The sequence below is a fragment of the Pseudophryne corroboree genome, chromosome 10, assembly GCF_028390025.1.
Source record: "Pseudophryne corroboree isolate aPseCor3 chromosome 10, aPseCor3.hap2, whole genome shotgun sequence".
Lineage (NCBI taxonomy): Eukaryota > Metazoa > Chordata > Amphibia > Anura > Myobatrachidae > Pseudophryne > Pseudophryne corroboree.
This window is the reverse complement of record NC_086453.1, coordinates 223,603,830-223,675,918: the sequence shown is the minus strand read 5'-3', so window position 1 is coordinate 223,675,918 and position 72,089 is coordinate 223,603,830. Positions and strand designations below refer to the sequence as shown.

General features: G+C 45.2%; 1 protein-coding gene across 1 annotated transcript; it reads left to right on the top strand.

Moving 5' to 3' along the window:
• The first annotated feature begins 24,346 nt into the window (after positions 1-24,346).
• Positions 24,347-66,460, top strand: CA6 (carbonic anhydrase 6). The gene is made up of 9 exons (XM_063943105.1): positions 24,347-24,574; positions 25,630-25,812; positions 29,453-29,601; positions 29,691-29,786; positions 35,142-35,208; positions 59,094-59,251; positions 60,586-60,709; positions 64,501-64,602; positions 65,456-66,460. Exons 1-9 carry the CDS (start codon positions 24,496-24,498, stop codon positions 66,070-66,072), a joined length of 1,575 nt encoding a protein of 524 aa, XP_063799175.1. The 5' UTR covers positions 24,347-24,495; the 3' UTR covers positions 66,073-66,460.
• The last annotated feature ends 5,629 nt before the right edge of the window (positions 66,461-72,089 follow it).

The window sequence follows — 72,089 nt, the reverse complement described above, 5'->3', positions numbered from 1 at the left end:
GAGCCAGCCTTAGGAGGCATCTGATGGGTAAGAAATGGCGTCCAGATACCCGGATCGTGACATACCTGCAGTAGTGATATATATATATTTTTTATATCATTATCATCTCTATACTAGCAGACGCAGTACGGTAGTCCACGGCTGTAGCTACCTCTGTGTCGTCAGTGCTCGTCCATAATTGTATACCTACCTGTGGTGGGGTTTTTTTTTCTATCTTCTTCATACTAGTAGTTTAGGAGTCTGCTGACAGTGTCCAGCAGGTCCATCATTATATTATATATACCTGCAGTAGTGATATATATATATATTTTTTATATCATTATCATCTCTATACTAGCAGACGCAGTACGGTAGTCCACGGCTGTAGCTACCTCTGTGTCGTCATTCACTCGTCATCCATAAGTATACTAGTATCCATCCATCTCCATTGTTTACCTGAGGTGCCTTTTAGTTGTGCCTATTAAAATATGGAGAACAAAAATGTTGAGGTTCCAAAAATAGGGAAAGATCAAGATCCACTTCCACCTCGTGCTGAAGCTGCTGCCACTAGTCATGGCCGAGACATTGAAATTCCATCAACGTCGTCTGCCAAGGCCGATGCCCAATGTCATAGTACAGAGCATGTAAAATCCAAAACACAAAATATCAGTAAAAAAAGGACTTAAAAATCTAAAATAAAATCGTTGGAGGAGAAGCGTAAACTTGCCAATATGCCATTTACCACACGGAGTGGCAAGGAACGGCTGAGGCCCTGGCCTATGTTCATGGCTAGTGGTTCAGCTTCACATGAGGATGGAAGCACTCAGCCTCTCGCTAGAAAAATGAAAAGACTTAAGCTGGCAAAAGCACAGCAAAGAACTGTGCGTTCTTCGAAATCACAAATCCACAAGGAGAGTCCAATTGTGTCGGTTGCGATGCCTGACCTTCCCAACACTGGACGTGAAGAGCATGCGCCTTCCACCATTTGCACGCCCCCTGCAAGTGCTGGAAGGAGCACCCGCAGTCCAGTTCCTGATAGTCAGATTGAAGATGTCAGTGTTGAAGTACACCAGGATGAGGAGGATATGGGTGTTGCTGGCGCTGGGGAGGAAATTGACAAGGAGGATTCTGATGGTGAGGTGGTTTGTTTAAGTCAGGCACCCGGGGAGACACCTGTTGTCCGTGGGAGGAATATGGCCATTGACATGCCTGGTCAAAATACCAAAAAAATCAGCTCTTCGGTGTGGAAGTATTTCAACAGAAATGCGGACAACATTTCTCAAGCCGTGTGTTGCCTTTGTCAAGCTGTAATAAGTAGGGGTAAGGACGTTAAGCACCTCGGAACATCCTCCCTTATACGTCACCTGCAGCGCATTCATCATAAGTCAGTGACAAGTTCAAAAACTTTGGGCGACAGCGGAAGCAGTCCACTGACCAGTAAATCCCTTCCTCTTGTAACCAAGCTCACGCAAACCACCCCACCAACTCCCTCAGTGTCAATTTCCTCCTGCCCCAGGAATGCCAATAGTCCTGCAGGCCATGTCACTGGCAATTCTGACGAGTCCTCTCCTGCCTGGGATTCCTCCGATGCATCCTTGCGTGTAACGCCTACTGCTGCTGGCGCTGCTGTTGTTGCTGCTGGGAGTCGATGGTCATCCCAGAGGGGAAGTCGTAAGACCACTTTTACTACTTCCACCAAGCAATTGACTGTCCAACAGTCCTTTGCGAGGAAGATGAAATATCACAGCAGTCATCCTGCTGCAAAGCGGATAACTGAGGCCTTGGCATCCTGGGCGGTGAGAAACGTGGTTCCGGTATCCATCATTACTGCAGAGCCAACTATAGACTTGTTTGAGGTACTGTGTCCCCGGTACCAAATACCATCTAGGTTCCATTTCTCTAGGCAGGCGATACCGAAAATGTACACAGACCTCAGAAAAAGACTCACCAGTGTCCTAAAAAATGCAGTTGTACCCAATGTCCACTTAACCACGGACATGTGGACAAGTGGAGCAGGGCAGACTCAGGACTATATGACTGTGACAGCCCACTGGGTAGATGTATTGACTCCCGCCGCAAGAACAGCAGTGGCGGCACCAGTAGCAGCATCTCGCAAACGCCAACTCTTTCCTAGGCAGGCTACGCTTTGTATCACCGCTTTCCAGAATACGCACACAGCTAAAAACCTTTTATGGCAACTGAGGAAGATCATCGCAGAATGGCTTACCCCAATTGGACTCTCCTGTGGATTTGTGGCATCGGACAACGCCAGCAATATTGTGTGTGCATTAAATATGGGCAAATTCCAGCACGTCCCATGTTTTGCACATACCTTGAATTTGGTGGTGCAGAATTATTTAAAAAACGAGAGGGGCGTGCAAGAGATGCTGTCGGTGGCCAGAAGAATTGCGGGACACTTTCGGCGTACAGGCACCACTTACAGAAGACTGGAGCAACACCAAAAACGCCTGAACCTGCCCTGCCATCATCTGAAGCAAGAAGTGGTAACGAGGTGGAATTCAACCCTCTATATGCTTCAGAGGTTGGAGGAGCAGCAAAAGGCCATTCAAGCCTATACAACTGAGCACGATATAGAAGGTGGAATGCACCTGTCTCAAGCGCAGTGGAGAATGATTTCAACGTTGTGCAAGGTTCTGCAACCTTTTGAACTTGCCACACGTGAAGTCAGTTCAGACACTGCCAGCCTGAGTCAGGTCATTCCCCTCATCAGGCTTTTGCAGAAGAAGCTGGAGACATTGAAGGAGGAGCTAACACTGAGCGATTCCGCTAGGCATGTGGGACTTGTGGATGGAGCCCTTAATTCGCTTAACAAGGATTCACGGGTGGTCAATCTGTTGAAATCAGAGCACTACATTTTGGCCACCGTGCTCGATCCTAGATTTAAAACCTACGTTGTATCTCTCTTTCCGGCAGACACAAGTCTGCAGGGGTTCAAAGAACTGCTGGTGAGAAAATTGTCAAGTCAAGCGGAACGCGACCTGTCAACATCTCCTCCTTCACATTCTCCCGCAACTGGGGGTGCGAGGAAAAGGCTCAGAATTCCGAGCCCACCCGCTGGCGGTGATGCAGGGCAGTCTGGAGCGACTGCTGATGCTGACATCTGGTCCGGACTGAAGGACCTGACAACGATTACGAACATGTCGTCTACTGTCACTGCATATGATTCTCTCACCATTGAAAGAATGGTGGAGGATTATATGAGTGACCGCATCCAAGTAGGCACGTCAGACAGTCCGTACGTATACTGGCAGGAAAAAGAGGCAATTTGGAGGCCCTTGCACAAACTGGCTTTATTCTACCTAAGTTGCCCTCCCACAAGTGTGTACTCCGAAAGAGTGTTTAGTGCCACCGCTCACCTTGTCAGCAATCGGCGTACGAGGTTACTTTCAGAAAATGTGGAGAAGATGATGTTCATTAAAATGAATTATAATCAATTCCTCCATGGAGACATTCACCAGCAGCTATTGCCTCCACAAAGTACACAGGGAGCTGTGATGGTGGATTCCAGTGGGGACGAATTGATAATCTGTGAGGAGGGGGATGTACACGGTGATGAATCGGAGGATGATGATGATGAGGTGGACATCTTGCCTCTGTAGAGCCAGTTTGTGCAAGGAGAGATTAATTGCTTCTTTTTTGGTGGGGGTCCAAACCAACCCGTCATTTCAGTCACAGTCGTGTGGCAGACCCTGTCACTGAAATGATGGGTTGGTTAAAGTGTGCATGTCCTGTTTATACAACATAAGGGTGGGTGGGAGGGCCCAAGGACAATTCCATCTTGCACCTCTTTTTTCTTTCATTTTTCTTTGCGTCATGTGCTGTTTGGGGAGTGTTTTTTGGAAGGGCCATCCTGCGTGACACTGCAGTGCCACTCCTAGATGGGCCAGGTGTTTGTGTCGGCCACTAGGGTCGCTTAGCTTACTCACACAGCTACCTCATTGCGCCTCTTTTTTTCTTTGCGTCATGTGCTGTTTGGGAAGTGTTTTTTGGAAGGGCCATCCTGCGTGACACTGCAGTGACACTCCTAGATGGGCCAGGTGTTTGTGTCGGCCACTAGGGTCGCTGAGCTTAGTCACACAGCTACCTCATTGCGCCTCTTTTTTTCTTTGCGTCATGTGCTGTTTGGGGAGTGTTTTTTGGAAGGGCCATCCTGCGTGACACTGCAGTGCCACTCCTAGATGGGCCAGGTGTTTGTGTCGGCCACTTGGGTCGCTGAGCTTAGTCATCCAGCGACCTCAGTGCAAATTTTAGGACTAAAAATAATATTGTGAGGTGTGAGGTGTTCAGAATAGACTGAAAATGAGTGGAAATTATGGTTATTGAGGTTAATAATACTTTGGGATCAAAATGACCCCCAAATTCTATGATTTAAGCTGTTTTTTAGGGTTTTTTGAAAAAAACACCCGAATCCAAAACACACCCAAATCCGACAAAAAAAATTCGGTGAGGTTTTGCCAAAACGCGTTCGAACCCAAAACACGGCCACGGAACCGAACCCAAAACCAAAACACAAAACCCGAAAAATTTCCGGTGCACATCTCTAGTCAGCATCAGCAGTCGCTCCAGACTGCCCTGCATCACCGCCAGCGGGTGGGCTCGGAATTCTGAGCCTTTTCTCGCACCCCCAATTGTGGGAGAATGTGAAGGAGGAGCTGTTGACCGATCAAGTTCCACTTGACTTGATAATTTTCTCACCAGCAGGTCTTTGAACCCCTGCAGACTTGTGTCTGCCGGAAAGAGAGATACAACGTAGGTTTTAAATCTAGGATCGAGCACGGTGGCCAAAATGTAGTGCTCTGATTTCAACACATTGACCACCCATGAATCCTGGTTAAGCGAATGAAGGGCTCCATCCACAAGTCCCACATGCCTAGCGGAATCGCTCTCTTAGCTCCTCCTTCAATGTCTCCAGCTTCTTCTGCAAAAGCCTGATGAGGGGAATGACCTGACTCAGGCTGGCAGTGTCTGAACTGACCACGTGTGGCAAGTTCAAAAGGTTGCAGAACCTTGCACAACGTTGAAATCATTCTCCACTGCGCTTGAGACAGGTGCATTCCACCTCCTTTGCCTATACCGTGGCCAGATGTATAGGCTTGAATGGCCTTTTGCTGCTCCTCCAACCTCTGAAGCATATAGAGGGTTGAATTCCACCTCGTTACCACTTCTTGCTTCAGATGATGGCAGGGCAGGTTCAGGCGTTTTTGGTGTTGCTCCAGTCTTCTGTACGTGGTGCCTGTACGCCGAAAGTGTCCCGCAATTCTTCTGGCCACCGACAGCATCTCTTGCACGCCCCTCTCGTTTTTTAAATAATTCTGCACCACCAAATTCAAGGTATGTGCAAAACATGGGACGTGCTGGAATTTGCCCAGATATAATGCACGCACAATATTGCTGGCGTTGTCCGATGCCACAAATCCACAGGAGAGTCCAATTGGGGTAAGCCATTCTGCGATGATCTTCCTCAGTTGCCGTAAGAGGTTTTCAGCTGTGTGCGTATTCTGGAAAGCGGTGATACAAAGCGTAGCCTGCCTAGGAAAGAGTTGGCGTTTGCGAGATGCTGCTACTGGTGCCGCCGCTGCTGTTCTTGCGGCGGGAGTCCATACATCTACCCAGTGGGCTGTCACAGTCATATAGTCCTGAGTCTGCCCTGCTCCACTTGTCCACATGTCCGTGGTTAAGTGGACATTGGGTACAACTACATTTTTTAGGACACTGGTGAGTCTTTTTCTGAGGTCTGTGTACATTTTCGGTATCGCCTGCCTAGAGAAATGGAACCTAGATGGTATTTGGTACCGGGGACACAGTACCTCAAACAAGTCTATAGTTGGCTCTGCAGTAATGATGGATACCGGAACCACGTTTCTCACCGCCCAGGATGCCAAGGCCTCAGTTATCCGCTTTGCAGCAGGATGACTGCTGTGATATTTCATCTTCCTCGCAAAGGACTGTTGGACAGTCAATTGCTTGGTGGAAGTAGTAAAAGTGGTCTTACGACTTCCCCTCTGGGATGACCATCGACTCCCAGCAGCAACAACAGCAGCGCCAGCAGCAGTAGGCGTTACACGCAAGGATGCATCGGAGGAATCCCAGGCAGGAGAGGACTCGTCAGAATTGCCAGTGACATGGCCTGCAGGACTATTGGCATTCCTGGGGAAGGAGGAAATTGACACTGAGGGAGTTGGTGGGGTGGTTTGCGTGAGCTTGGTTACAAGAGGAAGGGATTTACTGGTCAGTGGACTGCTTCCGCTGTCGCCCAAAGTTTTTGAACTTGTCACGGACTTATGATGAATGCGCTGCAGGTGACGTATAAGGGAGGATGTTCCGAGGTGGTTAACGTCCTTACCCCTACTTATTACAGCTTGACAAAGGCAACACACGGCTTGACACCTGTTGTCCGCATTTCTGTTGAAATACTTCCACACCGAAGAGCTGATTTTTTTGGTATTTTGACCAGGCATGTCAATGGCCATATTCCTCCCACGGACAACAGGTGTCTCCCCGGGTGCCTGACTTAAACAAACCACCTCACCATCAGAATCCTCCTTGTCAATTTCCTCCCCAGCGCCAGCAACACCCATATCCTCCTCATCCTGGTGTACTTCAACACTGACATCTTCAATCTGACTATCAGGAACTGGACTGCGGGTGCTCCTTCCAGCACTTGCAGGGGGCGTGCAAATGGTGGAAGGCGCATGCTCTTCACGTCCAGTGTTGGGAAGGTCAGGCATCGCAACCGACACAATTGGACTCTCCTTGTGGATTTGTGATTTCGAAGAACGCACAGTTCTTTGCTGTGCTTTTGCCAGCTTAAGTCTTTTCATTTTTCTAGCGAGAGGCTGAGTGCTTCCATCCTCATGTGAAGCTGAACCACTAGCCATGAACATAGGCCAGGGCCTCAGCCGTTCCTTGCCACTCCGTGTGGTAAATGGCATATTGGCAAGTTTACGCTTCTCCTCCGACGATTTTATTTTAGATTTTTGAGTCCTTTTTTACTGATATTTTGTGTTTTGGATTTTACATGCTCTGTACTATGACATTGGGCATCAGCCTTGGCAGACGACGTTGATGGAATTTCATCGTCTCGGCCATGACTAGTGGCAGCAGCTTCAGCACGAGGTGGAAGTGGATCTTGATCTTTCCCTATTTTTGGAACCTCAACATTTTTGTTCTCCATATTTTAATAGGCACAACTAAAAGGCACCTCAGGTAAACAATGGAGATGGATGGATACTAGTATACTTATGGATGACGAGTGACTGACGACACAGAGGTAGCTACAGCCGTGGACTACCGTACTGTGTCTGCTAGTATAGAGATGATAATGATATAAAAAAATATATATATATCACTACTGCAGGTATATATATATATATAATATATAATGACAGACCTGCTGGACGCTGTCAGCAGACTGCTGAACTACTAGTATGAAGAAGATAGAAAAAAAAAAACCCACCACAGGTAGGTATACAATTATGGACGAGCACTGACGACACAGAGGTAGCCACAGCCATGGACTACCGTACTGCGTCTGCTAATATAGAGATGATAATGATATAAATTATATATATATATCACTACTGCAGGTATATATATATATAATATATAATGACGGACCTGCTGGACGCTGTCAGCAGACTGCTGAACTACTAGTATGAAGAAGATAGAAAAAAAAAACCCCACCACAGGTAGGTATACAATTATGGACGAGCACTGACGACACAGAGGTAGCCACAGCCGTGGACTACCGTACTGCGTCTGCTAATATAGAGATGATGATATAAAAAATATATATATATCACTACTGCAGGTATATATAATATATAATGACGGACCTGCTGGACGCTGTCAGCAGACTGCTGAACTACTAGTATGAAGAAGATAGAAAAAAAAAACCCCACCACAGGTAGGTATACAATTATGGACGAGCACTGACGACACAGAGGTAGCCACAGCCGTGGACTACCGTACTGCGTCTGCTAATATAGAGATGATAATGATATAAAAAATATATATATATCACTACTGCAGGTATATATATATAATATATAATGCCGGACCTGCTGGACGCTGTCAGCAGACTGCTGAACTACTAGTATGAAGAAGATAGAAAAAAAAACCCATCACAGGTAGGTATACAATTATGGACGAGCACTGACGACACAGAGGTAGCCACAGCCGTGGACTACCGTACTGCGTCTGCTAATATAGAGATGATAATGATATAAAAAATATATATATATCACTACTGCAGGTATATATAATATATAATGACGGACCTGCTGGACGCTGTCAGCAGACTGCTGAACTACTAGTGTGAAGAAGATAGAAAAAAAAAACCCCACCACAGGTAGGTATACAATTATGGACGAGCACTGACGACACAGAGGTAGCCACAGCCGTGGACTACCGTACTGCGTCTGCTAATATAGAGATGATGATGATATAAAAAATATATATATATCACTACTGCAGGTATATATAATATATAATGACGGACCTGCTGGACGCTGTCAGCAGACTGCTGAACTACTAGTATGAAGAAGATAAAAAAAAAAAAACCCACCACAGGTAGGTATACAATTATGGACGAGCACTGACGACACAGAGGTAGCCACAGCCGTGGACTACCGTACTGCGTCTGCTAATATAGAGATGATAATGATATAAAAAAAAAATATATATATATCACTACTGCAGGTATATATATATAATATATAATGACGGACCTGCTGGACGCTGTCAGCAGACTGCTGAACTACTAGTATGAAGAAGATAGAAAAAAAAAACCCCACCACAGGTAAGTATACAATTATGGACGAGCACTGACGACACAGAGGTAGCCACAGCCGTGGACTACCGTACTGCGTCTGCTAATATAGAGATGATAATGATATAAAAAATATATATATATCACTACTGCAGGTATATATATATAATATATAATGACGGACCTGCTGGACGCTGTCAGCAGACTGCTGAACTACTAGTATGAAGAAGATAGAAAAAAAAACCCCCACCACAGGTAGGTATACAATTATGGACGAGCACTGACGACACAGAGGTAGCTACAGCCGTGGACTACCGTACTGCGTCTGCTAATATAGAGATGATAATGATATAAAAAATATATATATATCACTACTGCAGGTATATATATATAATATATAATGACGGACCTGCTGGACGCTGTCAGCAGACTGCTGAACTACTAGTATGAAGAAGATAGAAAAAAAAAACCCCACCACAGGTAGGTATACAATTATGGACGAGCACTGACGACACAGAGGTAGCTACAGCCGTGGACTACCGTACTGCATCTGCTAATATAGAGATGATAAAGATGATAGAGATGAACAAAAAAAATATAACACTACTGCAGGTAAATATTTATATAATATAATGAATGACGGACCTGCTGGACACTGTCAGCAGAATGCGCTTATGGAATAAAAATAAAAACACCACAGGAGTGTTTGTTTAACTTTTTCAGGCAGACAATATACTGGTGGTCAGTGGTCACACTGGCAGCAAAAGTGTGCACTGTACTCCTGCTGTAACTGCTCCCCAGTCTCCCCCACAATTAAGCTGTGTGAGCAGCACTGGCAGTGAGCACTCAGCACAGTCAGATATAATACATACATAGATGATATATTATCATTATCATATTATCATGCAGCACTCTGAGGCTGAGCACAGATATGGTATGTGACTGTGTATCTTTTTTTTCAGGCAGAGAACCGATTAAAATTAAACTGGTGGTCACACTATCAGCAAAACTCTGCTGCACTGTACTGAGTACTCCTCCTAATGCTTCCCAAATTAGTAAATCAACTCAAGTGTCTCTGACTCTCTAATCTAATCTAAACGGAGAGGGCCATCCTGCGTGACACTGCAGTGCCACTCCTAGATGGGCCAGGTGTTTGTGTCGGCCACTAGGGTCGCTTAGCTTAGTCACACAGCTACCTCATTGCGCCTCTTTTTTTCTTTGCGTCATGTGCTGTTTGGGGAGTGTTTTTTGGAAGGGCCATCCTGCGTGACACTGCAGTGCCACTCCTAGATGGGCCAGGTGTTTGTGTCGGCCACTTGGGTCGCTGATCTTAGTCATCCAGCGACCTCAGTGCAAATTTTAGGACTAAAAATAATATTGTGAGGTGTGAGGTGTTCAGAATAGACTGAAAATGAGTGGAAATTATGGTTATTGAGGTTAATAATACTTTGGGATCAAAATGACCCCCAAATTCTATGATTTAAGCTGTTTTTTAGGGTTTTTTGAAAAAAAAACACCCGAATCCAAAACACACCCGAATCCGACAAAAAAAATTCGGTGAGGTTTTGCCAAAACGCGTTCGAACCCAAAACACGGCCACGGAACCGAACCCAAAACCAAAACACAAAACCCGAAAAATTTCCGGTGCACATCTCTAGTCAGCATCAGCAGTCGCTCCAGACTGCCCTGCATCACCGTCAGCGGGTGGGCTCGGAATTCTGAGCCTTTTCCTCGCACCCCCAATTGCGGGAGAATGTGAAGGAGGAGCTGTTGACCGATCAAGTTCCACTTGACTTGATAATTTTCTCACCAGCAGGTCTTTGAACCCCTGCAGACTTGTGTCTGCCGGAAAGAGAGATACAACGTAGGTTTTAAATCTAGGATCGAGCACGGTGGCCAAAATGTAGTGCTCTGATTTCAACACATTGACCACCCGTGAATCCTGGTTAAGCGAATGAAGGGCTCCATCCACATGTCCCACATGCCTAGCGGAATCGCTCTCTTAGCTCCTCCTTCAATGTCTCCAGCTTCTTCTGCAAAAGCCTGATGAGGGGAATGACCTGACTCAGGCTGGCAGTGTCTGAACTGACCACGTGTGGCAAGTTCAAAAGGTTGCAGAACCTTGCACAACGTTGAAATCATTCTCCACTGCGCTTGAGACAGGTGCATTCCACCTCCTTTGCCTATATCGTGGCCAGATGTATAGGCTTGAATGGCCTTTTGCTGCTCCTCCAACCTCTGAAGCATATAGAGGGTTGAATTCCACCTCGTTACCACTTCTTGCTTCAGATGATGGCAGGGCAGGTTCAGGCGTTTTTGGTGTTGCTCCAGTCTTCTGTACGTGGTGCCTGTACGCCGAAAGTGTCCCGCAATTCTTCTGGCCACCAACAGCATCTCTTGCACGCCACTCTCGTTTTTTAAATAATTCTGCACCACCAAATTCAAGGTATGTGCAAAACATGGGACGTGCTGGAATTTGCCCAGATATAATGCACGCACAATATTGCTGGCGTTGTCCGATGCCACAAATCCACAGGAGAGTCCAATTGGGGTAAGCCATTCTGCGATGATCTTCCTCAGTTGCCATAAGAGGTTTTCAGCTGTGTGCGTATTCTGGAAAGCGGTGATACAAAGCGTAGCCTGCCTAGGAAAGAGTTGGCGTTTGCGAGATGCTGCTACTGGTGCCGCCGCTGCTGTTCTTGCGGCGGGAGTCAATACATCTACCCAGTGGGCTGTCACAGTCATATAGTCCTGAGTCTGCCCTGCTCCACTTGTCCACATGTCCGTGGTTAAGTGGACATTGGGTACAACTACATTTTTTAGGACACTGGTGAGTCTTTTTCTGAGGTCTGTGTACATTTTCGGTATCGCCTGCCTAGAGAAATGGAACCTAGATGGTATTTGGTACCGGGGACACAGTACCTCAAACAAGTCTATAGTTGGCTCTGCAGTAATGATGGATACCGGAACCACGTTTCTCACCGCCCAGGATGCCAAGGCCTCAGTTATCCGCTTTGCAGCAGGATGACTGCTGTGATATTTCATCTTCCTCGCAAAGGACTGTTGGACAGTCAATTGCTTGGTGGAAGTAGTAAAAGTGGTCTTACGACTTCCCCTCTGGGATGACCATCGACTCCCAGCAGCAACAACAGCAGCGCCAGCAGCAGTAGGCGTTACACTCAAGGATGCATCGGAGGAATCCCAGGCAGGAGAGGACTTGTCAGAATTGCCAGTGACATGGCCTGCAGGACTATTGGCATTCCTGGGGAAGGAGGAAATTGACACTGAGGGAGTTGGTGGGGTGGTTTGCGTGAGCTTGGTTACAAGAGGAAGGGATTTACTGGTCAGTGGACTGCTTCCGCTGTCGCCCAAAGTTTTTGAACTTGTCACGGACTTATGATGAATGCGCTGCAGGTGACGTATAAGGGAGGATGTTCCGAGGTGGTTAACGTCCTTACCCTTACTTATTACAGCTTGACAAAGGCAACACACGGCTTGACACCTGTTGTCCGCATTTCTGTTGAAATACTTCCACACCGAAGAGCTGATTTTTTTGGTATTTTCACCAGGCATGTCAATGGCCATATTCCTCCCACGGACAACAGGTGTCTCCCCGGGTGCCTGACTTAAACAAACCACCTCACCATCAGAATCCTCCTTGTCAATTTCCTCCCCAGCGCCAGCAACACCCATATCCTCCTCATCCTGGTGTACTTCAACACTGACATCTTCAATCTGACTATCAGGAACTGGACTGCGGGTGCTCCTTCCAGCACTTGCAGGGGGCGTGCAAATGGTGGAAGGCGCATGCTCTTCACGTCCAGTGTTGGGAAGGTCAGGCATCGCAACCGCCGACACAATTGGACTCTCCTTGTGGATTTGTGATTTCGAAGAACGCACAGTTCTTTGCTGTGCTTTTGCCAGCTTAAGTCTTTTCATTTTTCTAGCGAGAGGCTGAGTGCTTCCATCCTCATGTGAAGCTGAACCACTAGCCATGAACATAGGCCAGGGCCTCAGCCGTTCCTTGCCACTCCGTGTGGTAAATGGCATATTGGCAAGTTTACGCTTCTCCTCCGACGATTTTATTTTAGATTTTTGAGTCCTTTTTTACTGATATTTTGTGTTTTGGATTTTACATGCTCTGTACTATGACATTGGGCATCGGCCTTGGCAGACGACGTTGATGGAATTTCATCGTCTCGGCCATGACTAGTGGCAGCAGCTTCAGCACGAGGTGGAAGTGGATCTTGATCTTTCCCTATTTTTGGAACCTCAACATTTTTGTTCTCCATATTTTAATAGGCACAACTAAAAGGCACCTCAGGTAAACAATGGAGATGGATGGCTACTAGTATACTTATGGATGACGAGTGACTGACGACACAGAGGTAGCTACAGCCGTGGACTACCATACTGTCTGCTAGTATAGAGATGATAATGATATAAAAATATATATATATATATCACTACTGCAGGTATATATATATATAATATATAATGACGGACCTGCTGGACGCTGTCAGCAGACTGCTGAACTACTAGTATGAAGAAGATAGAAAAAAAAAAACCACCACAGGTAGGTATACAATTATGGACGAGCACTGACGACACAGAGGTAGCCACAGCCGTGGACTACCGTACTGCGTCTGCTAATATAGAGATGATAATGATATAAAAAATATATATATATCACTACTGCAGGTATATATAATATATAATGACGGACCTGCTGGACGCTGTCAGCAGACTGCTGAACTACTAGTATGAAGAAGATAGAAAAAAAAACCCCCACCACAGGTAGGTATACAATTATGGACGAGCACTGACGACACAGAGGTAGCCACAGCCATGGACTACCGTACTGCGTCTGCTAATATAGAGATGATAATGATATAAATTATATATATATATATCACTACTGCAGGTATATATATATAATATATAATGATGGACCTACTGGACGCTGTCAGCAGACTGCTGAACTACTAGTATGAAGAAGATAGAAAAAAAAAACCCCACCACAGGTAGGTATACAATTAAGGATGAGCACTGACGACACAGAGGTAGCCACAGCCGTGGACTACCGTACTGCGTCTGCTAATATAGAGATGATGATATAAAAAATATATATATATCACTACTGCAGGTATATATAATATATAATGACGGACCTGCTGGACGCTGTCAGCAGACTGCTGAACTACTAGTATGAAGAAGATAGAAAACCCCCCCCCCCACTACAGGTAGGTATACAATTATGGACGAGCACTGACGACACAGAGGTAGCCACAGCCGTGGACTACCGTACTGCGTATGCTAATATAGAGATGATAATGATATAAAAAATATATATATATCACTACTGCAGGTATATATATATATATATAATATATAATGACGGACCTGCTGGACGCTGTCAGCAGACTGCTGAACTACTAGTATGAAGAAGATAGAAAAAAAAACCCATCACAGGTAGGTATACAATTATGGACGAGCACTGACGACACAGAGGTAGCCACAGCCGTGGACTACCGTACTGCGTCTGCTAATATAGAGATGATAATGATATAAAAAATATATATATATCACTACTGCAGGTATATATAATATATAATGACGGACCTGCTGGACGCTGTCAGCAGACTGCTGAACTACTAGTATGAAGAAGATAGAAAAAAAAAAACCCCACCACAGGTAGGTATACAATTATGGACGAGCACTGACGACACAGAGGTAGCCACAGCCGTGGACTACCGTACTGCGTCTGCTAATATAGAGATGATAATGATATAAAAAATATATATATATCACTACTGCAGGTATATATAATATATAATGACGGACCTGCTGGACGCTGTCAGCAGACTGCTGAACTACTAGTATGAAGAAGATAGAAAAAAAAAAACCCACCACAGGTAGGTATACAATTATGGACGAGCACTGACGACACAGAGGTAGCCTCAGCCGTGGACTACCGTACTGCGTCTGCTAATATAGAGATGATGATATAAAAAATATATATATATCACTACTGCAGGTATATATAATATATAATGACGGACCTGCTGGACGCTGTCAGCAGACTGCTGAACTACTAGTATGAAGAAGATAGAAAGAAAAAACCCCACCACAGGTAGGTATACAATTATGGACGAGCACTGACGACACAGAGGTAGCCACAGCCGTGGACTACCGTACTGCGTCTGCTAATATAGAGATGATAATGATATAAAAAATATATATATATCACTACTGCAGGTATATATATATAATATATAATGACGGACCTGCTGGACGCTGTCAGCAGACTGCTGAACTACTAGTATGAAGAAGATAGAAAAAAAAAACCCCATCACAGGTAGGTATACAATTATGGACGAGCACTGACGACACAGAGGTAGCCACAGCCGTGGACTACCGTACTGCGTCTGCTAATATAGAGATGATAATGATATAAAAAATATATATATATCACTACTGCAGGTATATATAATATATAATGACGGACCTGCTGGACGCTGTCAGCAGACTGCTGAACTACTAGTATGAAGAAGATAGAAAAAAAAAAACCCCACCACAGGTAGGTATACAATTATGGACGAGCACTGACGACACAGAGGTAGCCACAGCCGTGGACTACCGTACTGCGTCTGCTAATATAGAGATGATAATGATATAAAAAATATATATATATCACTACTGCAGGTATATATAATATATAATGACGGACCTGCTGGACGCTGTCAGCAGACTGCTGAACTACTAGTATGAAGAAGATAGAAAAAAAACAAACCCCACCACAGGTAGGTATACAATTATGGACGAGCACTGACGACACAGAGGTAGCCACAGCCGTGGACTACCGTACTGCGTCTGCTAATATAGAGATGATAATGATATAAAAAATATATATATATCACTACTGCAGGTATATATATATAATATATAATGACGGACCTGCTGGACGCTGTCAGCAGACTGCTGAACTACTAGTATGAAGAAGATAGAAAAAAAAAACCCCACCACAGGTAAGTATACAATTATGGACGAGCACTGACGACACAGAGGTAGCCACAGCCGTGGACTACCGTACTGCGTCTGCTAATATAGAGATGATAATGATATAAAAAATATATATATATATCACTACTGCAGGTATATATATATAATATATAATGACGGACCTGCTGGACGCTGTCAGCAGACTGCTGAACTACTAGTATGAAGAAGATAGAAAAAAAAAACCCACCACAGGTAGGTATACAATTATGGACGAGCACTGACGACACAGAGGTAGCCACAGTCGTGGACTACCGTACTGCGTCTGCTAATATAGAGATGATAATGATATAAAAAATATATATATATCACTACTGCAGGTATATATAATATATAATGACGGACCTGCTGGACGCTGTCAGCAGACTGCTGAACTACTAGTATGAAGAAGATAGAAAAAAAAAAACCCACCACAGGTAGGTATACAATTATGGACGAGCACTGACGACACAGAGGTAGCTACAGCCGTGGACTACCGTACTGCGTCTGCTAATATAGAGATGATAAAGATGATAGAGATGAACAAAAAAAATATAACACTACTGCAGGTAAATATTTATATAATATAATGAATGACGGACCTGCTGGACACTGTCAGCAGAATGCGTTTATGGAATAAAAATAAAAACACCACAGGAGTGTTTGTTTAACTTTTTCAGGCAGACAATATACTGGTGGTCAGTGGTCACACTGGCAGCAAAAGTGTGCACTGTACTCCTGCTATAACTGCTCCCCAGTCTCCCCCACAATTAAGCTGTGTGAGCAGCACTGGCAGTGAGCACTCAGCACAGTCAGATATAATACATACATAGATGATATATTATCATTATCATATTATCATGCAGCACTCTGAGGCTGAGCACAGATATGGTATGTGACTGTGTATCGTTTTTTTTCAGGCAGAGAACCGATTAAAATTAAACTGGTGGTCACACTATCAGCAAAACTCTGCTGCACTGTACTGAGTACTCCTCCTAATGCTTCCCAAATTAGTAAATCAACTCAAGTGTCTCTGACTCTCTAATCTAATCTAAACGGAGAGGACGCCAGCCACGTCCTCTCCCTATCAATCTCAATGCACGTGTGAAAATGGCGGCTACGCGCGGCTCCTTATATAGAATCCGAGTCTCGCGAGAATCCGACAGCGGGATGATGACGTTCGGGCGCGCTCGGGTTAACCGAGCAAGGCGGGAGGATCCGAGTCTGCTCGGACCCGTGCAAAAAAGGCTGAAGTTCGGGGGGGTTCGGATTCCGAGGAACCGAACCCGCTCATCTCTACTATTCAGTGGAAATTGCTGTATTTGGGACTCTGGAAAAATACCTAGTGCCTGACTTTCATACTGGACTTTTGTTTGGAAATTAGAGAGATATTTATCTCCAAAAAAACCCATTACATCGCCCTCCAGGTGTACCCTTTATGTATGTTTTGTGTTATTTGTTTGTATAGTCTGTGTGCGTATACCGGTATTAGGTTCACCATACACATATATATAAAATATACAATTCAGACCAATTTCCTTCAGCCTCCTTTGTATCTTTTTACCAATAAAATTATAATTTTATAAGAACGTATCCATTGTTGAAATTTTATATATTCCATTTGATCACATTTTCTCATTTGCTGCACACTTTTTGAGATATATCAATATTATGCTTCTGTAATTTCTGCTCATTCTAGAGCGATAAGCGCAGTGTGACACCCTCCACCCCCTTTTTCGCTCCTGACTGCCCTGCAACACAGCCAGCGGGTGGGCTAGGAAAAATTATCCTTTTCCTTGCAGCCCCAGTGGCGGGAGAAATTAAAGGAGGAGCTGTTGACGGGTCACGTTCTGCTTGAGTTGACAATTTATTAACCAGCAGGTCTTTGTACCTCTGCACACTTGTGTCTGCTGGAAAGAGAGATACAACATAGGCTTTAAACCTAGGATCGAGCACAGTGGCCAAAATGTAGTGCTCTGATTTCAACAGATTGACCACCCCTGAATCCTGGCAAAGCGAATGAAGGGCTCCATCCACAAGTCCTACATACTTTGCGGAATTGCTCCGTCTTAGCTTCTCCTTCAATTTATCCAGCTGCTTCTGCAAAAGCCTGATGAGGGGAATGACCTGACTCAAGCTGGCAGTGTCTGAACTGACTTCACGTGTGGCAAATTCGAAGGGTTGGAGATCCTTGCACAAGACGGAAATCATTCTCCACTGCGCTTGAGTCAGGTGCATTACCCCTCCTTTGCCTATATCGTAGGTGGATGTATAGGCTTGAATGGCCTTTTACTGCTCCTCCATCCTCTGAAGCATATAGAGTGTTGAATTCCACCTCATTACCACCTCTTGCTTCAGTTGATGGCGGGGCAGGTTCAGGAGTGTTTGTTGGTGCTCCAGTCTTCGACACGCAGTGACAGAATGCCGAAAGTGTCCCGAAATTTTTCGGGCCACCGACAGCATCTCCTGCACACCCCTCTCATTTAAAAAAAAATTCTGCACCACCAAATTAATTGTATGTGCAAAACATCGGACGTGATGGAATTTGCCCAGTTGTAATGCACACACAATATTGGTGGCATTGTCCAATATCACAAATCCCCAGGAGAGTCCAATTGGGGTAAACCATTCTGCGATGATGTTCCTCAGTTTCCGTAAGAGGTTGTCAGCTGTGTGCCTCTTATGGAAAGTGGTGATACATAGTGTAGCCTGCCTTGGAATGAGTTGGCGTTTGCAAGATGCTGCTACTGGTGCCGCTGTGGGAGGCCATACATCTACCCAGTGGGCTGTTACAGTCATATAGTCCTTAGTCTGCCCTGTTCCACTTGTCCACATGTCCGTGGTTAAGTGGACACTGGATACAACTGCATTTTTTAGGACAATAGTGACTCTTTTTTTGACGTCTGTGTACATTCTCGGTATCGCCTGCCTAGAAAAGTGGAACCTAGATGGGATTTGATACTGGGGACACAGTACCGCAAACAAATCTTTAAGTGACTCTGAACTAATGGTGGATACCGGACGCACCTTTAACACCAACAAGGCCTCAGTTATCTGCTTTGCAAAAGGATGACTGCTGTCATATTTCATCTTCCTCACAAAGGACTGTTGGACAGTCAATTGCTTACTGAAAGTAGTACAAGTGGTCTTGCGACTTCCCCTCTGGGATGACGATTGACTCCCAGCAGCAACAACAGCAGCGGCAGCAACAGCAGGCATACCACTCAAGGATCCTATGGAGGAATCCCGGTTAGGAGAGGACTCCTCAGTCTTGACAGTGACATGGCCTGCAGGACTACAGACATTCCTGACTGAGGAGGAAGTTGACGTTGAGGGAGTTGGTGGTGTGTCTTGCAGGAGCTTGGGTACCGGAGGAAGAAGGGATTTAGGTGTCAGTGGACTGCTTACGCTCTTACCCAAAGTTTCTGAACTTGACAGTGACTTCTGATGAATGCACAGCAGGTGACGTATAAGGGAGGATGTTCCTAGGTGGTTAACATCCTTACCCCTACTTATTACAGATTGACAGAGGCAACAGATGGCTTGACACCTGTTGTCCGGATTTGAGGAGAAATAATTCCACACCGAAGAGGTGGCTTTTTTGGTAGTTTGCCCAGGCATCACAATGGGCTTCTTCGTCCCAAGGACAACAGGTGTCTCCCCCGGTGCCTGACTTAAACCACATCACCACATGACATCTTCAATTTGAATATCAGGAACTGGACTGTGGGTGCTCCTTACAGCACTTACAGGGGGTGTGCAAATGGTGGAAGGAGCCACCTCTTCCCGTCCAGTGTTGGGAAGGTCAGGCATCGCAACCGCCGACACAATTGGACTCTCCTTTGGGATTTGTGATACCATCTCAAAGCACACAGTTCTTTTCTGTGCTCTTTCCAGCTTAACTCTTTTAATTTTTCTAGCGGGAGGATGTGGGTTTCCATCATCATGTGAAGCTGAACCACTAGCCATGAACATAGGCCAGGGCCTCAGCCGTTCCTTGTCACTCCGTGTCGTAAATGGCATATTTGCAAGTTTACGTTTCTCCTCAGATGATTTAAATTTCTTTTTTTGGTTCTTTTTACTGAACTTTGGCTTTTTGGATTTTACACGCCCTCTACTATCACATTGGGCATCGGCCTTGGCAGACGACGTTGATGGTATTTCATCATATATGTCATGGCTAGTGGCAGCAGCTTTAGCACTAGGAGGAAGTGGTTCTTCTTGATCTTTAGAAATCTACCAAACGGATGGAAGATCGGGCGCTTACAGGTGCTGTATCTCTAATGCTGCTGCTATAACATTTGGGGATAGTCAAACCCCAACATTAAACCAAAAGAAAACCAAAGAAAAAGATAGCAGCGCTATTCAAACTGTTAAATATGAATTCTAATGATAAGGATTGAGTGATAATACATTTTTCAATTTTAATAAAACATAAAAATTAGGCCTCAATAAAAATTGGATACACAATCCAAAAACAATTAAAAACAACAGTTGTGGGTCAAATGTTTGTAACCGCCTATCACTTTCACATCCGTTCCTATTAGTAAAACTGGATCATAAAGCAGATGGAGACAGGCTGATGGCGCAGCCACACCAATACACTTTACCCGAAAGACCGTTAGAGGTGTAGTCCCTTTTGAGTGTCTCTGATGTTTTACTCAAAACCAGCCAGGTTTGGGATCCTCATTAGAACACGGCGTCCTCTTTATGAAGAAAGGGTGGATGGTGTTTCCAGTTGTGAAGGAATTGTCTAGTTTCCTCTGCAGATGGAAGAAAGTCCAGTAATTGGTCCGGATGTGATATGGCAGTATGAATTGGCGTAATTTATTGACCCAAGTAGCCTCCTTCTGACGCGTTTCGCTGCACCACTTTACAGCTACACTGGCTATATGGACTGGACTGAGCAGCACAACACTTGTCACCCCACTTTCCCGCCCCAATAAACAGAAACTGAGCACACTGAATAGTGCACGTCCTCTCACTCTCCGAAACTGAAGTGAAAATGGCCGCGACGCGCGGCTCCTTATATGGAATCCAAATCCCGCGAGAATCCGACAGCGGGATGATGACGTTTTGCCGAGTTCGGGTTTCCGAGTCAAGATGGAAAATCCTACCCTGGCTCGGATCCGGACTCGGAAGCCAAAGTTCGGGGGGTTCAGTTCTCTGAGAACCGAACCCGCTCATCTCTAGTTATAATAGCTTGCAACTGGTTTGCTCCGTCCTCTCCTAACATTTATCATTGGAGAGCGCTGGTGAATGAGGTGGCGGGTCATGAACGATTCATGTATAGAGCCAGAGGTGCAATCACCCAATATTTTACTAAATGGGATAGGTGGAATACTTCACGACTTGCCACAGAATTGAATATGGTGACAGTCCTAACTTAACACTGTTGCTAAACGTGAATGCTCTAGTTTCGCAGAGGCTTATGACACGAAAATGCTATGTAAATGTAATTGCAATGTTACGAAAATGACACCCTTCATGTATTCCTAAGGAGACATATGTTTGGAATAATAAGCACTCAACTGTCTGTATGCTTGTATCCATTTTTTATTATTATTTCTGGCTCATGGACATGTACAAGTTTGTTTTGTTGTATGTTTGAATCTTGTTGTAAACTTGAAAAGCATTTCAATAAAAAAGTACACAAGTTAAAAAAAAGAAAAGAAACTAGTACATTTACTGTAAGTAGGAGAACTGATGGGAACATATCTATTTTCAAATACAAGGTGAAATGGACAATAAGAATACCATGAGTGAGTGACTGACTCACCTATTGCAGACCCTCCAACATGACCCGCCCCACTAGGTACAAAATGTTCTGTTTCTGGACTTCCCTCTTAATTTATGATTTCCATCACCTGTGTTGAACTAGTTAAATGATAAGAAAGCTGTTTCTACACAGGTGATGGCAATAATAAATTAAGAGTGAAGTCCAGAAACAGAGCATTTTGTACCTAGTGGCGCGGGTCATGTTGGAGGGTATGCTATTGGTGTGTAATACTCTATGGCCCTCATTCCGAGTCGTTCGCTCGCTAGCTGCTTTTAGCAACAGTGCCAATGCTAAGCCGCCGCCCTCTGGGAGTGTATCTTAGCTTAGCAGAAGTGCGAACGAAAGGATCGCAGCGCTGCTACAAAAAAAAAATTGTGCAGTTTCAGAGTAGCTGCAGACCTACTCCTAGCTTGCGATCACTTCAGTCTGTTTAGTTCCTGTTTTGACGTCACAAACACGCCCTGCGTTCGGCCAGCCACTCCCCCGTTTCCCCAGCCACTCCTGCGTTTTTATCTGGCACGCCTGCGTTTTTTCACACACTCCCCGAAAACAGTCAGTTACCACCCAGAAACACCCACTTCCTGTCAATCACTCAACGATCAGCAGTGCGACTAAATAGCGTCGCTAGACCTTGTGTAAAACTGCATCGGCTTTTGTGAAAGTACGTCGCGCATGCGCTCTGCGCCCCACACGCATGTGCAGAATTTTTAGCCTGATCGCTGCGCTGCGAACAACGGCAGCTAGCGATCAACTCAGAATGACCCCCAATGTGTCATGCCAAATAGTAAACCTATTTATAGAAAACAGTGCAACCCTGCATTTCAAAGGGTAAGGTAATGCAGACCCTTTTTTAGGAACCACACTTGTGTCCCAAATATCACTCAAATACACTTAAGTTCCAGGTAATTGAATTTCATAAAATATATTTATTACAAAAAGGGGGGTGATAAATAGGAAGAAGTACATACAGGAAAACAATAAAAATATGCTTATCTGTCCATCAATGAGGTCCAGCTAGGTAAGTATAGTCCCAACGTATTTAATCTTTCTATTCATGTCAATTAGAATGATTAGAATGTAAACAATATGTCAGTGGTGGTCTAGAGGTGGCTAACCAGTATGTCATGTCCTGGGGTGTAGTATGGTATGCCGGCGCTCGGGCTCCCGGCGACCAGCATACCGGTGCCGGGAGCCCGACCGCCGGCATACCGACAGCATGGCGAGCGCAAAGGAGCCCCTTGCGTGCTCGCTGCGCTCGCCACACTGCGGGCACGGTGGCACGCCACATTATTTTATTCTCCCTCCAGGGGGGTCGTGGACCCCCACAAGGGAAAATAGCTGTCGGTATGCCGGGTGTCGGGATTCCGGCGCCAGTATACTGTGCATCGGGATCCCGACATTCGGCATACTGAAGACCAACCCATGTCCTGTAGCTCCAGCAATATCTCCCTGCTCCGGCAGACAACTGATGAGGACTTCCAGCGGATCAAATGGAACTTCCAGTGGTGAGTATTCTCAAGGCACATTAACAGTGCAGGTTTTTGTGATAGCCAGGCTGCAACACAGAAGATTAAATCAAATAACTGAGGTACTAATTAAGGGGGACATTTACTAAGCAGTGATAAGAGCGGAGAAGTGAGCCAGTGCAGAAGTGCCCATGGCAACCAATCAGCACTGAAGTAACATCTATAATCTGCATACTATAAAATTATACAGAGCTGCTGATTGGTTGATGGAGCAACTTCTCCACTGGCTCACTTCTCCGCTTTTATCACTGCTTAGTAAATGTCCCCCTAAGTCACTTGTGCTCAAGCACGGCTATCACTAAAACCTGGATTGTTAGTGTGCGTTGAGGACATAGACTGGGAATGCCTGCCCTAACCCTCCCCCTAGTGCAGGGGTTCCCAACCACTCGTCAAGGATGTCACTAAAACCTGGACTGTTAGTGTTACTGGACTTCCTTCTGATCCTATGATTGTCATCACCTGTGCTGTAACACCTTTCTTATGAATTAATTAGTTCAACACAGGTGAAGGCAATCATAAATTAAGAGGGAAGGCCAGGAGCAGAGCATTTTGTCCCTCCTGGAAAGGGTCATGTTGGGAGGTATGGGACTCCCTCGGCTGACAGTCTGTGCATAATGTCGGCAGTTTACATGTCGACTTTCTGCACATGCCAACATGTTTAATGTTGACATTTTAACAATGTCGACAAAAACAGTTGACATTGCAAATGTTGACATTATAACTGTTGACACTGTATATGTTGACATTTTGACTACATACCCTATTGGTTATTGTGACAAGTTATTAGAGCAATGTTAGTAATTGCATAACGTGTTTGACCCCTATTCTGTCACTAAACACACACACACACACACACACACATACACACACACACACACACACACACACACACACACACACACTAGAGTCCAAAGGCCATGTTCTGCAAGTTGGAAAATCTCCGTTTCTACAGTATAAATTAAATGCAATTACCTGTTGCAGTAATTGTATGCCAAGTCACAGATGTAGTGAATATTTGGATACACAAAGTGAAAAACATGCAGTAGACCAATGTTTATTGGGTAGATTAATAATAACACAAGACAGAATGATGACTGACAGAAACTCTGGAAACCAGTCTGATAAAACCTAACAAGCTAGTGTGTGTCAATCAATAAAATCCTCTTAGGGCAACTGCGCAGTTCATCTGAACTCACGTTCCCCTGGAATAGATAAAAGCATAGTGGGGTGGGGGGAGAGGTGGTAAGCCTGTTTGTGGAGTGGGAGGAGGAATCATGTTTCATAGACTTTAAATTACTATTTACACATACTAAGCTGTAGAATAAAGGTAGATCACAATTCCTACCAAAGGCACATGCAAGGCTCCAGCTGTGGGGATAACTATGGACTTTAATGTATACCTGCTGCTTTCTCTTTGTTTTATAGTCTGTAGCTCCCATGTGGTAGAATGGACTTACCAAGGTAAGCGGACAAGCCTCAGCCTAACGCTAACAGGTGTGGGACCTATGGGAGTCCTGGCATTCTAATGCTGCAGTAAAGTTCATGATGTGATGCTGTAGCACAATACTCTGGAATATTAAAATCATTATGTATAGGATAGTCTGGAAAGATGCTTTCATGCCTAGATCCACTGCTAGCTCTGTATCCTGAATACTTGGATTTGACATTTTTGATATGTAATGTATTGTAGTATGTTTGAATAACTAGCATCGTTCGTGACATTTTGCTGTGTTTTGCTGTAGAATTCTTAGTTTTGGGCGGTTATGGACTTTGCCTAACGTACTGTACATCTCAAGTTTAATATTTCCCTCACCCTGTTGTATGTAAAAAGTGCAAATATTTGACAAGCTGTTGTTTTTCTGTGTTGTGTGCTATTTTTGATTATGAAAAAAACTAATGTAGAAAATACATAAGGTCGAACAGTATGCCTTATGGCTGAAATACATTTTCTAATGACATTTTGTACATATTGGGGGTAATTCCAAGTTGATCGCAGCAGGAAATTTTTTAGCAGTTGGGCAAAACCATGTGCACTGCAGGGGAGGCAGATATAACATGTGCAGAGAGAGTTAGATTTGGGTGTGGTGTGTTCAATCTGCAATCTAAATTGCAGTGTAAAAATAAAGCAGCCAGTATTTACCCTGCACAGAAACAATATAACCCACCCAAATCTAACTCTCTCTGCAAATGTTATATCTGCACCCCCTGCAGTGCACATGGTTTTGCCCAACTGCTAAAAAAATTCCTGCTGCGATCAACTTGGAATTACCCCTCTTGTACTGTATGTGTTTTGAATTCACTTCTCTATTACAATAAACTGTGTCAGAAAGCTGCTTGCTATTTAAGCCAATTTGACAATATTCAAGTTAAAACACAGTTACCCGTTACGGATACTGGGATGCAAATTGGTTAAAACAGCACTCGCAGGTATATAATTTCATCCATATAATGTTGATATAAATATAAATCATGGGTAATGATTAACTTTTAATGAATGTGACTATAAATTTACACAGAAGGAGAAGTAGATGAAGCAAACTGGGGGAAAAAGTATCCCTTGTGTGCAGCAAAGCACCAGTCACCCATTGATATCCAAAGGAAGAAAGTTGTTTATAATAAGGAATTGGTACCCCTGGATTTACAAGGCTATGAAGGACCATTGCATGGATATTTCAATGTGTCCAACAATGGTCACTCTGGTAAGTTGGTGTCTTCGGTGGTTTTAATTATCTTAATATGATATAATATGGTCTTTTGTTAAAGACAAGTAATGAAGGTTGTGCAATATTCAAATTTCTAACAAATTAGGAAGTTTTTAAAAGTTACAGGTAAGAAGATTATAATATATCACTGCTACAGTATGTTACATCTATATTAGTAAAAGTAGACTCATCCTTTGTGTTCCCAGTGCTGTTGACTATGTAAATCCATGATTGGAGAGCAGTGCACAATAACTTAGTAACTAAAGGGCCGTTTAAAGGTTAAGGGATTTGGAAGAGTTCAGCATGTTGTACTCCGTATGTAAATGTTACCACAGAATGAGTAAATAATTTACATCTTAGTCCCTTTGATGTCCACTGAACACAGATGCGCAAGTTAACAGTTACTAAGGTGCATATTTAACAAAGGGTAAAGATCCCGATTGCCGGAAAAAAATGGTATTTTCGGACAAGCATGCTTGCTATTGTTTTACACAACTCCTCAAAATGCATATTGGGATGGGGGTAGGTGTGGCTACATCTCTGGTGGTTTTGGTCACATCTCCAGCGGACATTTTATACAAGACCTTATCTTCTTATTGTACTGCCAATGTAAATTGACTCCTTCCACTCGATATTGCTGCTTTCTAATAATTAGATACAGTAGTCCTTGCTAACCACAATCTGCACTATAAATAAGTACTGCAATTGTACAGAGGCGTGTCAGTGTAGTCTTGCCTGACCCATTACCTGTAACAAATTAATAATTTATATAACTGGTGTCAAAAGATGTGTTTATTTCCAGGAAAGAATATATAAAAGGAAGATGAGGAGAGGGAAGATTACAATCACTTTAATTAGTTGTCAGTTGAAATCTACAAAACTGTATCAAAAAGGATCAAGTTCTTAAAACGAACAGCCAAAAGTAGGCTTTTATCCAGGTTTTTGGGGGGGAGTTGGTTACTGTACCAACTTTCCAGTGATACTGTATATTCAGAAAGATGCATAGGAGAGCGCAAAGGCTTTGGAACAGTGCCTTTGCTAGCACCTGTGTGGAGACATCTTTCGAACATATTACCAGAAAGATGGTGCCACTGCCGCTGAACGAGTATAGGTATTGGAGCACCGCATGGGCAGTCACAGTGGTCATTCTTGGGTGCTGGTTGTGTGGCGTAGGTCTACAGACCGCATATCCTGCACCCATAATGAATAAGCCACTGCATTTAACTTGAAACTGTAGGTTCTCAAATTCTGTCCTCGGGACCCCAAACAATTCATGTTTTCCAGGTCTTCTCACAGAATTGCAAGTGAATTAATTGGCTTCACCTGTAGATCTTTTAAAATGTGTTATTGAGTAATGATTACACCTTTGCGCCTACTATGTGCCTGTTTAACTTCCACTTCCGGATGTCTGATACTAGGTGTGCACAATGGCGCCAAGAGGGAGGGAGCGGGTACTAACTACTCTGGGCTTGTTGTAGGTGACCAACTCTGCAACCTTCCACCCCACCTCTTCCCACATGCTTGCTAATGCTGCCAAGTCAGACTAAAATAGCAGTGATGGGGTTATCTGATCTTCAGATTGGCTGTCTCCCACTGGATAAATGTTGAATTGTTTCGGTAATTTTGTATCCACCATTGCTACTTGCACTTGCCACTTGGCCCTCGATAATGAATAGGCCCATAACTCAATTGAAAATTGTTAGTGTTAATTATTAAAACTGCACTTTGTTATGCTTAACAAATGTTATGCAGATATTCTTATCGTAACATAAAAATAAATTTGTTAAAGGATATTATTCACATAATAAAATATTCTTACTAAATATACCCACATTTGTCCCAGTACATAGTAATGTCCTATCTAGCTCATTAGCGCCCTCTCTGCACACAAGACAGAGTTGCTAGCTTATGGGTAAATTATTCCAAAGTCACTCTTTTACTTGGAAGGGGTCTATTCATTGCAGCACCCAGTAAGCTGTGTACAGAGGTTCCTGGGCAAAGGAACATAGAAACATAGAAACATAGAATTTGTCGGCAGATAAGAACCACTTGGCCCATCTAGTCTGCCCCTTTTTTTTTTTTATATATTATTTTTTTTTATCACTAACCTTATTTGTTCCTTATTTCTTTGTAAGGATATCCTTATGTCTATCCCATGCATGTTTAAATTGCTCTACTGTCTTAGCCTCTACCACCTCTGATGGGAGGCTATTCCACTTGTCCACTACCCTTTCTGTGAAATAATTTTTCCGCAACATCTCCCAAGTGTGCCTGTGTAAATATATTAAATCATTTGGGGGTAAATGTATTATAGCGACACGATAATACTTCCTGCTTCGTCTCCTACGAAGGGACATTGACAAGATGTATTAACATCCTGTCTGCTGAAGCCTCCGGCGATGACCCCTGAGCACACAGTGCCTCAGCTTAGTGCTGATGCATTGTGTCTCCCTGCCCGGCCGGCTCCACCGCGCATGCGCGGGAACACGCTACTCATGCGAAATCCCCTGCGCAGTCTGGAGCCAGCACCCGCCACAACTAGGGAATCACTGTGCTGGCACCACAGCCATCATACATGGGGAAAAGCGGTATCTGCGGAACATAACATGTGCTGATACTGCTTCTCCCCCATACCGGAAGGGAAAACATTTACCCCTTAATGCTGTATGTTATTATTACATGTTTTAGTGCATTGTCAAATCACCTACAGCTGCCACTTCCCGATAATATATTGTAATGCTCAGTGACCCATTCAGATTCTTTATTTTCACAATGGTGCCCCACTTACAGTGCCGTCCACTGGCATTAAGGGGCAGCTGTTGGCAACTTCTTAAGGTGCCCATACACCTAAAGATTTACCTTCCAATCTGGCTGGTTGGAACAAAAATCTGGTAATGGATGGCAGCAAATGACAGTTGACCATTTCAAATGGTCAACTGTCAGTTGCTCCCATCCATTACCAGATTTTCGTTCCAACCAGCCAGATTGGAAGATAAATCTGTAGGTGTATGGGCACCTTTACCTGTGAAGCTATTGTCTGCTGCTCCCATTGAGAGTAATGACTGCCCACCACCATGAAGAGGAGATGCCAACATGCACCTGTAAAGGGTACATACTGTACACAAAGCTAATGCCAGTAAACACTCCTCGAATGTAACAAACGTCTTTGTTGATATTGTTTTAAAACTGATGGGGATTTAGAGGTGTCAGAAATGATGCCATTTTGGGAATTCTGTATTTTGAGTAAAATGTCCTTGTGATGTGTAAAATAAATACATAATAAAAATATAATTTAGTACATAGATGTGTGATGTGCAAATATCAATGCAAGCTGCATACACTTAATGTGTAGTTGCAGAATTTATTCCGAGGTGACATGTTTAAAGCTACTTAAAACAGAAGTACAGACCTATCTTAAACTGCTCAGGGCCCTTAGTGTACTCTGCTTGCAGAAAACACCCCTGATATTGAAGCGCATAGCTGTGTTCTAACTAGGATATCCAGGATAATTATTACACCCCCCTATTCATTTGCATCCATTTTGATTTACCATGCTCTAACTATTAACGTCAACTACTTTTTAATCTTCCACTCTTTAAACTTCTCATACATATTATTATTTTTTCCTCATATCCAGTGGAAATAGACCTTCCACCTACAATGCAAATTAAGGCTGGACTTCCCCACACCTACACTGCAGTACAAATGCACTTGCACTGGGGCGGCCTTGATCTGGAAACCAGCGGCTCTGAGCACACTATTGATGGGATGAGATACATGGCAGAGGTGAGTGCTGCATCTCTTCCAATGTGAGTTCCTTGTAGTGTAGTGTGATTATCCTGATGCCCCTTTTCTTTCTTAACTTTTGATTACAGCTGCACGTTGTGAACTATAACTCTGAACTATACAAGACCTTTGATGAAGCCAAGGACAAGCCCAATGGCCTAGCTGTGCTTGCATTTTTATATGAGGTGAGTAATACAACAATTTGGCATAGACTGAGTTCTGCTCACAAGATATAGTTATACACAGCAGTATAATTGTAAACCTAACATTCTTACACTATGGGGTTCCTGTCCTCATTGTCTATTCACTTACCTGAAGTCGGGTGCCATTGAGAGCCATATAGTCTTCTGTGCAGGAGGACTATGCCTACCTAGTCTTCCATATAGCTAAATAGAGTACGTCTATTCAGCTTATTTAAAAGAAGCGGGTGCAGTTAGTCAGTGTAAGAGGTGCGGCTGCGCGTGTGGTGGGCTGGTGCCTGCTGCCGTGCAGGTGTATTTTCGGTACTCACCAGGCGCCGCTCTCTCTCACCTTCAGGTACCGGAACCTTCAACGGACCTGGCAAATCTTCCGTCGGACCCGGACACGACGACCTAGGAGGAAGGAGATTGCTGAGTGCCGTCCTCCTAACTGTGGACCGAAACGCCCTCCGACCCAGAGAAAAATAGTGCTTTCGGGCTAGGTGAGGGTCATCCCAGGCGTCCGCCTCAGAGCCCGAATTTCACCTATTGGCACTCTCGCACCAGGTGGAAATTCTACCTTGCACCGGCGTGCAAGGCTCACCGTTCGCCCTGAAGGAAGGGAGACAGATAGGGACACACACAGAAGGAACACACAGACCGATGTTACTCACCGTCCTACGTCTTGTACTCCGATCTTCTCCACTTACAGGTCCCTGTAAGGAGGCAAAGAGAGAAACAGCCGTGCAGGGCCTCACTCTAACCTAGTGTGCATCCGCTACACTAACTACATAAACAAAGCCCTCAAACTGGCTCAAGTGTGGGTGGTGCAACACAAACTATGCACAAACTCTATAACAACATTTTGCCCTGCACGGTAACAACACACACATCGGAGTACAACATCAAACGGTGCGGTCCCTTTAGATCCCTACCTACACTCTGGGGGGTGGACGCCGCACAGCCTACCCACCTCCTGTACCTTCCCTTATGTGGGCCTCAGGCCTGCCTACCTAAATACCTCAGGGTGGCCTGGGCCTAGTGCCCAGTGCCACCTTTATTCACCTCGGGGGAACTTATTCCCTGGGCCTAGCACCCCCTGACTGCACACATGCCGGAGGCCTGACTTCACCCACGGGCCTAGTGCCCGCCTAACTTGTCACCAGTTGGGTGACCTGGGCCTAGCGCCCAGGGTCACCTTATGTTACCCTATTCGGCCAGAATACACTAGGGCCTAATGCCCTCTAATGCCCCACAGGCCTATTGCCTGATATGCCCCTCGGGCCTAATGCCCGCCTAACCGTCCCACAGGCCTGTGGCCTGACTATTCCTAAGGGCCTAGTGCCCAACTGTGCCCCAGGCCTAGTGCCTGCCTATCCGGGCTGGGGGGTTCCCCGGCTACTCGTGGCCACGGGCCTGGAGGGCCCGACTAAATGCCCCACGGGCCAGGAGGCCCGACTAAATGCCCACGGGCCGGGAGGGCCTGACTGTGCCCACGGGCCTAATGCCCGAACACCCGGTGGTCTAGGGAGGAGAGAAGGGGGCACCTTAGAAGGGCCTACCTGCGGTGGAGAAGGCTGCAGTGGGGAACTGCACAGCTCAATTGCTTCCCACCACTGCAGCGCTTCTCGGCCTGGATGAACTCTTCTGCCGCTGGCCCGTCCTGGCCAGCGGCGCCGCCGTCTCCTCGCCGCATCCAGCCGCCGCTGGACATCTTCTTCCAGGAGCCCGACGTCTTCCGGCCTCTTCAGCGGCCACCGGAGCTCTTCTTCCCACGGCCGTCGTCTTCTCCTCCACGCCGGACTATCTTCTGCGCTCCGGCGCCGATTGGCTCGCCGCGCCCGCCTCCGATTGGCCGCCGCTCCGGGAGCCACGATTGGCTCCCGGAGGGCGCCAACATTTGAACCTCTCCGCAGCCTCCGGTCCGGTGCAGGGAAAAGGGTAATCCCTGCACCGGACACCCGCCGCCGCCACGCACCCAGCGCTGGGGACAGACAAGCTGCCCCAGCGCTGTCCCCAGCCAGGGACAGCACCACTGATGTGCCCACAGGGCACATCTCTACATCAGCCTGCTTTGTGAACTGTAAATTCAGGTCCTGGATTTGTTATAGCTCCTGATTTACTGCCTGTCCATAAGCTCCAATTTGGTTGCGGCCAGCGTCGGATTCATAATGCCACCTTGGCTGCCTGCTAGTGCTCAGGCTGTAAACAGCAATGGATCCTGATTACAGAACCCAGAAGCTTCACCAGGAATGCTGGGGATCATAGTCAGTGAAGAAGGCAGGTCAGTGAAGGGAGGGAGGGAGGGGCTGGGGGGTCGTGTGTGTGTGTGTGTGTGTGTGTGTGTGTGTGTGTGTGTGTGTGTGTGTGTGTGGGGATGGGGTTGCACGCTCCCCCCACACCCAACAATTTTCTGATGACAGCCCTGGTTGCAGTGCATCAGAATCCTAAATAAATAACAATACATTTTGGTCTTTGTAGTTCCAACAAGTTGCGGTCATGTGACCGGCGCTCGGGATCCTGGTAGTTAACATGCCACCGACAGTATCCCGAACGATCAAAATACCAGCATACAGCATGCCGACCCACAGAGACTATTCCCACTCGTGGGTGTCCACGACACCCATAGAGTGGGAATAGAACCTGTGGCGAGCGCAAGGGGCTTTGCTACACTCACCCACCCCCGCGGTCGGTATGCTGACCGCCAGGATCCCCAGCGCCTGTCTTTTGTCGCCTGTTTCCCCAACTCGTTACAACACCCAATTCAAATTAATTTCTACACCACTCTGTATTCTATGACACGTATAAATAAAATATATGCACAATTTGGTCATCTTTAATATGAACTATGGCCCTCATTCCGAGTTGTTCGCTCGGTATTTTTCATTGCATCGCAGTGAAAATCCGCTTAGTACGCATGCACAAAGTTCGCACTGCGACTGCGCCAAGTAACTTTACTATGATGAAAGTATTTTTACTCACGGCTTTTTCTTCGCTCCGGCGATCGTAATGTGATTGACAGGAAATGGGTGTTACTGGGCGGAAACACGGCGTTTCAGGGGCGTGTGGCTGAAAACGCTACCGTTTCCGGAAAAAACGCAGGAGTGGCCGGAGAAACGGTGGGAGTGCCTGGGCGAACGCTGGGTGTGTTTGTGACGTCAACCAGGAACGACAAGCACTGAACTGATCGCACAGGCAGAGTAAGTCTGAAGCTACTCTGAAACTGCTAAGTAGTTAGTAATCGCAATATTGCGCATACATCGGTCGCAATTTTAAGAAGCTAAGATTCACTCCCAGTAGGCGGCGGCTTAGCGTGTGTAACTCTGCTAAATTCGCCTTGCGACCGATCAACTCGGAATGAGGGCCTATGTGCTTATATCTGCAGTACTCCTTTTTTGAAGAAGTGTGGCTTCATAATGCTTGTAATATTTTGTTATTGCAAATAACACACCTTTAACCACTTAACTGAAGATTTTTTTCCCCCCAAAAAAACTGCTCATATAAATTATTATTATTATTATTTTTAATGAGTGAATTAGGTGAAGAACAAGAATCTAACCTTATCCAAAATGATTTTAGTAAAAACCTTTTTTTTTTTTTAATATTTGTTAAAAAAAAAAAAATCATCCCAACAGCAGCTGCTGGATAAATGTAAAGTAGCCCCCCCATGTACCTGGTGGCTCTCCTCGTTGTTAAGACGAAAGTTGTGATATTTCTGTTTCGGTGGGGGGGGGTCACTTTGCATTTATCCAGCTTCAGCTGTTATTGACCTTTCCGTCCCTCAGAGAACAGCAGCAGAGGGACGTTTCCCTTCCCTACAGCCGTGTATTTGACTGGTCACATCCTGTGTGACCAGGTCAGATAGAACACTTGCTGGTGTGGTTGCATCTGATGCGACCATGACAGGCAAGTAGTTAAAACAGAGCTGGACTGGCTCCTACTGTATGTGGCTGAAAATGTTAGTGCACTGCAGAGGGGAGAGAGCAAGTTATATGCCTCATAATGGTAAGACTAGTTCTTACCTTAGCCACATGGCAACTCCTCTGTCAGGGCAAGCCCTTGATGTTTGTGACAGAAAATGCAAATACAGTATAGCCAAAAGAGTTCAAATGATCCTTTCGTCCATATTTGCCTTAATACATAGAGCCATCTCTGCAGGGGCATTTTAAGAGAGGAGAGGGCCCGCATGCAGCCTCTGTTGCGGGCCCCCTCCTCTACGGCAGCGAGTAGACTCAGGCATCTGTTCTCCGGGAACATGGTGCCTGCGGTTTGTTCCAGGAACATCTCTAGTGCGCTTGCATAAATCACTTGGAAATGGCGGCCTCTGGATTCTGGAGGGATAAGTATAATATATGGGTGCTGGCCCTGGGTGTGCAGTGTGGGCCCCCCTGGACCCAGGGACTAGGGAGGCCAATCCCGGGATCAGAATCGTCGAGATCTTGGGATTTAAGCCCAAAACAAAAACATCCGGGATTCAATCACGGGATTGGAAGCTCTAATCCCGGGGATTGAGGGATCAGCATTGAGCCGAGATGCTGCCTGGCTTCCTCCTCCCGGCTCCCCAGCGCAGCGTGACGTGCAGTGATAGGTCACATGCCACAGGGAGCCGCTGGGAGAGAGCAGCTGATGTTCCGCACCCGCCCGCCCAGGGGCGGACTGGCAACTTTCAGCCTGGGGGGCAGACTCAAGCAAGTGGCCAAGCTTTTCACAGGGAATCCACAATCAGGTGACCCTGGAACACATAAATTGCACTGTCCAGGGGGGCAGATGGCACCCTGCCCACCTGCCCAGCCAGCCACTGCGCCCGCCCTCAGTGTATGGTGAGTTATGTGTGCAGGGTGGGTGGGGCGGCCACACAGAGAAACGCCAATCCCGGGATTGACCATTTTTCAATCCCTATACCCGGGATTGAATAAATGGCCCGGGTTTGGCCTCCCTACCAGGGACCCGTGTGCACAGTGCACCTTGCACACATTACAGAAACACATATGCATCTGTGTGTAGTTTATGTGGGCTTCCTGCAGGTGCTTTGGTTTTCTCCTGAACATACTGGTGTGTTAATTGGATTGTGACAAAAAAAATAATCCCTAGTGTGTATGTTTGTCCATGGGGCAGGGAATACAGATGTGAATTACTGAAATATTCTCTGTAGTATAGTGTGGTATATGTGCACTTCATAAATAAGTGTTAAAAATGAAATTACTGTCCTAATAAGTAGTAAAGGAAGCTATGCCCAAAGCAACAAATTCAATTTCCCATTTTTGTAGTACATCTTATAAAAGCAAATGTGTGAATGGTTGAAAGAGGTGGCTCCGTTCCAACACTTCATCATTATTGTTCCTTTTTTTCCCTTATCTATAGGACAGCAATTTTGAGAATACTTATTACAGCACAGTCATTTCCACGCTTGCCAAGATTCGCTATGCAGGTACTGATCCACTGTGCACACTGTTTCTCACATCTAACTTCTGAATGTACATGTGCTGCCTCAGGGGCGTAGCAGAAACTTTGTGGGCTCCATAGTAATATTTTAAAGGGGCCCCTGTCCCAATGCTTGTAGACAGAGGCATATCTCCGCAGCAGTTGTTCATTTTATGTCCCACAGTAATGCTCTAGTTCATATTATACTACCCACTGCCCACAGTTCATATTATGTCACATTGTAGTTCACCATACATCACATTGTAATGCTGCCAAAACACATTGGTGGTCATTCCGAGTTGTTCGCTCGCTGCCGATTTTCGCAGTGCAGCGATTAAGTTAAAAAACGGCAAAAAAGCGCATGTGCATGGTACGCAGCGCCAGTGGCGGAACAAGCAAGCGGTGGGCCCAGGTGCGACAAAATGCTTTGGGCCCCCCCCCCATCCAAGTCCACCCCGGGGGCAGTGCGCGCCGTAGGCGCGCGCAAAAATACATAGTGGCGTGGCTTCGTGGGGAAGGGGTGTGGCCACAAAATAATACCAACACAGTAGTCTCCATTATTCAAATTACGCCGCACAGTAGCACCACTACACCAGGTAGAGACCCTTTTACACCTTACAGCGAACAGATTCCTCTTTTTACACATTACAGCAGACAGCGTGCCCTTTTTACACATAACGGCAGACAGCGTGCCCTTTTTACACATAACAGCAGACCGCGTGCCCTTGTTACACATTACGGCAGACAGCGTGCCCTTTTTACACATTACGGTAGACAGCGTGCCCTTGTTACACATTACGGCAGACAGCGTGCCCTTGTTACACATTACGACAGACAGCGTCCCCATTTTTACACATTACGGCAGGCAGATTCCTCCTTTTTACACATAGCAGCAGGCAGATTCCCCATTTTTACACATAGCGTCAGGCAGCCCCCCTTTTTTACACATTACGGCAGGCAGATTCCCCATTTTTACACATAGCGTCGGGCAGATTACCCCTTTTTACACATAACGGCAGACCGCGTGCCCTTGTTACACATTACGGCAGACAGCGTGCCCTTTTTACACATTACGGCAGACAGCGTGCCCTTGTTACACATTACGGCAGACAGCGTCCCCATTTTTACACATTACGGCAGGCAGATTCCCCTTTTTACACATAGTGGCAGGCAGTCCCCCCTTTTTACACATTGCGGCAGGTAGTCCCCCCTTTTTACACATTGCGGCAGGCAGTCCCCCCTTTTTACACAGTGCGGCAGGCAGTCCCCCCTTTTTACACATTGCGGCAGGCAGTCCCCCCTTTTTACACATTGCGGCAGGTAGTCCCCCCTTTTTACACATTGCGGCAGGCAGTCCCCCTTTTTTACACATTGCGGCAGGTAGTCCCCCCTTTTTACACATTGCGGCAGGCAGTCCCCCCTTTTTACACAGTGCGGCAGGCAGTCCCCCCTTTTTACACATTGCGGCAGGTAGTCCCCCCTTTTTACACATTGCGGCAGGCAGGCACAAGAAAGAAAGAAGAGAAAGAAAGAAAGAAAGAAAGAAAGAAAGAAAGAAAGAAAGAAAGAAAGAAAGAAAGAAAGAAAGAAAGAAAGAAAGAAAGAAGAATTATACTTACCCTCAGGCTCCTCGGTGCAGCTGCGTCAGACGACGATTCCCGGGCAGTAGAGAATGAGGAGGAGGGAGCCGGAGGACGGAGCCGCAGCAGCGCTTTGTTACTGGTGGAGGCGCTGCTGCTGCTGCCCCTCTGCTTCCCTATAGGCTGTTCTCGGAAGACAGCCTATAGGGAAGCAGAGGAGCAGCAGCAGCAGCGCCTCCACCAGTAACAAAGCGCTGCTGCGGCTCCGTCCTCCGGCTCCCTCCTCCTTCCCCCGTCTGTACCGCTGCTCAGCTCCTATCTCCGGGCAGCTGTGCGCTGCGGGCAGCGGTTGCCTGCAGCGCACAGCGGCATGTAATGAGTCAGTTTGACTCATTACATGCTTGGGCCCCTGGACAGAGGCGGGCCCCAGTGCAGTGCACTGCCTGCACTGCCGGTAGTTCCGCCTCTGCGCAGCGCGCATGCGCTAAGTACTTTCACACAAAACTTTGTAGATTTACACAAGCTCTAGCGACGTTTTTTCATCGCTCGAGTGATCGTAGTGTGATTGACAGGAAGTGGGTGTTTCTGGGCAGAAACTGGCCGTTTTCAGGGAGTGTGCTAAAAAACGCAGGCGTGCCAGGTAAAAACGCAGGAGTAGCTGGAGAAACGGGGGAGTGGCTGGCCGAACGCAGGGCGTGTTTGTAACGTCAAACCAGGAACTAAACGGACTGAGCTGATCGCAATCTAGGAGTAGGTCTGGAGCTACTCAGAAACTGCAGGAAATTATTAAGTAGCAGTTCTGCTAATCTTTCATTCGCAATTCTGCTAAGCTAAGATACACTCCCAGAGGGCGGCGGCCTAGCGTTTGCAATGCTGCTAAAAGCAGCTAGCGAGCGAACAACTCGGAATGAGGGCCATTATGCTCACAGTTGCTAACACTCTGGCGTGAGGGGGCAGCTAGTTCAGCACAGCGGGGTGCGGTGCAGGGGTGTGGTTTGCTAAAGGGGGCATGGTTGCATGTTCCGTCATCAAGGTCACGCCCCCTGCTATACATTGCCAACATTACCAGCATTGTACAGTTGGAGGCGTAGCTACAATTATGTAATTTAGAGTGAATCGCGTCATATTCCGCCCACTTTAATCAGTAAGCGGGTGGCAGTAACGGTTGGCTGAGGGAGACTTACTCACTCTTCTGGGTGGCCAGGAGCACCACCCAGTGGCGTTTCTAGCGGTGGGTGAGCCGTGCAATAGCACAGGGCGCCCGCCGCAGCACTTTTCAATGTCCCTCACTGCTCCCCCCTCTTCCCTGTCATTAGTACTCTGCTCAGGGTTTCACGGAATGACGCGTTTGCGTTGTGATGCCACAACGCAATGCATCAGTTCATGAATCTCCACACACAGAGCGGAGAACTATGACAGGGAGGCAGGGGGAGCAACTGGCAGGCTGTGAGGGGCTGTAAGCCAGTACACACCCCTGAGCCCTGACAACAAGCATTACACACCCCTGGTCTGGCATTACACACCCCTGGCATTACCCCTGGCAACGAGCATTGCCCCTGACCCCTGGCAATGAGCATTACACACCCCTTCCTACGAGCATGACACCCAATGCGTGAAACCCTTGGCAACGAGTTGGTAATTTAAAAGTAATTAGAAGCTTTACTGTAGGGCATAATGTATTACAGCATTGCAATGTGTGGCATAATATGGTGCAAGGGACATTACTGTCTGGGGTTTAATATGGTGGAATATTTCCTCCCCCCCCCCCCTGTTGTGGCTGAGGTCTGTTGGTGCAGGGTCAAAAACTGGCGTGTAAGGTAGTCTTTTCCTGCAAGCCCACGGGCATTTTAAAGCTAGACCACGCCCATTTTAGCGAGGCCATGCCCCCTGTTTTTAAATATCTAAAGGGGAACGGGTCACGTGCATTTTTAAATCTCAAACTTGGAGCCAAATTTGCTAGAAACAGCCCTGGTGCCACCTGATAATTCAGGAGCCTCCTGGCTGTTCGGGGCGGGGAGTTGGCAAGTATGATTATGCTACATACTCCATTCAGGTGTAACGGGGAAAATGGTGGGCACACCCAAATGCACTGTAATGTAGGATTCCACACAGGGACGTTTTAGCAGAGGAGGGGGCTTGTGTTAAGACTCTGGGTGGGCCCCCTCCTCTCCCTGACGTAGAAGGCTCCGACATTGTGCCAGAGTCTACTGCGCATGAAGAAGTCTTCGGAAACATGGTGCCCGCCATGTTCTGGAGACTAATTTTAGTACTAAACATGCACAGTGGCCATTTTGGATGTGATTTTTGCCGTGACTGCAGTGCCCGATGCAGGACTCTGAAAAGTTAAATATTAAAACATGGGTACAATGCATACTTGCCTACCTGACCCTCTCCATGAGGGAGAAAATGCTCTGTTCCTGGACTTTCCTGGTAATGTATGATTGCCATTACCTGTGGTGAGCTAGTTAATTGATAAGAAAGGCGTTTCACCACAGGTGAAGGCAATCATACATTACCAGGAAAGTCCAGGAACAGAGCATTTTCTCCCTCATGGAGAGGGTCAGGTAGGCAAGTATGGTACAATGTGTGCGGTGTGGGCCCCCCCTGGACAAAGAGGCCCTTGTGCAGTGCACACATTGCACTAATTATAGAAACATCAATGATTCCACAGGCCCTGTGTTATGGTAGAGAGGCAAGTATACCATACTTGCCTACCTGACCCTCTCCATGAGGGAGAAAATGCTGTGTTCCTGGACTTTCCTGGTAATGTATGATTGCCATCACCTGTGGTGAGCTAGTTAATTGATAAGAAAGGTGTTTCACCACAGGTGATGGCAATCATACATTACCAGGAAAGTCCAGGAACAGAGCATTTTCTCTCTCATGGAGAGGGTCAGGTAGGAAAGTATGAAGTATACCCCAGTAGCGTGGAAGTGAAGCAAGTAACACAGGGTTATGACTGTAAAAAACCATTGGTTTATTTTCTTTGCCTTAACAGTGAGTTTTTGACCTTGCGGCAGATTAATAGCGTATAAAGAAAGATAATTTTAAATTCTCAAGGGAGCGCAATAAATTGGATAATTTTATTCCAAATCACTTTTAAAAACACATCATATACACATACATGAAACAATACATACAAGAAAATGTGTGCAAATTTGCTTTTCTCTAACGTCCTAGTGGATGCTGGGGACTCCGTAAGGACCATGGGGAATAGACGGGCTCCGCAGGAGACAGGGCACTTCAAGAAAGAATTAGGAATACTGGTGTGCACTGGCTCCTCCCTCTATGTCCCTCCTCCAGACCTCAGTTAGAATCTGTGCCCGGACAGAGCTGGGTGCACTTTAGTGAGCTCTCCTGAGCTTGCTAATAAGAAAGTATTTTGTTAGGTTTTTTATTTTCAGAGAGATCTGCTGGCAACAGACTCTCTGCTACGTGGGACTGAGGGGAGAGAAGCAAACCTACTAACTGCGGATAGGTCGTGCTTCTTAGGCTACTGGACACCATTAGCTCCAGAGGAATCGAACACAGGAACTCACCCTTGGTCGTCCGATCCCGGAGCCGCGCCGCCGTCCCCCTCGCAGAGCCAGAAGGCAGAAGCCGGCGAGAGAAGCAAGAAGACTTCAAAATCGGCGGCAGAAGACTCCTGTCTTCATATGAGGTAGCGCACAGCACTGCAGCTGTGCGCCATTGCTCCCACATTACACCCACACACTCCGGTCACTGTAGGGTGCAGGGCGCAGGGGGGGGGGCACCCTGGGCAGCAATAAGAGACCTCTTGGCAAAGTGGGCATATATACAGTTGGTCACTGTATATATGCATGAGCCCACGCCATTATTTTACACAAAATCGCGGGACAGAAGCCCGCCGCTGAGGGGGCGGGGCTTCTTCCTCAGCACTCACCAGCGCCATTTTCTCTCCACAGCTCCGCTGAGAGGAAGCTCCCCAGGTTCTCCCCTGCAGAAGCATGATAGAAGAGGGTGAAAAAGAGAGGGGGGGCACATAAATTTGGCGTAAAAACAATATACAGCAGCTACTGGGTTAACACTACGTTACTGTGTGATTCCTGGGTCATATAGCGCTGGGGTGTGTGCTGGCATACTCTCTCTCTGTCTCTCCAAAGGGCCTTGTGGGAGAACTGTCTTCAAATAGAGCATCCCCTGTGTGTGTGGTGTGTCGGTACGTGTGTGTCGACATGTCTGAGGTAAAAGGCTCCCCTAAGGAGGAGATGGAGCTAATATGTGTGTGAGAGGGTGTCTCCGTCGACAACGCCGACACCTGTTTGGATATGTGTAAGTGCTAAGGTGAATTTATTGCACAAAAGATTAGAGAACAGACAGAAAATCTACCCAGGTCTGTCCCTATGGCGCAGAGACCTTCAGAGTCTCACAATGCTCACTATCCAAAATAATAGACACTGATATCGACACAGAGTTTGACTCCAGTGTCGACTACGATAATGCAAAGTTACAGCCAAAATGGCAGAAAAGTATTCAATATATGATTATTGTAATAAAGATGATTTGCATATCACTGATGACTCATCTGTCCCTGACACAAGGGTACACATTTGAAGAGGAAGAAAGCTGAGGTAAATTTCCCTCCTCTCATGAGGAAAAAGAGCGGGAATCTACAGACAAGAGACTGCTGCTTCCCACAAAGAATTCTCAGGCAGTATCCTTTCCCCACTAGGGCCAGGATGTGATGGGAATCTTCCCCCAGGGTGTCACGTTTGCCCAAAAGATAGCCCTGATTTAACAACTATCCTCAGGGATCCTGCAGATAGCGTGCACATTTTGGTACACTACTCAGACCGGTGATTGTGTCGGCATGGGTTTATAGCGCTGTTGCAGCGTGGACAGGTACCTTATCAGCAGAAATTGAGACCCTAGTATGTATGTATATATATATATATATATATATATATATATATAGTAGAGATATATTTATAGATAGATATATTAAAGATGCTGTCTTAAGAGATATATATCATAAAACATGCCCAAAGAGACATGAGTATACTGGGTCCTAGAGGCAAAGCTATGTCGATTTCTGCTTGACGTATCCTGTAGAATATGCAATGGACAGATGATGCCAACTTAAGTGGCATATGGAAGGCTGAGGATTGTGTGGAGAAGGGTTCTCGGACCTGGTCTCCACAGCTGTAGCTGGTAATTCTGATATTTTGCCTTATATTCCTGCACAGCCTAGGAAAGCACGTCATTATCAACTGCAGCCTTTCGAACAAAGAAACAAGAAAGTCCGAGGTGCGTCCTTTCTTGCCAGAGGCGGAGGCAGAGGAAACCAGCTGCACAACACAGCTAGTTCCCAGGAACAAAAGTCCTCTACGAAAATCCAGGCGGAGCTAGGCCCGGTGGGGGCACGCCTTCGTAAGTTCAGCCACAAGTGGGTTCCTCCCTGTTAGATCCCTGGGCAATAGATTATTGTGTCTCAGGGATACAAGCTGGACTTTGAGAAGATGCCTCCTCACTGAAGGCCCTGCCGGCTTCCCCCCCCCCCCCCCGAGAGGGAAACAGGGTTAACTGCAATTCACAAATTGTATCTTCCACAGGTGGTGGTCAAGGTTCCACTCCTTTAACAAGGAGGGGGTTATTATTCGACCATGTTGTAGTCCCGAAACCAGATGGTTCGGTCAGACCCATATTTAATTTAAAATCCCTGAACATATACTTGAAAAGTTCAAGTTCAAGATGGAATCGCTCAGAGCGGTCATCGCAAGGGTGGGGGATTTTATGGTGTCTCTGGACATAAAGGATGCTTACCTTCATGTCCCCGTTTATCCACCTCATCAGGAGTACCTCAGATTTGTGGTACAGGATTGTCATTACCAATTCCAGACGTTGCCGTTTGGTCTGTCCACGGCACCGAGAATATTTACCAAGGTAATGGCAGTAATGATGGTGCTCCTGCGAAAGCAAGGAGTCACAATTATCCCATACTTGGACGATCTCCTCATAAAGGCGAGGTCCAGAGAGCAGTTGCTGATTAGTGTAGCACGCTCTCGGGAAGTGTTACAACAGCACGGCTGGATTCTGAATATTCCAAAGTCGCAGCTGATTCCTACGACGCGTCTGCCCTTCCTGGGCATGATTCTGGACACAGACCAGAAGAAGGTTTTTCTCCCGACGGAGAAGGCACAGGAACTCATGACACTGGTCAGAGACCTCTTAAAACCAAAACAGGTGTCGGTGCATCACTGCACGAGAGTCCTGGGAAAGATGGTGGCGTCATACGAGGCCATTCCCTTCAGCAGGTTCCATGCGAGGACCTTTTCAATGGGATCTGTTGGACAAGTGTTCCGGATCGCATCTACAGATGCATCGGCTGATCACCCTATCCCCCAGGGCCAGGGTGTCTCTTCTGTGGTGGCTGCAGAGTACTCAACTTCTCGAGGGCCGCAGGTTCGGCATTCAGGACTGGGTCCTGGTGACCACGGATGCAAGCCTCCGAGGGTGGGGGGCAGTCACTCAGGGAAGAAGTTTCCAAGGGCTGTGGTCAAGTCAGGAGACTTGCCTTCACATCAATATCCTGGAACTAAGGGCCATATACAACGCCGTAAGTCAAGCGGAGACCCTGCTTCGCAACCAATCGGTGCTGATTCAATCAGACAATATCACCGCAGTGGCTCATGTAAACCGCCAAGGCGGCACAAGGAGCAGGGTGGCGATGGCGGAAGCCACCAGAATTCTTCGATGGGCGGAGAATCACGTATGAGCACTGTCAGCAGTGTTCATTCCGGGAGTGGACAACTGGGAAGCAGACTTCCTCAGCAGGCACGACCTCCACCCAGGAGAGTGGGGACTTCATCAAGAAGTCTTCGCGCAGATTGTAGGTCGGTGGGAACTGCCACAGGTGGACATGATGGCATCCAGCCTCAACAAAAAGCTACAGAGGTATTGCGCCAGGTCAAGAGACCCTCAGGCGATAACTGTAGACGCACTGGTGACACCGTGGATGTTCCAGTCGGTTTATGTGTTTCCTCCTCTTCCTCTCATACCCAAGGTACTGAGAATCGTAAGGAAAAGAGGAGTGAGAACAATGCGCATTGTTCTGGATTAGCCTAGAAGGACTTGGTATCCAGAGCTGCAAGAAATTCTAGCTGAGGACCCATGGCCTCTGCCTCCAAGGCAGGATCTGTTGCAGCAGGGACCTTGTCTGTTAAAAGACTTACCGCGGCTGCGTTTGACGGCAGGGCGGTTGAACGCCGGATCCTAGTAGAAAAAGGGATTCCGGATGAGGTTATTCCTACGCTAATAAAGGCTAGGAAGGATGTGACGGCTAAACATTATCACCGTATACGGCGAAAATATGTTGCTTGGTGTGAGGCCAGGAATGCCCCTACAGAGGAATTCCGGCTGGGCCGTTTCCTTCACTTCCTACAGTTGGGAGTGACTTTGGGCCTGAAATTGGGGTCCATTAAGGTCCGGATTTCGGCCCTATCCATTTTCTTTCAAAAATAACTAGCTTCTCTACCTGAAGTTCAGACGTCTGTAAAGGGAGTGCTGCATATTCAGCCCCCGTTTGTGCCCCCAGTGGCACCTTGGGATCTTTACGTGGTGTTGAATTTCCTGAAATCCCACTGGTTTGAGCCACTTAAAACCGTGGAGTTAAAATATCTCACGTGGAAGGTGGTCATGCTATTAGCCTTGGCTTTGGCTAGGCGTGTGTCAGAATTGGCAGCTTTGTCACATAAAAGCCCCTATTTGGTTTTCCATATGGACAGGGCCAAATTGCTGACTCGTCCGCAATTTCTGCCAAATGTGGTGTCATCTTTTCATATGAACCAACCTATTGTGGTGCCTGTGGCTACTCGTGACTTGGAGGATTCCGAGTTACTGGATGTAGTCAGGGCTTTGAAGGTTTATGTAGCCAGAACGGCTAGAGTCAGGAAAACTGAGTCGCTGTTTATCCTGTATGCATCCAACAAGCTGGGTGCTCCTGCTTCAAAGCAAACTATTGCTCGCTGGATCTGTAACACGATCCAGCAGGCTCATTCTGCGGCTGGATTGCCGCTTCCAAAATCAGTAAAAGCCCACTCCACAAGGAGGGTGGGCTCTTCTTGGGCGGCTGCCCGAGGGGTCTCGGCATTACAGCTTTGCCGAGCGGCTACTTGGTCAGGCTCAAACACCTTTGCAAAGTGCTACAAGTTTGATACCCTGGCTGAGGAGGACCTTGTGTTTGCTCATTCGGTGCTGCAGAGTCATCCGCACTCTCCCGCCCGTTTGGGAGCTTTGGTATAATCCCCATGGTCCTTATGGAGTCCCCAGCATCCACTAGGACGTTAGAGAAAATAAGATTTTACTTAACGGTAAATCTATTTCTCGTAGTCCGTAGTGGATGCTGGGCGCCCGTCCCAAGTGCGGACTTCTTCTGCAATACTTGTATATAGTTATTGCTTACATAAGGGTTATGTTATGGTTGTATCAGGTTTGTCTGATGCTCTGTTGTTGTTCATACTGTTAACTGGGTAAGTTTATCACGAGTTATACGGTGTGATTGGTGTGGCTGGTATGAGTCTTACCCTGGATGCCAAAATCCTTTCCTTGTACTGTCAGCTCTTCCGGGCACAGTTTCCTTAACTGAGGTCTGGAGGAGGGACATAGAGGGAGGAGCCAGTGCACACCAGTATTCCTAATTCTTTCTTGAAGTGCCCTGTCTCCTGCGGAGCCCGTCTATTCCCCATGGTCCTTACGGAGTCCCCAGCATCCACTACGGACTACGAGAAATAGATTTACCGGTAAGCAAAATCTTATTATTAGCCCTTGCCCTTTAAAACATTTAAGTTCAAAACATCCATATGAGCTGCCACTCTTCTTAAATCCACTGTGTTATTTGTATATTATTATAATACACTGTAACATTATAGTTCCTTTAATGGAAACATAGGCAATTGCTTTGAGCCGGAGTCATTTTAGTGTATCAAAGTTCCTGTGAACAGTGGACACATGTTTTTTTGTTTGAACCAAACTAGCAGGGGGAGAGCGCTGTGTTATGCTGCTTTCACATTGCAAAACCTGCTTTTGAAATGGTTCTTTGAAAGGGTCTGAGCAGTTTAACCCCCTTCACATTGCATGTTGTAACCAGTATATTACCATTTCATTACCGTTTTGGTACCTTTCACACTGAACCCGTTTCACCCATACAAAACAGTGGTTGTCATTTTAAATGTTTATTTCCTGCTTCTGCCTGGTGACATCACACATGGAGAGAGCCTATCACCTTCTGGGGCTTGCAAATACCGTTTCAGACCCTTTCACACTGCACAATGAAACAGGTCTGAAACGGGTAGGACCCTGCTTTTTTACCGTTTCAAAATACCGGTATTATGAAAACGGTAAATTGAAGGTGACCCTTTCACATCGCAGCTCGAACCGTTTAGGAAGCCTTAAAAATCGGCAATTTACCGGGTTCAAGCTGCGGTGTGAAAGGGGTATGAGATGAATGCTCACAGCTGTATGCTACGACCCCCGCTAATTGCAGCCGCACTGTGCAGTCACTGCAGTGCTGTATACTCACGGCCGCAAATGTATTTTAGCCAACAGGGGTACGGACCTCCTTAGCCAGGTCTCGCTTGTGCTTGATCCCCAATTGGAAGTAGTTCACCAGCGGGTTTTGGAGTGGCTCACCAGCAGATTTGTAATCCCACAGATAGAGTGGAGTTTCTCTGGGGAGTGGCACTGGGAGCATTCATCTAACACGGCGCTCTCCCCCTGCTAGTTTGTTTCAAACAAAAAAGCATGTGTTTATGTTCACAGGAACTTTGATACACTAAAATGACTCCGGCTTAAAGCAATTGCCTATGTTTCCATTAAAGGAACTATGATGATACAGTGTATTATAATAATATACAAATAACACAGTGGATTTTGGATATTTATGAAAGCGCTGGGATATTATTAATAATTTTTCTTTTCCAGATTAATAGCGGTCTGACAGTACAGCAATACTACAATATTTCTAATACAGAAATGGTCAATAGCAGAATACAAATAACCGTTCCAAATCAGCAATCTGAATAATAAGTTATTAATATTCAAACCATCACATTGATCACTTATGGGCATATTTATCAACGTTATTTTTTTTACTAAAGTAATGTGAAAAAGGGTGTTTTCAAAACCTTTTCACATTATTTTAATATCACCTAAATACTAAAGTACTAAAGGGGAACTGGAGGAGAATTCTTACATTTCTCATCCAAGCCCTTAATATTGCATCTTTTAAAATAATTGGATCATATTCCCCATACTTGTAATGGGAAATGGGATCTGGCCGAATTTAGTAAAAAAAAAAGTAAAAAATACAATACTGGAGGGAGCCATGTGATAACACTATCTTGACAAAGTGTTATGCTGTGCCCTGGCTGTCATGTTACAGGTGGAACAGAAGAACAGAGACAGTGTCTGTGATCAGTCTGTGTGTCTAAATAGACCACAGGCTGATCACATAGGTGTAAAATAGAAAAAAATAAAAGATGACTTGCATGCACCGGAGGGCTGATCGGCATACTTGCCTACTCCGCCCAGTAGTTGCGGGAGGCTCGCGATTTTTGGGGAAGTACTCGGTACCTCTGGAAGAGCAGGATGCAGAGATCATCACCGGCATTCCTGTGTCCGTCGGGGTCCTTTCTCCCGAATTTCATTGCAGTGTCTCCTCTCCGGGCTTCTCCCAGAGAGGAGAAATATAAAGTAAGTATGTTTTCTGATCAGTGACCTCATCACAGTGTGACCAGCAGATCAGCTGATGTATGCGTTCTGCTGACATGCAGTAATGTGCTGGCTGGCGCTATCACTGCATCCCAGCTGGCTACACAGATCAGCTGGTCAGAGGAGGTCACCGATCAGCCCCCTCCCATACGCAAAAGTTTTCTTATTTATTTGTTTTACATACAGGGCAGGGGGGCTAGGGCAGCAGCGTGGGTGGGGGTGGGGGGAAGTAGGGCAGCGGCGGTGACTGTTCAGGCACTGGGGACAGGAGCAGTAGCTGGGCAGCAGCAGGGGGCTGGGGAAGACAGCCAGGGGCAGTGAATGTGCAGACACTTCACTGTATTCCTTCTGAAAAATACAGTGATAATTGTGCTAAGAGGATTCTCGAGGTCAGAGCTTTCTCGCAAGCTCCGTTCCTGCATGAGATATGTCATTGCAATGTATAATAAATCAATTATCGTATTGCGGATTAAGGCAAATTTATTACATCCCATTTTCATCTGACATGTGGCTTGTGGTAAATATGCCCCTTACTAATAACTAACTCTATACATTAAAACACTAGCCCTACACTGAAATGGGTTTCACCAACAATGGGGGTAATTCCAAGTTGATCGCAGCAGGAAATTTTTTAGCAGTTGGGCAAAACCATGTGCACTGCAGGGGAGGCAGACATAACATGTGCAGAGAGAGTTAGATTTGGGTGGGTTATTTTGTTTCTGTGCAGGGTAAATACTGGATGCTTTATTTTTACACTGCAATTTAGATTGCAGATTGAACTCACCACACCCAAATCTAACTCTTTCTGCACATGTTATATCTGTCTCCCCTGCAGTGCACATGGTTTTGCCCAGTTGCTATCAGAATTCCTGCTGCAATCAACTTGGAATTACCCCCCATATGCTGTATTTGTGAGAAATAACCAATTGTCAGCAAGTTGAGGGTTTACACTAGGGGTGGGGAACCTTTGGCCATTGTGTTCCCCCACCCCTGTTTTACGCTAACTATAGAGACAAGTCAATCAGAATGGGTTTGGTATGTGTGACCGGCGGGGGGGTGAGCACAACGATGCACCTTGCGGGCTTGCTGCGCTCGTCACACAGCAGGCTCGGTGGTCGCTGCGCTCACCGCTGGTTCTATTCCCACTGTACGGGTGTTATGGACATTCACGAGAGGGAATAGTCCCTGTTGGTCGGCATGCAGACCGGCGGTATTTTCACATGCAGGATCCCGGCGTCGGTTGCGTTTATGCTAGTGGCATAAATGCAACCCATCAGAATAGCTTTTTAGTACAATTACCCAGGGTTTAAACGCTACTCCAGAGGTTAGAAGAGTTCTTTCCAAGTAGTGTGGTCCATGGTCAACTTGAAGCATAACAAAAAATCCACAGGCAATCACTTCTCACATTGGCCCCCATTTATCAAGCCTTGGAGAGTGATAAATAGACTGGTGATAAAGTGCCAACTAATCGGCTCCTAACTTACATGTCACAGGCTGTGTTTGAAAAAATGACAGTTAGGAGCTGGTTGGCTGGTGCTTCATCACAGTGCTATTTATCACTCGCCAAGGCTTGATAAATCTGGGCCAAATACACATTGTAAAGCCCTAGCACACTGTCAGCTCAGGTAAACACAAGATTTGGTCAGTCTATACCTTTATTTTGAAGCAGCACAATTACTTAGCAATTTCAGTGTCTTGATCAGAGGCATTCACATCACCACCGTACTTTAAGCAAATGGCTGCAGCCTCAGTTCTTACTTTATCCCCTTTAACCAGTTTTGTGTAAGGTGCAATACAAGTGAACTACTCTGTCGGCATAGGAGTCCTGCTGGGTCTAGTCCATAACTCTAAGGCAGATTCCTCCAGAACTTTAGCTGCCAATTCATGTTTGTTCCTCCATGGTAATCCAACATTGACTCAGCAAATCTCTGTGTGCAAATCCTCTAACACTGTGGGGTGGATGTATTTTACTGGCACATATCGTTCCAGTATAGCTCTTCTTGCTTCACCTCTTTATTAGAGATGTGCACTTGAAATTTTTCGGGTTTTGTGTTTTGGTTTTGGATTCGGTTCCGTGGCCGTGTTTTGGGTTCGACCGCGTTTTGGCAAAACCTCACTGAATTTTTTTTGTCGGATTCGGGTGTGTTTTGGATTCTGGGTGTTTTTTTCAAAAAACACTAAAAAACAGCTTAAATCATAGAATTTGGGGGTCATTTTGATCCCAAAGTATTATTAACCTCAAAAACCATAATTTCCACTCATTTTCAGTCTATTCTGAACACCTCACACTTCACAATATTATTTTTAGTCCTAAAATTTGCACCGAGGTCGCTGGATGACTAAGCTAAGCGACCCTAGTGGCCGACACAAACACCTGGCCCATCTAGGAGTGGCACTGCAGTGTCACGCAGGATGGCCCTTCTAAAAAACACTCCCCAAACAGCACATGACGCAAAGAAGAAAAAAAGAGGCGCAATGAGGTAGCTGTGTGAGTAAGATAAGCGACCCTAGTGGCCGACACAAACACCTGGCCCATCTAGGAGTGGCACTGCAGTGTCACGCAGGATGGCCCTTCCAAAAAACACTCCCCAAACAGCACATGACGCAAAGAAAAAAAGAGGCGCAATGAGGTAGCTGTGTGAGTAAGATAAGCGACCCTAGTGGCCGACACAAACACCTGGCCCATCTAGGAGTGGCACTGCAGTGTCACGCAGGATGGCCCTTCCAAAAAACACTCCCCAAACAGCACATGACGCAAAGAAGAAAAAAAGAGGCGCAATGAGGTAGCTGTGTGAGTAAGCTAAGCGACCCTAGTGGCCGACACAAACACCTGGCCCATCTAGGAGTGGCACTGCAGTGTCACGCAGGATGGCCCTTCCAAAAAACACTCCCCAAACAGCACATGACGCAAAGAAGAAAAAAAGAGGCGCAATGAGGTAGCTGTGTGAGTAAGATAAGCGACCCTAGTGGCCGACACAAACACCTGGCCCATCTAGGAGTGGCACTGCAGTGTCACGCAGGATGGCCCTTCCAAAAAACACTCCCCAAACAGCACATGACGCAAAGAAGAAAAAAAGAGGCGCAATGAGGTAGCTGTGTGAGTAAGATAAGCGACCCTAGTGGCCGACACAAACACCTGGCCCATCTAGGAGTGGCACTGCAGTGTCATGCAGGATGGCCCTTCCAAAAAACACTCCCCATACAGCACATGACGCAAAGAAGAAAAAAAGAGGCGCAATGAGGTAGCTGTGTGAGTAAGATAAGCGACCCTAGTGGCCGACACAAACACCTGGCCCATCTAGGAGTGGCACTGCAGTGTCACGCAGGATGGCCCTTCCAAAAAACACTCCCCAAACAGCACATGACGCAAAGAAGAAAAAAAGAGGCGCAATAAGGTAGCTGTGTGAGTAAGATAAGCGACCCTAGTGGCCGACACAAACACCTGGCCCATCTAGGAGTGGCACTGCAGTGTCACGCAGGATGGCCCTTCCAAAAAACACTCCCCAAACAGCACATGACGCAAAGAAGAAAAAAAGAGGCGCAATGAGGTAGCTGTGTGAGTAAGATAAGCGACCCTAGTGGCCGACACAAACACCTGGCCCATCTAGGAGTGGCACTGCAGTGTCACGCAGGATGGCCCTTCCAAAAAACACTCTCCAAACAGCACATGACGCAAAGAAGAAAAAAAGAGGCGCAATGAGGTAGCTGTGTGAGTAAGATAAGCGACCCTAGTGGCCGACACAAACACCTGGCCCATCTAGGAGTGGCACTGCAGTGTCACGCAGGATGGCCCTTCGAAAAAACACTCCCCAAACAGCACATGACGCAAAGAAGAAAAAAAGAGGCGCAATGAGGTAGCTGTGTGAGTAAGATAAGAGACCCTAGTGGCCGACACAAACACCTGGCCCATCTAGGAGTGGCACTGCAGTGTCACGCAGGATTACCCTTCCAAAAAACACTCCCCAAACAGCACATGACGCAATTAAAAATGAAAGAAAAAAGAGGTGCAAGATGGAATTGTCCTTGGGCCCTCCCACCCACCCTTATGTTGTATAAACAGGACATGCACACTTTAACCAACCCATCATTTCAGTGACAGGGTCTGCCACACGACTGTGACTGAAATGACGGGTTGGTTTGGACCCCCACCGAAAAAGAAGCAATTAATCTCTCCTTGCACAAACTGGCTCTACAGAGGCAAGATGTCCACCTCATCATCATCCTCCGATATATCACCGTGTACATCCCGCTCCTCACAGATTATCAATTCGTCCCCACTGGAATCCACCATCTCAGCTCCCTGTGTACTTTGTGGAGGCAATTGCTGCTGGTCAATGTCTCCACGGAGGAATTGATTATAATTCATTTTAATGAACATCATCTTCTCCACATTTTCTGGAAGTAACCTCGTACGCCGATTGCTGACAAGGTGAGCGGCGGCACTAAACACTCTTTCGGAGTACACACTTGTGGGAGGGCAACTTAGGTAGAATAAAGCCAGTTTGTGCAAGGGCCTCCAAATTGCCTCTTTTTCCTGCCAGTATAAGTACGGACTGTCTGACATGCCTACTTGGATGCGGTCACTCATATAATCCTCCACCATTCTTTCAATGGGGAGAGAATCATATGCAGTGACAGTAGACGACATGTCCGTAATCGTTGTCAGGTCCTTCAGTCCGGACCAGATATTTAATCAAAAAAGAAAAAAGAAAAAGAAAAAGGGTAGCGTTGTGGTGCACAGGGTCATAAGTTGGCTGTTTATTAATAAATTAAAACATAACTTTTATTGGTAATTTAGAATAAAATAAACTCCCCACCAATCAAAAAAAAAGAGGCGAAATATTAAAAACTAGAAGATAGTAAGAAATGAAATATTAAAAACTGGCGCTGAGACACCTGATATTGCTCCTATAGTCCTAAATAATCGATCCAAATATCAATGTTAGTATTGTGTAGTGGTGTGTAAATTATCACCTACTTAATATAAATGTTAGTCCTACGTAGTGGGTGTATAAATTACCACCACTATAAATGTAGTGATCCTCTAACTGACATCAAACGAAACAGAAATAAGGGACGTTCCTCCTATATTTATGCTGTTATATCATTCGGGAGTGGTAAATAAATTTTACAAATATCATTGAATAATAGACTTGAATACTATGTCTCCCTCATACATTGTTGCAAAATTAAGTTCTGCTAGACTCTCCACCATCAGAAAGTGACAGAATGAGTCACTCGAGAAAGAATGTAACAAATATACTAAACATTCTTTGTACTATGAACTGCTGTAAAACAGAACAGAGTCTGTTTGGATGATTGTTCACACTGCCTGTGTAAATAATATACTCTGGGGTGATAGAATAATTAATTAATGGATATGATCACTTAATCTTTCCTCTATGTACAGCTAGAGTCTATAATAAATTTGCAGAATGAGTTCTCCACACACTTCACTGAAGCAATAATTGCTCATCTGCACAATCTTATAGGCAGTATTAATTTTCACAGTCAGTAAAATTAAAGATGACATGTATCTCATAACAGGGGTCTAAACGTTTGTACCCACAATCAAGTAGTGTCTCTTTATGTGGTGAGCTGATAGCAGTCTGCTGGGTTCACGTTAGCCGTGTTACATAGAACGGCATTGCATAGTCCGCATATGTACGATGTTACTGGCAGGTATAAATCACTCACAGTGAGAGAGATAACATATGTCTCGTGTTTAAGGAGGCAGTGTTATATTGTGTTTAAGGTGGCAGTGTTATATTTCACTGTTCACACTGCCTGAATGGATATTCCTGTTAGCGTATTATACTGTGAACTAATATAGGATTCTGAAGATTGTGTTAATAAACTTAAAGGATGACAGGATATTTAATAGATATAATTGACTGATGACTTGACAAATTATTCTTTCCTCTCTATATTGCTAATATCTATAATAAGATTGCAAAGTAAATTCTAAACACATCTCACTGAGGCAATAGCTTCTCATCTGTACAGTATTATAGGCAGTAATATTAGAGACCTAGGCATTTGCACCCGCAATTAACAATGTTTCTTTGTGTGTTGAACTAATAGCGGTATGCTGAGTTCACATAAGCCGTACTAAGTGAGACGGCATTAAGCAGTTCTGATCTGCACGATGTTGCAGACAAATATAAATCTCTGACAGTGGGAGAGATATCGTGTGTCTCTTGTTAGGGGAGGCAGTGTTATGTTTCATTAACACTTTCACCTCAGGTTCGATCACTTCAATTAGACTAACACAAACAATAAACACAATATCATTAGGAGCATATCTCGGGTCGTCAGCGCCTTACTCCAATGCGCATTTCGCCCGTGGCTTAATCATGGAGCCGTACCGGTGCGGAAACATTTGTTTTTGTTTGTAGTCCGGACCAGATGTCAGCATCAGCAGTCGCTCCAGACTGCCCTGCATCACCGCCAGCGGGTGGGCTCGGAATTCTGAGCCTTTTCCTCGCACCCCCAGTTGCGGGAGAATGTGAAGGAGGAGATGTTGACAGGTCGCGTTCCGCTTGACTTGACAATTTTGTCACCAGCAGGTCTTTGAACCCCAGCAGACTTGTGTCTGCTGGAAAGAGAGATCCAAGGTAGGTTTTAAATCTAGGATCGAGCACGGTGGCCAAAATGTAGTGCTCTGATTTCAACAGATTGACCACCCGTGAATCCTTGTTAAGCGAATTAAGGGCTCCATCCACAAGTCCCACATGCCTAGCGGAATCGCTCCCTTTTAGCTCCTCCTTCAATGCCTCCAGCTTCTTCTGCAAAAGCCTGATGAGGGGAATGACCTGACTCAGGCTGGCAGTGTCTGAACTGACTTCACGTGTGGCAAGTTCAAAAGGTTGCAGAACCTTGCACAACGTTGAAATCATTCTCCACTGCGCTTGAGACAGGTACATTCCACCTCCTATATCGTGCTCAATTGTATAGGCTTGAATGGCCTTTTGCTGCTCCTCCAACCTCTGAAGCATATATAGGGTTGAATTCCACCTCGTTACCACTTCTTGCTTCAGATGATGGCAGGGCAGGTTCAGGCGTTTTTGGTGGTGCTCCAGTCTTCTGTACGTGGTGCCTGTACGCCGAAAGTGTCCCGCAATTCTTCTGGCCACCGACAGCATCTCTTGCACGCCCCTGTCGTTTTTTAAAAAATTCTGCACCACCAAATTCAAGGTATGTGCAAAACATGGGACGTGCTGGAATTTGCCCATATTTAATGCACACACAATATTGCTGGCGTTGTCCGATGCCACAAATCCACAGGAGAGTCCAATTGGGGTAAGCCATTCCGCGATGATCTTCCTCAGTTGCCGTAAGAGGTTTTCAGCTGTGTGCGTATTCTGGAAACCGGTGATACAAAGCGTAGCCTGCCTAGGAAAGAGTTGGCGTTTGCGAGATGCTGCTACTGGTGCCGCCGCTGCTGTTCTTGCGGCGGGAGTCCATACATCTACCCAGTGGGCTGTCACAGTCATATAGTCCTGACCCTGCCCTGCTCCACTTGTCCACATGTCCGTGGTTAAGTGGACATTGGGTACAACTGCATTTTTTAGGACACTGGTGAGTCTTTTTCTGACGTCCGTGTACATTCTCGGTATCGCCTGCCTAGAGAAGTGGAACCTAGATGGTATTTGGTAATGGGGGCACACTACCTCAAGAAATTGTCTAGTTCCCTGTGAACTAACGGCGGATACCGGACGCACGTCTAACACCAACATAGTTGTCAAGGCCTCAGTTATACGCTTTGCAACAGGATGACTGCTGTGATATTTCATCTTCCTCGCAAAGGACTGTTGGACAGTCAATTGCTTGGTGGAAGTAGTAAAAGTGGGCTTACGACTTCCCCTCTGGGATGACCATCGACTCCCAGCAGCAACAACAGCAGCGCCAGCAGCAGTAGGCGTTACACGCAAGGATGCATCGGAGGAATCCCAGGCAGGAGAGGACTCGTCAGAATTGCCAGTGACATGGCCTGCAGGACTATTGGCATTCCTGGGGAAGGAGGAAATTGACACTGAGGGAGTTGGTGGGGTGGTTTGCGTGAGCTTGGTTACAAGAGGAAGGGATTTACTGGTCAGTGGACTGCTTCCGCTGTCGCCCAAAGTTTTTGAACTTGTCACTGACTTATTATGAATGCGCTGCAGGTGACGTATAAGGGAGGATGTTCCGAGGTGGTTAACGTCCTTACCCCTACTTATTACAGCTTGACAAAGGCAACACACGGCTTGACAAATGTTGTCCGCATTTCTGGTGAAATACTTCCACACCGAAGAGCTGATTTTTTTGGTATTTTCACCAGGCATGTCAACGGCCCTATTCCTCCCACGGACAACAGGTGTCTCCCCGGGTGCCTGACTTAAACAAACCACCTCACCATCAGAATCCTCCTTGTCAATTTCCTCCCCAGCGCCAGCAACACCCATATCCTCCTCATCCTGGTGTACTTCAACACTGACATCTTCAATCTGACTATCAGGAACTGGACTGCGGGTGCTCCTTCCAGCACTTGCAGGAGGCGTGCAAATGGTGGAAGGCGCATGCTCTTCACGTCCAGTGTTGGGAAGGTCAGGCATCGCAACCGACACAATTGGACTCTCCTTGTGGATTTGGTTTCGAAGAACGCACAGTTCTTTGCGGTGCTTTTGCCAGCTTGAGCCTTTTCATTTTTCTAGCGAGAGGCTGAGTGCTTCCATCCTCATGTGAAGCTGAACCACTAGCCATGAACATAGGCCAGGGCCTCAGCCGTTCCTTGCCACTCCGTGTGGTAAATGGCATATTGGCAAGTTTACGCTTCTCCGACAATTTTATTTTAGATTTTGGAGTCCTTTTTTTACTGATATTTGGTGTTTTGGATTTTACATGCTCTGTACTATGACATTGGGCATCGGCCTTGGCAGACGACGTTGCTGGCATTTCATCGTCTCGGCCATGACTAGTGGCAGCAGCTTCAGCACGAGGTGGAAGTGGATCTTGATCTTTCCCTAATTTTGGAACCTCAACATTTTTGTTCTCCATATTTTAATAGGCACAACTAAAAGGCACCTCAGGTAATCAATGGAGATGGATGGATACTAGTATACTTATGGATGGACCAGCGACTGCCGACACAGAGGTAGCTACAGCCGTGGACTACCGTACTGTGTCTGCTGCTAATATAGACTGGATGATAATGAGATGAAATTAATATATATATATATATATATATATATATATATATATAATATCACTAGTACTGCAGCCGGACAGGGATATATATTTATTATGTAATGACTGATGACGGACCTGCTGGACACTGTCAGCTCAGCAGCACCGCAGACTGCTACAGTAAGCTACTATAGTAGTATGTATCAAGAAGAAAGAGAAAAAAAAAAACCACGGTAGGTGGTATACAATTATGGATGGACCAGCGACTGCCGACACAGAGGTAGCTACAGCCGTGGACTACCGTACTGTGTCTGCTGCTAATATAGACTGGATGATAATGAGATGAAATTAATATATATATATATATATATATATATATATATAATATCACTAGTACTGCAGCCGGACAGGTATATATATTTATTATGTAATGACTGATGACGGACCTGCTGGACACTGTCAGATCAGCAGCACCGCAGACTGCTACAGTAAGCTACTATAGTAGTATGTATCAAGAAGAAAGAGAAAAAAAAAAACACGGGTAGGTGGTATACAATTATGGATGGACCAGCGACTGCCGACACAGAGGTAGCTACAGCCGTGGACTACCATACTGTGTCTGCTGCTAATATAGACTGGATGATAATGAGATGAAATTAATATATATATATATATATATATATATATATATATATATATATATATATAATATCACTAGTACTGCAGCCGGACAGGTATATATATTTATTATGTAATGACTGATGACGGACCTGCTGGACACTGTCAGCTCAGCAGCACCGCAGACTGCTACAGTAAGCTACTATAGTAGTATGTATCAAGAAGAAAGAAAAGAAAAAAAAACACGGGTAGGTGCGGTATACATATACAATTATATATATATTATATACAATTATATATTAAACTGGTGGTGATTAATTAAACTGGTGGTCAGGTCACTGGTCACACTATCAGCAACTTGCAAGTAGTACTCCTAAGCAGACAATCACAATATATACTGGTGGTCAGTGTGGTCACAATGGCAGTGTGGCACTCTGGCAGCAGAGTGCCAGCAAAAGTTTGCACTGTACGTTAAAATATGTACTCCTGCTCTCAGACTCTAACTGCTCCCCACTGTCTCCCCCACAAGTCAGATATACAGTCACACTATCACTTCAGCAAGTAGTAGTACTCCTCCTAATGCTCCCCAAAATTACTAAAGTAAATAATACTGTGTCTCTCTCTACTCTAGTCTCACTCTCTATAAACGGAGAGGACGCCAGCCACGTCCTCTCCCTATCAATCTCAATGCACGTGTGAAAATGGCGGCGACGCGCGGCTCCTTATATAGAATCCGAGTCTCGCGATAGAATCCGAGCCTCGCGAGAATCCGACAGCGGGATGATGACGTTCGGGCGCGCTCGGGTTAACCGAGCAAGGCGGGAAGATCCGAGTCACTCGGACCCATGTAAAAAAAACTGAAGTTTGGGCGGGTTCGGTTTCCGAGGAACCGAACCCGCTCATCTCTACTCTTTATCAGAGCGATACAGGAAGCATTAGTGATGTGATATGTGAACATCTCATGTGCCAGAGTGGGGGAGTGAAAACTCTCGCCACCAGCGATGCCTGCTAGACCACCCACTGCGCATCTGCCTAGTGCAGATGCGCTGTGTCTCCCCTCCTGGCTGGCTCCAGTGCACACTCGCGAGATCTCACAGAGACAGAACAGGCTGACTTATGTGTTTGTTCTTCACAAACTCTAGTGGCATGAAATGTAAAAATTATGTTAGGAACATTTTGAGCAGCAAAAAAAAAACAACAACTTGGCTACGGAATGTTTTTTTAAATTTTTACTACATCAATACATGTTATAGCTTATACTTTTTTTTGTGTGAAAATGGTTCTGTACTCACAAATTAGCACAGTTTGAGAATATGCAGATGATTGAGACTTGCTGGGTATATAAATATAAAAATGCATTACTAATATCACAGGAGAACCAGGACAACCAATGACCAATTCATTCACTCTTCTGGGAGACTTTCAAACTCTGTGCCAACTGTTTTTATTGGACATTTTGGGGGCAATTCAATTGTTTTTGGAGTCGCCAAAGTAATGGGTGCACGTCTGAGCAATTTTGTTGTTGCTTTGATTGGGTAAGCACTTCTTCTTATGTGCCCAAAAGCATCGTGTTTAGCTGTGCAAAGAGGCTAAACTCAACTAAAGTCCAGATCGCGATGCAGAAAGTTCTGTTTATGCACATTTTTGCTTGCTACCTCAGTAATGTCTGTACCCACTGATAGTCGTGCCCAAAAAGCTGCACAATTGAATTACTGCTGCCCCATAATCTTAAATCTTTTATTTGGGTTTACTTTAGAAGTGTCTCTCTTCACAGTTCTCATTTTTATTTTCCTTTTCTCAGGCCAGGAGACTCAAATTAAAACACTTGATCCTCTGGCGATGTTGCCTGAGAATCTGAACAACTTCTATCGCTACCAGGGTTCCCTCACTACTCCCCCTTGTACAGAGAATGTGCTGTGGATGGTGTTTGACACTCATATCCTGCTTTCTCATAACCAGGTAATGTCCATCATGATACTGTAATTTATGTTCATAGCTTTTTCTTCTTGGAAAAATGTGTAGTGAACTATTTTGGACCCTGTCTTGCAAGAAATAGGGGGAGTTCTGTTGCTTTATGGCTTTTTCAGTCCATTGAGCCCTTTCGGGAGAGCTGGGGATTGAGACCTTGTTAAAGATTGGGACCTGAGGGTAGAGAAAGCACTTCTCTTAATGGAAAGGGCCTGAAAACTGCAACTTTTTGCACTTTTGTTCTAGTTTAATTTTTATATTCCTAGTATCAATCATTGATATGCTCAAATATACATTGGGTGACCATAAAGATCTGCAGTCCTCCTATGGTAGGGGTAATGATAAAATGTATTTAGCTTCACATCTATTGTTCAGTTCCCTGGGAGTCACTGGCAACTGGCCTAATTTCCAAATATATTCCATCTAGTTTCACCGTCTACTGGCATACTGGTAGAGATGTTATGAAGGGTAACCCAATCCATGCTTATGTCTGTAAAATATTAGGTCCTGCGGTAGTACTCATCCCTTATGATTTGAGTTCAGTAATAAGTGACTACTGTGTTTGTAGTTGCCCCAACTGGGATCAGGGCTATTGGTCAACATACTTTAGGTAGACCCCATATGGGGTCAAAAGGTTCATATGGTCGACAAACATATGGTCTACATGTTTTTTCATGGGTTTTTTTCTGACTATCCATGTCACAAATCATAACCTTTAGTAATCTTGTGGTGAGCGGAGCAAGACACTGTGCCCAAAGTGCGGCGAGTGAAGCGGGCCCACAAGGAGATACATTTTATCAATTTGTGGTCCCAGATGGCAAAACTATCCACACTAACCCCAAAAAGTGTGTGTGGGGGAGGGTGTAATACATTAACACAGTCCTACACTTTGCTTGAAATAGATGTACTGAATAAAGAAGAGCAAGCAGATTTTTTTAATTTTTTTTATTCCTTACATCTTCGATAACCAATTGGGTATTAGTTTTAATTGATAGTACTGCATTAGGCAGATGTTGCCATGAGTTACAGCAAGTTGCTCATCTACACTCCATGCTATTGAATGAGTCTTCTCAAGTGTGCATATTTATAGGCTGAATATTTAAATATAAGGTAAATGTGTATGAACAGCATTGTCTATTTTTTTTTTATTTTTTACATACCTTTAAAAAAATTATACTTATCACATCACTATGACTTAACTAATCAGCCATAAATGAAAGCTCCAATTTATGGAATCAGTAGGTTCTCGACCTAACTCATTTTCAAGCAATAATAATAATAATAATAATAATGTATCAATGAGCTGAATATCCTATGTTCTGCAGATCAAGCTGTTGGAGGGCACTTTGTTTGACTGGGATAATAATACATTACGTAATGATTATCGTCATGCCCAACCATTGAATGATCGCGTTGTGCAAGCTTCTTTCCGTCCACCGAAGACTAAAGGTGAGTGCAATTAGCAGACTCGCGCTTCTCTTCCCTATTTTTAAAATGTCAAAGATTTGACAGAATGTTCCCAGACCATTTTGTTTCAATGGCAACCTGTCATTAATTATTTTTTTTTCCAAAAGGTGTTTTTTTTGTTTGTTTTTTTAATTGAAGTATAATATAGGATTACATCAAATGCGCATCTTTATGTGTGTGAGTGAACACATTGTACAATAAAGACAATTCCGTCATGTATTTCACAATGGTGTTAACCAAAGTAAGATACAAATAATACCCCTTTCAGACCGCCTGAGGAGGGTCGCATCCGGGAGCCTGACACGGTCGCTTCCAGGGTGCGAACTGCCTCAGGCTCCCCGCCACCGTCTACAACCCGGCATATTGCCGGGTTGGTGACGTCGGCGATGACACATGATCTCCAAGCGCCGCCCATCCACACAGAGTGAACAGGAAACAGGTCGCATCAACCCGGTTCCGTTCACACTGCACAGCAAGCTGGGTTGAACACGAGTTCAACCCTGGCCGCTAGCAGGGTTGAAATACCGGGAAATTTCCCCTGACACTTTTCAGACGGCACATGAACACAGGTTTTGCGCGGTCACGTGAAATAACCAGTGTTCAAAGCTGTTAGTCTGAAAGGGGTATAAGTAAATGAAAAATAGAGCAAGCCCGGAATCATACATGTAACACCACCTCCATCTTCATTCCCTGCCAAGTAGGGATATTGTACCTTTACCGGAATCAGCAATTAGCTATACTGTATTCATTAGTGAAAGTGATTGGGGGATCTTGCTCATAGACACATGATTCATACCACAATGTGCTCTTAAAACACTTTCACACCTGTTCTTTTAGTGCCTGGGACAGGGTTTCTATATAGCTCTCCCATGTTTTACACATTTTTTTCAGTAAACTTTTCTCTTTTTTTTTGCAACAAAGCCTCTAGCCCATTTAGTTCCGGCGCATGCGCCCTGGATTGCCACTTACAAGGCATTCTGGGGCATGATGTCAGAGGTCACCACATTACTCCCAGAGGGCAGCTGCAGAAGGAGGGAGTCCATCCTCCGCTTGTGCAGAACGGATTTCCTCTATTACAAAAGGGGAAGCAGCGGACTCCTGGCTGCGCTGTCAAGAATGTCTGGTGTACTACTAACTGTACATTGCACTTAGACACACACACACACACACACACACACACACACACACACACACACCAGTTCATGCATCTTCTAGTATCCCTGCAATGTAAGAAAAGCTTAATGCAGGTGTTGTATACCACCACTGTACAAAGCATTGAGTTGCTTACAGTTGGGTTTCCTTTGTTATTTGTAGTGTCTCCAAGATCACTGACTGGCTGATGGCTAATATTACACCGTAGCTAATCCTGGTTGAGCTAGGAAGACTTAATAGTAGCACTTTAGTTCTGTGCAATTTATGCCTCTTTTATGATGGATAAGTTTTATTTATCACTAGCCCTCGCTTTACAGAGTTCATCTGGTAACTTCCTTATGCTCCTGGTTCTTTAAGTTTCCTCCAAGATAACAGTCTATATAGTGCTTGGTATCTTTGCTGTAGTTGAGGCTACTTACTCTACCTCCAGGCAATTCTATTTAGGCTTTAACCCTTTCAATCTGTCATTTACTTTAGGGTGAGAATCTGTACCAATGTATTGCTTTATCTGTCCTCAAACAGTGCAGTAGCTGTCTCCTGAACTAACAGTATATTGGGAAGCAGTATCTCCATGCAAGTGTTTTAAGAGGGCAGTTTCTTCTAGCTGGAGTGTTAGATTTGTAGCTGCCTTTAGAAGGATAAGCAGGTTATTAAACTTTCCCAAGTTATGTGAATGCAAATACCAGGGCCGTAACTAGGTGTGTGCAAGAGGGGCCTTGCACACAGCGCAGAGCCCTGGGGAGCGCACAGTCATGGCCCTGTTTAACACAGTACGGAGTATCAGAGCTCCGTACAGCTCCATTGCCCAGCCGCAGCCCGCCCCAGCACAGCAAGCCGCCTCAGCTCCACTGTACGGAGCATGGGAGTGGGGAGGACCCGCCAACATGCCCCAGCTGCAAGCCATCTCAGCTCCACTGTACGGAGCTTGAGAGCGGGGAGGACCCGCCAACATGCCCCAGCCGCAGGCGCCGCTCAACTCCATTGCCCTGCCGCAGCCCGCCCCAGCACAGCACAGCAGCACCAGCCAGTGTCAGAGGACAGCGGGGAGAGATGGTAAGTGTCTGTCTGTCTCTCTATCGACGCTGTCTTCCGTAATGTGTAAAAAGGGGGACGCTGTCTTCCGTAATGTGTAAAAAGGGGGACGCTGTCTTCCGTAATGTGTAAAAAGGGGGACGCTGTTTTCCGTAATGTGTAAAAAGGGGGACGCTGTCTTCCGTAATGTGTAAAAAGGGGGACGCTGTCTTCCGTAATGTGTAAAAAGGGGGACGCTGTCTGCCGTAATGTGTAAAAAGGGGGACGCTGTCTGTCGTAATGTGTAAAAAGGGGGACGCTGTCTGCCGTAATGTGTAAAAAGGGGACACTGACTGTCGTAATGTGTAAAAGGGGCTCTACCTGGTGTAGCAGCGCTACTGTGTGGTGTAATTTGAATAATGGAGACTACTGTGCACCGTAGTATGAATTGGTATTATTTTGTGGCCACACCCTTTCCCCATGAAGCCACGCCTATGGCGCGCACTGCCCATACTTTACATAAGGTGGGGTGGGGGGCCAATACCGTTTCTTGCACACAGCGCTAAAATGCCTAGTTACAGCACTGGCAAATACCTTGGATAATCCTCTACTAACAATGCTGTATTCGCTGCTCACTATCTGGCTTCACCAGACAGGGCTCAGTACCGGGAACCACTACTTCATCTTACATCTGTTCAATTGGGTGAGCTGCTAAAGTGTGTTAACTGAAGGCCACCTCCCTGGACAGTGTGTGTTAAGGTAGGCATAACCTATACAATTATCTGGCAGATAATCTGTGGTTGGAATGAAAACCTGGTAATGGATGAGAGCCACTGACAACTGACCATTTGCTCTTAAACACTGGAAAAATGGACAAAACCCGTGATTTAACCAATTTGTATAGTGTATGCCCAGTTTTACTGAGACCACTACTCTGACTGTGGATACTGCTGTCAGTCAGCTAACTGCAGAGCCGGTCACTGCTGATACCCCTATCTGTGTTCCTCCTTAAACATTGCATCTGCCTCTCAGTTCTGCTCCCTGATGCAACGTTTGCCCAGATTGTCAGACTTTCTGGCCAACGCAGCCCTCCTTTGTTCAGGTACCACCCTCAATGGATGTTAACTGTCACTTTACTCCTATATGCCGCAGTTCACACTGCTGCTTAACTGTCACTTTCCTCCTCAGTTACCTATATAATGAATACCTTCTTCAGTCAGGCTATTACAGGGGTGGGAGCAGATATCTCTTGCGTTAAGCAAAATAATGCTTGATCCTGATATCTAGCGCCTTCTTCAGATGACAATTGCCATTACCTATGTGGGGGTTTCGGTTTGGGGGGAGAAGGATCTTTTGTTTTTGTTCTAGATATGCACAACCTGATGGGTGTACATTGAAGGGTCAGAACCAGTGAAAGTGGAAATTCTGCATGTGTAATGCATTGCTTGCGTAAACTTGTGTGGATGGTTGACGTATATTCCTATTAGTCAGAATTGCCTTCTATATGTGCTGTCTGTTCGTGCTATGCACGAGAATGACGCCTGGCATGGCCATACAAGCATTTAAACAAGCTATAGTTTTTGGATTAATAGTTTTTTGTTTCTTTCCAGAACTCTGTCAGCAAGAGATCAGCACTAAACTGACCCAGATTGAGACTGATCTTTTAGATGTGAAGAGGAGGGTGGTTTTAGACCCCACCAAAGGCCGAAAAGGTGAATGTTAAACAGTGTTACTGGGTTATAACCATTTGGGTTGCTTGTCCTCAAAAACAATTCTAAACTGTCTTCGATAAAGCTGCCCTTATTCATAATCCCAATTTCACATCTTAAACTCTTAAAATCTGGTGCCTACATAATAGATCAGTACGAGATCCCACCGGACGGGATCCCGGTGGTTGGAATACAGACACCGGGATCCCGACCGGCACAATCCCGACAAGGGGGCGAGCGCATCGCGACCCCCTAGGGGTTCGCTGCGCTCACCTCGCTGCGGGCACGGTTCCTCGCTACGCTCGGCACACTAATTTATTCTCCCTCTATGAGTGTCGTGGGCACCCACAGAGGGAGAATATGTCGGGATTGTGCCGGCTGGGATCCTGGTGTCGGTATTCCAACCGCTGGGATCCCGTCTGGTGGGATCTTGACCGCATCCCCTACATAATGCTGTTAACTGTAGATGGCATTAATCCACATTTTGTTCAGTAAAAGCAAAATATTAAACCAAAAGTGCATAAGAGAGGGGACGATTATTGGCAGATGTAGCTGCTTGGGGACTATACCGGGGGGGGAGGCGTGGGAAGTCAGAGAGTAAGGGCTTACTGACAGAAATGGACCCAGATATGGGGTACATCCAGGCGATAATTAGAATTTGTGGGTAGACCTAGAAAATGGGTGTTTTCTGGAGATATCCTGCAAATGTTATTTGATACATAGGCTCCTTTTGAGAAAAGCATGATTATGTGTCAAATCACAGAGATCCAGGAGAGCATGTGTCCTCCTTTGTTTTGTTTTTTTTATTAAATTCTTGCCTGGTTAATTTACTGTATTTGCATTTTGTTTTCTCCAGGAGGTCCTCATGCATTACCATACTATCCCTCATTCTACTTCTCCAACATCCACCCAGCTGCTTACGTGGAAGTTAATGTTCTGAAGCCTTTCCAGTTGAACCAGTTTACTCTTTGTGTGTGGGTGAGAACCAAGCTTGTAGGCAACCAGAAAGTCTTTTCCTACTCCACCACAAATAGTGAGCATGAACTTGCTCTGAGTGTGGGTTCTGACCTATGGCTATGGGTGGGAGGAAAGTCTGTTGACTTTAATGTGCATCATACATCGGAGGACTGGGTACATTACTGTGTGCAGTGGGACTCCTCCACTGGAAAGGCAGATCTCTGGGTAAGTGGGCTGCAGGGAAAAGAAAAGATTGTCCATCCCAGGTATGTCATAAAATCCGGAGGTGTGGTTCTTCTTGCCAAAGACCGTTCGGATCTCTTTGGACTGTTTAACAATACGTTCTTTGGAAGATTAAGTCATCTCCACCTTTGGAGTTCTCTCTTGAGTTCCCAAGAGATCATGGCCTTGAGCAGATGTCAAACAGCAAATCTTAAGGGGGATATAATATCTTGGGGAGAGACCACTATGAAGATATCTGGTGGTGTCATTCTTGAGCCTGATAACAGCTGTTAGTAATATAATTATTCTTAAAGCATAACAGTGACCGTAAACTGAATATATCGTCTTATTCTTCATGTTCTTTAAAGGTTTTGAAAGTCAACATCCCAGAGATGATTTTTGCTTAATTCCACTATGTTAATGGACATCTATCTCACCTTTCACTAAAGACATATTATGTACTGTCTGTTATTCAATTGTATCTTATTCCCAAACATGTTATGTCACATAATCTATGGAATGGGTCTGGTATCTTTTGTCGACAACCATTATGTAAACTCTGTAATGCTGACACGTTTACAATGTTGATGTGGACAAAATGGTGACAGCCAAAATGTTGATTGGTACATAATGTTGATACTTAATTTTAAGCCTAACCCCCACCACTAAAATGTTGACTGTCTACATTTCTTTCATATGTTGACTTTTGTAAGTCTCGGAGTGGGGCATGAAAGACTCATTGGGGGAATGTAGCGGTAGGGTCCCATGCTTAGTGGTGTGACCAGCCACCATAGAGGCTTGGCTAACAATTAGAGAGTGCATGGTCATGGCCCCTTGGTAAATATACAGTATATAGAAAATATTGCTAGTCCATGCATGATGATATACCAGATTAAGGGCGGGAGAGGTATAAAGCAGTAAAAAGAGTGGAGACGTTGTCCATGGCAACTTCCCGAGTTTAAGGGGTATATTCAATTGAAGTCGAATTCCGGCGTGAATTCATCAGTTTTTGGATTCGACACTATTCGACAACCGAAACCCTTCACTCGGGACCCTGAATTCGACGTATTCAATTAAAAGCGGATTCAACACGCCCTCTGTCAAAAAACGGACCAATCGTTGAATAGTGGGTGGCCTGGATGCGACTTCCCGCCATTTGGAATCCTATATAAAATCACACATTTAACCAACAGATGATTTTTTACATTGTTTGAACAAATGACATTGTTTAAAAAAATACACAAAAATCATCTGTTAGCAAATGTAGAATTTAGACCTGAAATACAAAATCGACCAAACATCGAACAAACCTCTATCAAACATCGACCAAAAATCAAGTCAGATCGTTTTTTTCTAATTTTACCTCTAAATGTACATACCTGTTCAGGAAAATAGAAGTATCAATTATCCAATGCAGACATGCTAACTATTAAGGCTCCATCCCCCACAGGAGCAGTCAGGACAGTATGTATGTATTGCGTATATGATATCATTATTTCCATGTAGCTTCCGCACTATTCCCTCTATTGTGCGATGTCCGCTGTGGTCAATTTTTTTCCCTTGCTCTACAATGCAAAATGACAAATGTTAGCAATAAACTCCAATGGCACAATGGGAGGTGGTTGTTAGATAGACAGTTAAAAGATTGGCACCATAGGGTCGACTGGGTCAAAAGGCCGACACACATATATCGTCAACACTTTTTAAAAAAATGTTACAGCTTTTGCTGCATTTACTATCCATATCACAAACTATTACCTTTAGTCACCCTGTGGCGAGCAAAGCGGAGAGAGCCACCGAGCCCGCGATGGGACACATTTCAACAAATTTTGGTGAAATGTTTTTAAAAAACACAAAATAACAGTAAACAAAAGTTTGTGTCGTCTTTTTGACCCTGTTGACCCTATTGTGTCAACTGTGTGACTGTTGACCTTTTTATAATGTCTGTCTTCTGTATCACACCTGACACAATGCTAATGGACATTTTTTCATGATATGATCTGATAGTATGCTTGCAGGAGGGATCAGGGGCGTAGCCAGAACTTTGTGGGCCCCATAGCAACATTTGAAGAGGCCCCCCATCTCAATGTTTCTAGAGAGACACTTCTCTGCAGCAGTTGTTAATTTTATGCCCTACAATAGTGCCCTAGTTCATTTTCTGAACCATAGTAGAGCCTTATTTAATGTTATGCCAAATAGTAGTGCCCTAGTTACTTTTATGAATCGTAGTAGTGCTTAAGTTCACCCTATGTCACATTTCAAAGCTGTTAGTACACATTATGTCGCATAGTACCCCCAAATTCACATTATGGTATATAGTGCTCCCTGTTCATATTGTGCCTCATGACGGCATTAAAATGCCCTCCAGTTTATTTTATACCACACTACAATGAGCAGGTCCAGGGGCATACCTAGATATATTGCAGGCCCCAAGGAAGTTTGAAAAAAAAAACCTACGTACCCCTACACACCACCCAATGGCGAAAAATGTATGGAACACATGTAACTTTGACAGGGAAGGTGGGCCCCTCTCAGCTCTAAGCCCCATAGCAGCTGCACTGCCTGCACCTATGGTAGCTACGCCCTTGGGAAGGATACAGTAGCACACCTGCTCATTCTGTCAGACTGCCCAGATCTGGTTTATTCAGTGGTTTAAGCAACACCTATAGAACAAAGTATAGGGCTTATGTAGAAGCCTGTGAGATTTAGGCATGGGTGCGGTTTTGGCAATTCTGCCTGCATTTTTAAAGCAACAATAATGTAAAATGAAAACCAACCTGGTTGTCGCTTTAGAAATATGAGCAGGCTATTACATATGCCACCATGACTCTCTGACATCCTTGAAGGAATTGACCAATATAAGCACTCTGTGACCACTAAACTCTACAAGGCAGAGGTTCCCAAACGTGGTCCTCAAGGCACCCTAACTGTCCAGGTTTTAAGTATATCCATAGCTCAGCACAAATTGTTAAATCAAAGTGATTGCGGTACTAATTAAGCCACCTGTGGCCAAGCGTGGATATGCTTAAATCCGACAATTTAGGGTGCCTTGACGACCGCATTTGGAAACCTCTACTCTAAGGAATCTATTCAATTAGGGGAGATGCACAGGTGATGCCTGCGATTTGCTGTTGGAACGGTGGCAACAGAACTTTTCATTGCCCTGATTCGTACATTTTAGTTTGCAGGCAGCCCCATAGGCGTGTGTATTGAAATGCATGATTAGGGGCTAACATATGTATGAACATTGCAACGGTAGCATCACACATGATAGGGTTTATTAAAAGAGCATAAACTTTTGTGTCAATTTTAATGACCCATAATTCCCACTACATACTTTCATTGCTGAGCTAGCTCTCCCACTGGTGTAAGGTGAGTAAGGACACAAAGATACACCTAGTTGTATGCAAGCTCCATGCATTACAGTTTCTAGAGCAGAAGGGGAGTGAGGTCAGACACTTTATTGTGTTCCATGAGCTGTAAAGTACAGAGAGAAAAGCTTGAAGTAGTGTTGTCCATCGACCATTGATGGCTAGTCACTGATGGCGGGTGGATTTGGTTCTCTATCATCGATAGTAAAGAGTTCCCCTATTTATTTTTTCCTTCTTTATTTGGTGCCAAAACAGGGAGACTAGCCAGGGCACCCCCCCACCCTACTAGCCAGGGCACCCCCCCACCCGCACCCCCTCCTTCACCCGATGTGACCTACAAAAGGCCACCCAAACCTGACTGGCTTACAGCGAAGACAGTAGCAAAGCAGAGATAATCATCTGTCAGTGAAACCGTCTATTGTTACTCCTGTCAATGGTATTTTACCATCGAGGTTAACCACCATTGGTGCCATTGATAGTAAACCCACTGATGGCCATCCCTACAATAAAGTGCAACACACAGGTTGTGGCTCTGAAAATTAGTGTGTGTGTGGCTATTAGAGTACTTTTTAATTATTGAAATGAATTTTTTTTAACCTTTTTGGATTGCAGTTTTGTATAATTAAGCACATATAAGAAGTTTGCTTTTACTTTTGTTTATAACTAAAATAAAGCTTTACACCTTCATTTACAGTAGAAGGTATCTGCAACTGTTTGAATTCTACACAGTGGCAGCCTAACTCAAAATAGAAATATAGAGTAATATTTAAATGTTACTTTAAAATACCTTAGTATCACTTCTATGACCACCATTTACACATAAATATATTTTGAATATCAGCACACACATTCTACATAAAAACATATAATAAAATCATCTAGGTAGAGGTAAGTGATTTGCACAGAACTTTGCACAAATCAAATTCCAAAGGCTCTTTCACACAGGTGCAACGTTGCATTGATACAATCTACAAGTTCTATTATTGCTTTGGCATTCTGTGGATATCATTCCACAGTGTATTTGTGCATTTCCAATTATCCAAATGCAAAGATCTAGTATCAACAACAGTGACACGTCCTTCTGCTCTGGGGCATTGATGTGGTATGATGGGGGAGAAATCAGGCCGGCTAGGACAAATGGATAATTTTGACAGGAGCACTCGGGTCACAACATACTAACGTGCAAGACTGCGCACCTAAACACAAAATTAGGTGGACATTTTTCTATATATGTACACAGAACACGGGGAGATTCAACACAATTTGATACTTAATATTGAACCTCCACATACATTAAAACAGTTGCCATAGATAAAATCACTTGTCTCTATGGTCTCTAGCTGCACACAGGATACATATGATATCCCGGCAGACCGGATGTCGGCTGTCACTATACCGACAGCGGCATCCTGTCTGCTGGAATTCTGGCAGCAGAATTATTAAAGAATGATAAGCTTACTTTTGTGACTTTGTTAATCATATATGAGCACAATTACTGGCCGGTATGTATACGGTTTGCAGTTGTACCTGTCTGGGAACAGTGCTGACGCCCATCTGCATGAGAATTTGCAGTTATTTTGCAAGATCATGCGCATCGATGACAGCCAGGAGCCATGACTAACACTATGCTGATGAGCAATGGGACTTGCAGAGATCTCTAGAGGAAGGGGGGTTCCATCCACAACTCTGGTGGCCGCAACACTGAACTGATGTAAATATAGCCGATCATGAATAAGATAATACACAATGGGGTACATTTACTAAGCAGTGATAAGAACGGAGAAGTGAGCCAGTGGAGAAAATTCCCCATCAACCAATCAGCAGCTCTGTACCATTTTATAGTATGCAAATTATAGATATCACTTCAGTGCTGATTGGTTGTCTAAATACCAAATTGCTTTCTAACAAATATTTAAAATGCCCGCTCTAATATATATATATATATATATATATATATATATTGTAAACGCCTGCACCTCTTATTACCATGTGCTATGAATGTCTGCTATACATATCAAAACACTGCATCCCATAAGAGTAAAGAATACACCCACACATTATCTGAGTTCCAAAGCTCATTGATGTATATATTTGTTATTAAAAGGATATGGATTCAATATATTTCAATGTACAGTATACATATAGTTATATGGTTACAATTTATACAGTAATCAGTTAATACAAAATACATACAGTTACAGGCCAGCGATACAATTACCATATCTTTCTCTTAATATATCCGTCCCTCCATATCACGCTCTCTGTAAAATCATGCAGGCACTCCATCATCGTCTGGGACAACAACAGCAACTGAGAACTGTGTGTCTCTGCAATGTGTTATCTAGTTTTGGGGGAGGGAACTTTCTCATTCATGATGAGTCACTAGCCTATGTATATGCTAAACAGGTTCAGCCTTGAGGACATCAAAAGGGGCTGGCCTGAGCTTCCTGTACACTACCTGTTTGGAATATCTATTGTTCTAATAAAAGTGATTTTAGCTTTCATACATTTAATCATAACTATTTGTTGCAATGTCCTACAACTTAATAACAAGTATCAAATGAATCTACACATTAATCTGGTTGCTTAAATACCAAATATGACAGGTGTATCTTGCTTCGTTCAAATAATACACATATATAACATTACTTCATTATATAATTTTAAATCATCATGATGTCTGGCGCTTGATATTATTATAATTATGTACTGCATGAAATAAGTGTTGAATCCATCTCTGTGGCATGTCCGTGTAAATGCGTGTGTTACCATATATTGCTGTGCTCGCTGCGCGTATTTGCAAGTATAGCGACTTATATGTGTGTAGAGTTTGTATGTTCTTTCTATGTAATATTTTTGACTTCGACAGTCCACCCTATGGCAGTAAACAATAACTGCCATCAATTATTAACATAAGAAAAAAATATTTCATACAATAAT

What these genes read in the sequence shown, in the direction of transcription:
- CA6 (XM_063943105.1), top strand. Translation starts at nt 24,496, where the DNA reads ATGGACTTTAATGTATACCTGCTGCTTTCTCTTTGTTTTATAGTCTGT. An exon ending in GTCCAACAATGGTCACTCTG is followed by an intron (nt 25,813 to 29,452) that starts GTAAGTTGGTGT and finishes CCTCATATCCAG; the next exon opens with TGGAAATAGACCTTCCACCT. An exon ending in TGCCAAGATTCGCTATGCAG is followed by an intron (nt 35,209 to 59,093) that starts GTACTGATCCAC and finishes TCCTTTTCTCAG; the next exon opens with GCCAGGAGACTCAAATTAAA.